At 49.4% G+C, this 70,105-nt stretch overlaps 3 protein-coding genes and 1 pseudogene across 3 annotated transcripts; 2 read left to right on the forward strand and 2 right to left on the reverse strand.

Annotated features, from left to right (window-relative positions):
* Positions 1-8,021: 8,021 nt before the first annotated feature.
* On the forward strand, positions 8,022-29,219 carry LOC135881314 (broad substrate specificity ATP-binding cassette transporter ABCG2-like). The gene is made up of 15 exons (XM_065407937.1): positions 8,022-8,296; positions 8,600-8,659; positions 12,235-12,349; positions 14,128-14,280; positions 15,171-15,328; positions 16,977-17,128; positions 18,976-19,101; positions 20,207-20,463; positions 21,557-21,639; positions 22,112-22,201; positions 24,361-24,485; positions 24,988-25,142; positions 26,524-26,613; positions 28,075-28,193; positions 29,072-29,219. The coding sequence occupies exons 1-15, from the start codon at positions 8,022-8,024 to the stop codon at positions 29,217-29,219; spliced, it is 2,106 nt and encodes a 701-aa protein (XP_065264009.1).
* A 2,650-nt stretch (positions 29,220-31,869) lies between these two features.
* BLOC1S2 (biogenesis of lysosomal organelles complex 1 subunit 2) lies at positions 31,870-41,259 on the forward strand. The gene is made up of 5 exons (XM_065407575.1): positions 31,870-31,994; positions 33,597-33,713; positions 36,750-36,869; positions 39,534-39,638; positions 40,205-41,259. Exons 1-5 carry the CDS (start codon positions 31,937-31,939, stop codon positions 40,234-40,236), a joined length of 432 nt encoding a protein of 143 aa, XP_065263647.1. The 5' UTR covers positions 31,870-31,936; the 3' UTR covers positions 40,237-41,259.
* Positions 41,260-46,679: 5,420 nt separating this feature from the next.
* Positions 46,680-54,001, reverse strand: LOC135881551 (zona pellucida sperm-binding protein 4-like). Its single transcript, XM_065408215.1, is given in 11 exon segments — positions 46,680-46,825; positions 47,389-47,467; positions 48,925-49,072; positions 49,171-49,360; positions 49,790-49,920; positions 51,026-51,117; positions 52,008-52,195; positions 52,669-52,824; positions 53,368-53,470; positions 53,552-53,673; positions 53,986-54,001. Coding segments are annotated over 9 exon segments (1,218 nt in total). The 5' UTR covers positions 53,456-53,470; positions 53,552-53,673; positions 53,986-54,001.
* A 6,768-nt stretch (positions 54,002-60,769) lies between these two features.
* LOC135881552 (zona pellucida sperm-binding protein 4-like) lies at positions 60,770-66,866 on the reverse strand (annotated as a pseudogene).
* Between the last annotated feature and the right edge of the window lie 3,239 nt (positions 66,867-70,105).

Raw genomic sequence — 70,105 nt, forward strand, 5'->3', positions numbered from 1 at the left:
CTTTCCTGACTTCTCCAATCTGGGAAAAGTGTAACAAGTAAAAACACTTGCATAAACACCCAAAGGTAAATTGGAGCTTTAAAAGACCTTGGCCTACATTCAGCCTGTCAGCTTCTAGCAGCATAAACTCCTGCACAGATCCCCCAGTTCAGAAAGCCCATTGGAGGCAGCTGTAGTGATGCAAAGTGGATGCAAGTCCTCCAGCCAGTGCGAGGGCGTGGGCAGCTGCAGGGGGCCAGCACTTCCCAAAAAGTGAGTGGTGCTGAGCTGAGCAGAGGGAGGACGTGGCAGGGACAGCAAGTGGGGAATGTCCTGCTGCAGGCCTTGTCCATAAACAAACAGCGCAGGCACTCCAGAGGAAACGGTGAAGGTGGTAGCAAGTGAGTCTCCATTGGGGCATAAAGTATGCATGCAAGAGAGAGAGAGAAAGTGTACACTACAGACTTCTGCTGGCCTAGCTCTGTCAATCAGAGGTGTGATCACTGACTAACACAGCTGTGCTGGCAAAAGCCCCTAGCATAGACACAGTTATGCAGGCAGAGCTGTGCTTTTATGGTGTAGCTTGTGTTGTTCTGGATGGTGGAATAAGCTACACCAGTAGAGGCTGTGCTGACACTAGCAGCGCTTTGCTGGTGTATTGTGTGACGGGTTGGATCACAGAAACCCCCTGGGAGCTGTCACCTGATGTGCCAAGACTACTTCTACCCCTGCTTTCCCTGCCAGCTTGGGACCCCCGCACCCTGTCTTGCTGAGCCAGACACGCCCATCTGCTCCAACACAGACCCAGGGTCTGAATTACTTGCCCTAAAGCTGCAGACTTAACTGAAAGCAGCTTACAGAAGTGTTCTTGCCTTTAACACTCAGATGCCAAACTCCCAATGGGGTCTAAACCCAAATAAATCCATTTTATTATACAGGGTAAACTCATAAATTGTTTGCCCTCTGTAACACTGATAGAGATATATGCACAGCTGTTTGCCCCCCCTCCCAGGTATTAATACATACTCTGGGTTAATTAATAAGTAAAAAGCAATTTTATTAAATACTGAAAGTGGGATTTAAGTGGTTCTAAGTAGAAACAAAGAGAATGAAGTGAATTACCAAGCAAAATAAAATAAAACATGCAAGTCTATGTCTAATACAGTAAGAAACTGAATACAGATAAGAGCCTCACCAGTTCCAGAATGTTTCCTTTTACAGACTATCACAGAGTTGGAAGGGACCTCAGCAGGTCATGTAGTCCAACCCGCTGCTCAAAGCAGGACCAATCCCCAGACAGATTTTTACTGCAGTTCCCTAAATGGCCCCCTTAAGGATTAAACTCACAACCCTGGATTTAGCAGGCCAATGCTCAAACCACTAAGCTATCCCTTCCCCCATATCTTTTTAGTCTTGGTCCAGCAATCACTCACAACCCTTGCAGTCACTGTCCTTTGTTTCAGTTTCTTTCAGATATCTTTGGGGGTGGAGAGGCTTTCTCTTTAGCCAGCTGAAGACAAAATGGAGGGGTCTCCCCTTGGCTTAAATAGACTTTCTCTTGTGGGTGGAGACCCCCTCCTCTCTCCTATGCAAAGTCCAGCTACAAAATGGAGTTTTGGAGTCACCTGGGCAAGTCACATGTCCATGCATGACTGAGTTTCTTACCAACCAAGCCACATTCCTGGGAAAGCCCAGATGTGGATTCGTGTCTCCAAGTTCATTGTTGGCTTAAGTGTTTCTTGATTGGGTACTTACTGAGAATAGTCTTTTCTCAGGAAGCTGACCAACTGCTTCACTACAGCCTACTTAGAATCAAACAAGTATGCAGCCAATATTCATAACTTCGAATACACAAATGATACTTGCATACAAATAGGATTAATAGATTCAGTAGATCATGACCTTTACAGAGATATGTTACATGGCATATGTAGCATAAAACACATTCTAGTAATGCTAGCACCACCTAGTGAATCACCCAGGGCCGGCTCCAGGCACCAGCCTACCAAGCATGTGCTTGGGGCGGCACCTGGAGGGGGGTGGCGCTCAGGCCCGAGAGCGGGGCCGCGACTGGGCTCGCCGCCCTCCCCGCGGCGCTCTGGCCGCCGGGGAGAGCAGGGCCCCGGCCGGGCTCTCCGCCCTCCTCCCGGCGCTCCGGACGGTCGGGGAGAGCGGAGCCCCGGCCGGGCTCTCCGCCCTCCTCCCGGCGCTCCGGACGGTCGGGGAGAGCGGGGCCCCGGCCGGGCTCTCCACCCTCCTCCCGGCGCTCCGGCCGGTCGGGGAGAGCGGGGCCCCGGCCGGGCTCTCCGCCCTCCTCCCGGCGCTCCGGCCGGTCGGGGAGAGCGGAGCCACGGCGGGCTCGCCGCCCTCCTCCCGGCGCTCCGGCCGGTCAGGGAGAGCGGAGCCGCGGCGGGCTCGCCGCCCTCCCCCCGGCGCTCCGGCCGGTCGGGGAGAGCGGGGCCCCGGCCGGGCTCTCCACCCTCCTCCCGGCGCTCCAGCCGGTCGGGGAGAGCGGGGCCCCGGCCGGGCTCTCCACCCTCCTCCCGGCGCTCTGGCCGGTTGGGGAGAGCGGGGCCCCGGCCGGGCTCGCCGCCCTCCTCCCAGCTAAGTCCCAAACAGCCCAACCCTGCTCAGCTAACGAGATGTGATACAACCACACCCAGAGGTATCATGGCTTCAGGTGTACCACGAGCAGCACCCAGAGTGGGAAGTAAGGTCCATCAGGGGGTGGACAACCCCTCCTGTTCCCCCCTCAGTGCAGAGGCTTGTGTGTCCCCTTCAGGACCCTGTCATCTCCTTGAGGGGGGATGTGTAGCTGCCCTCCAACCCACATTTGGAAGTGAATAGGCCCCCAGCGGCTTACAGCTGTGCCTGCTTTGTGGACTAGACATGAACCCTGACGGCAATCGCTCTAGGAGGTTTGAGTATAGAGGCAATAGCAGTTGCTGCTCTGCGCTGTTGGCGAACACGTGTTAAACCGGCAGTGTGCTGGTAAATGTCAGGCTGGTGCTGAGGTCACCCAAAGGCTAGGCCAAGGGAGTTTGGCCAAATCTACAGGGACATTTTGTTAATGAATAGGTGGTGGAGTCCCAGCGGTACTGGTGTCACTCCAGAGAGACTTCAGGGTCCTGATCTGCTTTCCCCAAAGCAGAAGGCACATGCCACTGGGCTTGGCTGACTCTTTACAGGCGACTTCTTCTCCAGTGACCTGGAGTGAATTGCATGACAGCAGTAATTTGACACTCCCAGCAGCTCGCATGCGAGCAGAACAGTTTATGTAACTAACTTGAACTAAACCACAAGCCCCAGAGTAGAGAATCACACTCCACACACTCACTGCTGGGAGACCTCCAGATACAGCAACAGAGAGGAAGCAAAGCTGAGATCTAGGGAACAAAGAGGTAATGATTCCTTCGGGGTTTTGCTCCTGGGTATGGGGCATGGGAAGAGTGCTATGGATTGCAAAGATTTGCCATTCTCTGCGGCTCAGCTTTGGGGAGAAGATGGCTATTTTATAGAGTGATTCATTTCAGTGTTTAAAAATGTTAACTGCAGGAAAACCAAGAGAGCACTGATGAGCACCCAGTAAATAGCTACAATAGGTGAAAATGCAGATTGATTTATCTGTTCATATAAAATTATTCTGTCTCAGCCATTTCTATGGCTGCAGTGGGTGCTCCTGAATGGTATGTAACAAGGACAGACTAGCATTTTGTCCAGTGTAGTTTGTTTGTACATGTAAAACAGCTGATGGAAATACAGTTCCTCAGCTTGTTAGTGTGGAAATCCAGGTCCCACTGAGATCTTTGGGAGCAGCACAGACAGAGTCACTTTTGCATCTTGTTTCACTATATGTTGAGGGGAAAGAGTGGCTCTTTGTTATTTCCTTTGTCTTAATGCCTGGGACGTTCAGATATTGCTTGAAGCGAACAAGGAGCTCGACCCCTGATCATTTAAGTTATGAGATTTGGGTTTGTAGCTGGGCTCCCAACTCTTTTCTTAATGGTTGATTCTAGGGCCTTGTGTGAAAGAACATTAATGGTCCCATCTGAGTTTTCCCCAAAGAGAACCCCTCCCCGCTGCCTCTGGCTTATCTCAGAGGTCTCCCCTCCCCCATTCCCAGCCCTTCGCCATTCACTAGACTATGTCAGAATGCCAAACCTGAAAAATGTACCCTGGAATAAAGACTTTGGGCTTGTGTACACACACATATACATGTCCTGGTTGAATTTACAAACTGAGTTAAACCAAGGCAAATCCCTGTGTGGACACTTTATATCAGTTTAAAACTGGTTAGCTTGTTCTTGTAACTGATCTAAGCCTGGTTTAAATCAATTGAAGTGTCCACACACAGAGTTGCACCCGTTTAACTAAATCAGTTTAAAATCATGTCTTTGGTGCAACTGTGCTGGTCTACACTAGAAAATTAGATCAACCCAGCTACTTTGCTTGAGGGTGTGAAAAATCCACATCCCTGGGAGATGTAACTAAGCTGACCTTAAACCCCATGTAGACACTAGTAAATTTTCCGTCAGCCTCGCCATCACCTCTCGGGGAGGTGGTTTAGTGCAGAGACAGGAGAATTCCTCCAGTCTACACTGAAGCGCTACAGCAGTATAGCTGCAGCACTGAAGCTATGTCACTGTAGTGTTTTATCCTGTGTGTATTAAGGTGAAGCTAGCTCGAGAAAACTTATTGGTAACATAAGGGTCATAATCCTTTGTTATCAAACAATCATTAACGTTCCAGGAAATTCAGAGGAAAGGTGAAACTTGCAAAGAGCTCAACCACCTGAAGGGCTGTGAACTCAGAACTCTGGTGATGTCACACTGGTTCTCTAATTGTTATATGGTCTTCAGGACAGACAATCTCTGTATTTCAAATGTGGCAAGCAGCTCTTCCCCTGCACTGGATCAATTCAACGGAGGAGAAAAACAAAACAAAGCAGCAGAATTTTTACATTACTTAAACAAAACTCTCACCCCAGCCTTTCAGGCCTTCTTTATCCATCATGAAAAAACAGAAACAGGGCAGAAATCCAACCATCTCTTAATTCCTTTGCAGGTTGCCTTTGAAGCCAGTTTCTCCTTCCCTCAGTCACCTCTGTCCTTTGGCTTACAAGGACTGTGGGGTGAGTAGGTGAGCCATGGGGATGAGAATACGGGCAGAGCTGTGACGATGCGGTTCTGGCGGAACCCAACTGAGAGTGCCAACTCAGGAAAAATTGCTCAAACAGGGCAATTACAGCCCAAGGCTGGGGTTCTTCCACCTCTAAGGCAAACCAAACCAGCCAGACTAAGAGGACTTCGGTCTCACCCCACTGGCTAACCACAAGTCTCACAAGCAATTTCCTTAGACACTCCAGTTTCCCAGTATCACCACCAGTGCCACTCGTTATGGGGACAAATGGTTATGAAAACCAATACCCCAGTAAAAGAAAAAAGGTTCTCCTGATCCCAAAGGACCAAGCCCCAGACCCAGGTCAACATACAAATCAGATCTTACCCACAAATCACGCTGTTGCCAATCCTTTAGAATCTAAAATCTAAAGGTTTATTGATAAAAGAAAAAGATAGAGATGAGAGTTAGAATTGGTTAAATGGAATCAATTACATACAGTAATGGCAAAGTTCTTGGTTCAGGCTTGCAGCAGTGATAGAATAAACTGCAGGTTCAAATCAAGTCTCTGGAATACATCCCCCGCTGGGATGGGTCCTCAGTCCTTTTTTCAAAGTTTCAGCTTGTAGCAAAGTCCTTCCAGAGGTAAGAAGCAGGATTGAAGACCAAATGGAGATGAGGCATCAGCCTTATATAGTCTTTTCCAGGTGTAAGAACACCTCTTTGTTCTTACTGTGGAAAATTACAGCAAAATGGAGCCTGGAGTCACATGGGCCAGTCCCTGCATACTTTGCTGAGTCTGAAGGCATATTTGCCTTCTCTCAATGGGTCCATTGTATAGCTGATGGTCCTTAATGGGCCATCAAGCCGGCTAGGCAGAGCTAATCCCAGCTTGTCTGGGATGTCACCCAGAAGCATAGCATAAGTTTGCCATATAGACAGTATAGAGCCAATATTCATAACTTCAACTACAAAACTGATACACACATATAGACAGCATAATCATAACCAGTAAACCATAACCTTGTCTTAGACACCCCATTTGACCCCCTTTATACAAGATTTGGGTGCCACTACAGGACCTTGGTTGCAACAATGATCTATATGGTCATGTCAATAACGTCACAAGAGCGTTGAGGGATTTCTACACATTCTTGGAAAGTCAAGACAGCTGGTGCGTGAGCTCCTTGTGCAGAGCTCTCTGCTCCCTTGCAGGTCACCCATCAACTGCCCCACACCAAGCCTCAGCCCAGGGACTAGTGCGGGACACTTGGTGGGTAAGTTGGCTGGCTGGTCAGTCCCTTGTGATCTGCTTCCTGCAAGGGCATGTAACATTTACCCCAGTCCTTCATAGAGCCCCCACTGCATCATGGGATATTACTCTCAGAGGAAATTGTCCAAGACACCTATCTGCCTCTCGTCATAACTATAAAGGGACCCTCCTGTGTACAATACTATAAAATCCCTCCTGGCCAGAGACACCAAAATCCTTTTACCTGTAAAGGGTTAAGAAGCTCAGGTAACCTGGCTGACACCTGACCCAAAGGACCAATAAGGGGACAAGATACTTTCAAATCTTGAGGGGGGAAGGCATTTGTTTGTGCTTTTTGTTTTGGGGGTTGTTCACTCTTGGGACTAAGAGGGACCGGACATCAATCCATGCTCTCCAAATCTTTCTGAACAAGTCTCTCATATTTCAAACTTGTAAGTAACAGCCAGGCAAGGCGTGTTAGTTTTATCTTTGTTTTCTCAACTTGTAAATGTTCCTTTTGCTAGAGGGTTTACCTCTGTTTGCTGTACTTTGAACCTAAGGCTAGAGGGGGTTCCTCTGGGCTCTTTGAATCTGATTACCCTGTAAAGTTATTTTCCATCCTGATTTTACAGAGATGATGTTTACCTTTCTTTCTTTAATTAAAAGCCTTCTTTTTAAGAACCTGATTGATTTTTCCTTGTTTTAAGATCCAAGGGGGTTGGATCTGGACTCACCAGGAATTGGTGGGGGAAAGGAGGGGGAATGGTTAATTTCTCCTTGTTTTAAGATCCAAGGGTTTGGATCGGTGTTCACCAGGAAATTGGTGGAGAAGTCTCTCAAGGCTGCCCAGGGAAGGGTTATAGTATTTGGGAGGGAGATATTTTGGGGGGAAGACAGAGTTTCCAAATGACTCATAAACGATTTGGTGGTGGCAGCTTACTGATAACCTAAGCTGGTAAATAAGCTTAGGGGGCTTTCATGCGGGTCCCCACATCTGTACCCTAGAGTTCAGAGTGGGGAAGGAACCTTGACACCTCTTGAAAAAATCTCCCTGCTCCTCACTTAGCTGATAAAGCTGATCTGAAGGGTTTATTTGTTATATAACTTATTCCCCTTCCTTTACAGGAAGAGCTGTATTGCTATAAAGCACCTGTTTAGTGATATACTTGCATACGCATGGGGGAGGGGGGAGTTACTGCTTTAACTGTACCAGTATACTTATCTTGGTATCTCTTGTGTGTGTAGATGAGCCCTGAGTGACTGATCTGCCCTATGCAACGTTTCACAAGTATAAGGTGGTTTAATTTGTAACCCACTGGTGAGTGTGTGCTATGTCACCTCCATGCTTTCTAGCTGTAGCAATGCGTGTTTTTAGCTGGTTCAGTCCCCTGTTGTAGGCCAAGATGGCAGCCGTCACACTCATCCCAAATCCCTCCCTGTGGCTGTGGCTTTCCACCTCACTCAGACACTCCTCTTGCTAATCTAAACACATACAGGTCCGGTTCTTCAAACTTGCCATGTGTGTTGTTCTGGATGATAGTGAAGCCTGGATCTGAGCTTCAGAGCTGGGGTGGGATTTTTTTTTTAAAGATTCAAAATAGTTTTTCTTCTTACAAAAAACTTTTATTTTCTGCCCTTTCTCTAATGTTTCCCACCCAGTCAATTCGAACAGATGGGAGCTGTAGAGCACCCTGGTGACCTCCCTCCAGTGGAGGTCAGCCTCTCCAACAAAGACATGAGGTCAGGCACAGCCAACCACAGCATCCTATCCATCAGGGAGGAAGAAGAAGCAGGCAATTTCCTGCGTTCTATCCCAACACGAGAATCCCTTCAGTGCCCTCGGGGTTCTGTCATGAGCTTCCACAACATCCAGTACACCATCAAACAGTCCCACGGGCCCCTCTGCAAACGGACAACTGTGGAGAAGAAGGTTCTCCACAATGTGTGGTAAGTTCATGCATCCCAAAATCTCTTTTGGAGAAAGGAGAGGAGTGAAATCTGCTAGAGGGGAGAGGCATCATCTCCAGCAGAAGCCTCCTTTAAGACACTGGGGACTAGGGACAAGGAAGGGAACATGGTTACTGCTTTCAAATTGGTGTGAGGGAGGATGTTTCACTTTTTTATTTATAATTTTTCTAAAACTTCCCACCCCATGGAATGTGTTTGGATCCAAAGTCAGGCCCCGGTTCTGCCAGGAACTCCACGGAGGCAGATCGCCATTCAGAAGTAACCGTTTCCCTTCTCTTCCAGTGGCATTATGAAGCCGGGTTTGAATGCTATCCTGGGACCAACAGGGAGCGGCAAATCCTCGTGAGTCTTTCTTTGGTTTCCTCCAATGGAGAATGAACAGTCCTAGGTGGAAACTGAACTCCCTGGGGGCTGGAGGAGACTAGCTGGAAAAATCTAAGGCCTTGGAAAGGCACCTTCGTGATTTAGGAACATAGGTCTGGAAGGGATCTGCTGGGTCAAGTCCCCTGTTGTCACAGGCAGCCACATCATATCATCCCAGCCATAAATTTATCAAGCTCTGTCTTAAAACTAGTTAGGTTGTTTGCCCCTGCTACTCCAGTTCGAAGGCTGTTCCAGAATCTCACCCCTCTGATAGTTAGAAATCTGCTAATTTCCAGCCCAAATTTCATGGCCGGTGTATACACATTGCATGGGCTTCAACTGAGAGCGTAGTTTCATGCAGGGGTTCTCAACCATTTCCATATTGCAACCGCTCTGGACCCCCCTCCCATCTAGTCTCTCCTGTTTATCAGGGTGGTTGTGACTCTCTGTCTTCTGTCAGGATACGACCTGCAGGTTGAGAACCCATGGTCTAGTCCTTAGCGAAGAGGCAGGACTCTGGGGTTCCATTCCCAGCTCTGGGAGGGAGCAGAGTCAGACCCCAGGGTTCTGTTCATGGTTCTGTCACTGATTTGCTCCATAACCTTGAGCAAATGATTTCCCTTGTTCTCCCCATCTATAGCATAGGGGATGATAATACTTTCCAGTCTCACAGGGGTGCAGAGGGGCTGCAGCAATGTTTGTAAAGTGATTGGAGATCCCTGGGTGAAAGATGCTAGAGAAGTATAAAGTAGGCTACTTCCATTTAAAAGTTGGATCTGTTGACTTGCTCTTGTGTGGGAGGAAAAGAGGAGAGTGTCTTGCATTGCCACGCTCTCACCACCCCAGTGGCCAGTTTAAGAGTGATAGTGATGGGCAAAGTAGCTCATGGAAGATCATTGCAATGCAAGGCCTAGAGCAGGGTCATCACCCAGGAAGATCAGAGTGGGGGTGAGATGGTCTCTTACAGGCCATCGTTGAACTCCTCCCAGCAGGGTAGAGTGAGTTAAATCAGTGATTGAAATAATGATTTAAATCACCACGTGGCAAACCTCGATTTAAATCAGCAATTTTCATCAACCTTTCCATTTGTACTTCAGTTATTTTCTAAAGAAAGGTGCCTTCTCATTCGTTGACATCGCTATTAAAATATGTTGATTTACAACTAAAGAGAGCTTTTATGCTAGATTTGGTGCATCTTTTCGCTGCCTACAAGGGTACACTACAACTATATACATTTATTTAAGCAATGATATAGCAGAATATTTTCAGATTCTTATTAATTGTACATTTTAGTATGTAAGAAAAAGTGAATGATATCTTGCTTATTTATTAGATAATTAACATTTTGCTCATGATTTGTGTCAAGCTGCAACTGGAATTTAATTAAACACACAAAACAGCATATGTATGTATTATTTAAATGCTTTATGAGATTATAAGCCATTTAGGCCTTAACATATTTTGCATTAAATTCAGATTTCATTGAAACAGGTTTATATTTAAAAATACTTATTACAATTTAAATAAAACCAAAAAAAATCAGATATAAATTATTTTATATCTAAATTTTTTCAAAAAAAGCATCCATTTTTATCCCCCCAGGATAGGACAAAACCCTATCTGCTTAATGCTGTGTCTACATTACAGAGCTTATGTTGGCATGGGCATGTCAGCGTAGATACAGCCAGGGCCGGCTCCAGGCACCAGCTTACCAAGCAGGTACTTGGGGCGGCCACACCAGAGAGGGGCGGCATGTCCGGCTCTTCGGCGGCAATTCGGCAGTGGGTCCCTCACTCCCGCTCGGAGCGAAGGACCTCCTGCCGAAGTGCCGCAGATCGCGATCGCGGCTTTTTTGTTTGTTTTTTGTTTTCCGGGGGGGGAGGGGGTGGCTGCTTGGGGCGGCAAAAACCCTGGAGCCAGCCTTGGATACAGCAAACACCAACAGAACGAGTTTTCCTCCGATGTAGGAACATTGTTAGCTACATTGACAGAAGTACTTTTCTGTATACATCTGCATCTACTCTGGTGGTTTTGTTGCTATTCACTGACATACCCATACCAATATAAATTCTAAGTGTAGACCAAACCTAAGAGTTCACTTTGGTAATCAGGGCCGGCTCCAGGCACCAGGCACCCAAGCACGTGCTTGGGGCGGCACCTGGTAAGGGGCGGCGGGAGGAGCACGGCTCGGCATTCCACGGGGGGGGCGCTCCGGCGGCGCTCGGCGGGGGGGGGGCAGCGCTCGGCGGGGGCGGGCTCCGGGGGGGCAGCGCTCGGCGGGGGCGGGCTCCGGGGGGGGCGGGCTCCAGCGGCGCGGCGCTCAGCGGGGGGGGCAGCAAGGGGCTCGCGCTGGGGGGGGCGGGCTCCGGCGCGCGGCGCGCGGCGGGGGGGGGCGGCTCGGCGATCGGCTGGGGGCGGGGGTTCCGGCGGCGCTCGGCGCAGGGTGGGGTGGGCTACCGGCGCGTGGCGGGGGGGCGGCGCGGGGGCGGGGGGGGCGGCGCTCTGGGGGGGGGGGTCCGGCGGCGCTCGGCTGGGGAGGGGGGGCTCGGGGGCGGCGCTTTTTTTTGCTGCTTGGGGCAGCAAAAAAGCTAGAGCCGGCCCTGTTGGTAATAGTGTTTTATTCACCTTTTTATGTATGTGTGTGTGTATGTGTGTATAGATAGATAGAGTTGCTCCTGATTTACAATGGATTGGACCCTTAGACAGCACACTTCTGTGTTATAAAAAATTGGCTTGAGTTTGCCTGTTAGCAGGAAGACTCATTTCTTGTCTCCACTGGGATTAGAGCCACTGTTTAGAGTGGGGTGAATAACAGTTGACTTGCCATTCCAAAAAATCGAAAAAAATGTTTTTGGCTGAACAGAAAACGATGTTTGACATTTTTGGTGAATCAGAAAGTCAAAAAATATTGGTTTCAGGGCTAACAGAACATCATGTTTGACCCACATCTACTTTTTTTTTTTTTTTTGGTTTCGAGTGTTTTTTATTGTTTTCAATTTTTAAAAAAATAAAAGAGGAAAAGTTCAAAAGGACAAGTTATTTTGAATAAAAAAATTTAACCGTTTCACTCTGAAAACGTTGAAATGAAATGGTTAGACTTTCAGAGTATTTTTGTGGTTTGGCGTTTTTTTACACACAGTGCGGTGAAATCAACAGGAATTCCTGAAAAATTTTGGTGTCATCAAATCTTTGCATTTTTCACCAGAAAAACGTTTTGGCTGCAAACTACCACCCAGCTCTAGCAGTGGTGTGGCTGTGCCAGGACAAACCCCTAGCTGTAGGCACTATTTGCACAGGTGCAACATGATGTGCACCTGTGAATTGCACCTACAGTAAGAGTTTGCACCTAAAATCCCAGTGCAGGTAAGGCCTGAACCTAGTGCCTCTTGCACTGCTTGTAGTTGAGATCAGTCAGTTTGCAGCATGCTCTGAGCAAATTACAGTGCAGACCCAACAGAAATGCAAAGCCTTAGTAATTATCCCTAATCGTGGCAGTTACCCAATGAAAATAAGAGTAGGTATGGCGGAATCTAAGGACTGTTGCTTGTCTTTAGTCTCCTAGATGTGCTGGCTGCTAGAAAGGACCCTGCTGGCCTGTCCGGGCAAGTGCTCATAGATGGCTTCCCGCAACCTCCAAATTTCAAGTGTATCTCAGGATATGTCGTGCAGGTCAGTGTCTGTTTCTCTTCTGTCTGCCTCCTGGCTGGGAGAAGCTGAGTGGCTGAGGAGCAGAGATATTGGTGATCAAGAGCTGCCATGGTGTGAAGTCTTTGTAAAGGGAGTTGCATGAGAATGGAAAAGTGGCATCCAGACTCGTGATAACATGGTTCTTTAACCAGGTGATGGCCCACAGGCAGAGACATCTCAAGCAGGGCCCTTCAGATGCAGGTGGGTGGTTGTCAGCAAGGACTAGATACAGTAAAACATCTGATAAGGCTGGGAAGCAAGGAGAGCTCTAATGATCTTCTTATCTTCAGGCTCTGGTCAGCCTCACTCCTACTACGTTACAGGCAGGCAGTGCCAGCTGAATCGTGGAAAGAGATTGAAATGGTGGACTCAGCTTATTCTAGAGTAGCAATGACAGCCTAGAATTCAGGTAGCTGGGAGAGGCAAAGAGAACACACCTGACTAACTTGGCAACTAAGGCAGCAGCTGACTCGGGGAACCATCGGGGCCTCTGACTGAAAGCAGAGGTTGAATTGAGGTTGGATTTCAATCCTCCAGCTGAGATCAAGCCCCAGGATCCAAAAATTCCCCCATAGCTCTTAGAAAGTGTGAAGGATTTTGATTTTTCCTGTAAGAATTCCTGGTTTAGGAATCCTTGCTTTCCAGTTTCCAACCCACCAGCTATCTATAAAGCAACCAAAGCAAAATGCAAAATGATCTGCATGTGGGGGAAAATATTGGGCTGTGCCCTCCCTTTTTTCTGCTTTGTAGGTGGATGAAGGGCCTCAGCAGGTTAAAGAAATCTGCTCCTTTCCTGCCTTGGAACCATATTAATTATCCACAGAGTCAGCACCTTGGCTGATGTACCTAAGCATTGTCTATGGAACTCTGCTGATTTCCATCAGCTGAAGGTCTGGCTTGCAAGCCTTAAATAGTAATTTCAATGCTATGAAGCTGCACAGATATTTACAAATTGGACAGATTTAATCTGATGGAAGTGCCTGGGATTGTGTTGAACAGTTGCGTTTTGAGAGCACTGGGAGTGGTGCTTCCTGACCAGGTGTTACAGAAGCATGTCGGATGGAAGCACAGGGTGAAATCCTGATCCCACTGAAGTCAGCGGAAACCCCCCCATTTATGTCATTGGGGCCAGGATTCCACCCACAGTTTTGGTGCTTTGTGGGGTTGAATATCAGCTGGGCGGGGTGAGAACTCTCTGCTCCTGTTTTGACTTGCAGCTGGAGCCAATAGGTGTTAAAAGTGTGTAGCCGGCTCCATCTCATAGTGGGGGCCTTGGTTCCTCCGAGTGGCTGCCATTCAACCTATGGAGGCTGAGCACTTGCAACTTCAGCTGGAGTTCTCAGTGCTCAGCACTTCTAGGAGTTGGGCCCACAGTGACTTACATGACAAATGACCTCCCAGTGCAAAGCTCCATAGCCTGCATTTCCAGCACTAGAGCAGCGTTTGTGGGAAGCAGTGTTGTCTAGTGGATAGGGCATTGGGCTAGGGAACAAGAGACCTGGGTTCTGTTTCCTGACCTGCTGTGTGACCTTGGCAAGTCACTTCCCCGTCTCTGTAGCCCTTTGTGTGCCTTGTCTATTTAGATTGCAAGCTGTCTGGGGCAGGGGCTGACCCTCACTATATGTACGTACAGCTCCTGGCACAATGGGCCTTGATCCCAGCTGGGGTCACTCGCTGCTACGGAAAGGCAAATAACAAGGTGCCTAGGACTGAGCTGAAATGTGCTTGGCTTTTCAGCAGTGAATTTGCATTGTTTTCAGGATGATGTGGTTATGGGCACACTGACGGTAAGGGAGAATCTACTCTTCTCTGCAGCCCTGCGCCTCCCCAGCTCCATCAGCTTTAAAGAAAAGGAAGAGCGGGTCACCCAGATAATCAGTGAACTGGGGCTCAGCAAAGTAGCTGATGCTAAGGTGAGTATCTGCGGGGAGTGAGGGGGCAGGGGGAGAACCTGCTTCAGAATCCTAACTTCTCGCCCATATAGTGGGGATGGGCACTGTACCATGCTAGGAATACAGGGCTTTTCTGCTGAGCTGCCCTGAGCTCAGGGGCTACACCCAGCACAGAAATGTAGAGTTACTTTTGCTGACTCACTCTGATGTTGGTTCAGCTGCATCTCATTAGCTCCAAGCCAGGGGTATGAAAGAGTTTGTGTGCCTCTCTGAGGCAGAAAAAAATAGGGTAGGAGGGATGCTGCAGGGAAGACAGTTGAGCTGAGCCCTGAAGGCAGTTTTAGGTTTTGTTGAGGTCCAGGAAGTGGCGCAGCTTGGACCATGTCCAGTGTGCATGTGCTATATAGGAACAGGGGAAGAACTCTGCCTACAGCCCCCCAGATCACAGGGCTCTTCTCCTTTGCCAGCCACTTCCTGGCTTTGTGGTACGATGTGAGGACGTCAAGGTCACGATGCTAAAACTCATGAGGGGTCAGAAGGGCCCACGGTGGCAATCTCAGCTGAGGTGTCGTCATTGTCCCCTCTGGTCTACTCAGGCCCTTATGCCATGCCCATTGCTGTGGTAGCTGAGCACTCACCCGCACAGTGGAAAAGGCTATGGGGTGAATTCATCCTTGCCCCATCAGGCTGCCTTTAGCCAGCAGCACAATTTGTGTTTGAAATATTTGCTCTTGTGCATGATCTCCACACTGCCCCTGTGGTGTCCCCTGAGGGCAGGATCCAGCAAGCACGGCTCGGCCTAGCACTTGCAGACACGGCTCGTCCCCTGGGTGTTAATGGGACTGTTTGCCAGGGCAAGCCCGGCGCCCCACAGCAAAGCCAGGTACCAAACACAAAAATCTTTGCTCTAGGTAGGAACGGAACTAATCCGAGGGGTGTCAGGCGGGGAGCGGAAGAGAACCAACATTGGCATGGAGCTCATCACGGAGCCCCCGGTCCTATTCCTGGACGAACCCACCACCGGCCTGGATGCTAGCACGGCCAACGCGGTGCTCATCCTCCTGAAGAGGTAGGAGCTGATTATCTAACACCAATGCTTCTGTGCTCATCTAAACCAATGGCTTACTGGTCTTAGTGCTGGTGAAAGAGGCTGGCCTGGCAGTCTCTTTCTCGGGGCCTGATCCAAAGCCCATTGACTTCACTGGGCTTCAGCTCAGAGCTCTGAAGAACAGCCACAGTATGGACAGTCCCGCTGCCAGCTTCCCACTGAAACCAATGCACCCCAGCTCTGTCCTGGAGAGGTCACCTCTGGAGCGGGAAGGATTTGAGAGCTCAGTCCTCATGGTCTAGTCACTTCTTGGCTGTCACTCACAGCGACTAGAGCTGGCCGATGGTGGATTTTTCAGTTTTGCTGGCAATTCCAAGAAGTAACAATAACAAAATTTTGTTTTGGGTTGAACCAAAAATGAAACTTTTCAAAAATTTTCAGCAAATGGAAAACTCAAAAAATTCCAAATCCTCGTGGGTTGAATGAGCCACTTTGTCTTGACAAAATCAAAAAGTTTAATTTCAGTTTTGACCAGTTTGTGTTTTAATAAAACAAAAGGAAATTTTGAAACAAAAGAAATTGCTTCAAACCAAAAAATCGAAACATTTTGTTTCACAAATGTCAAAGAATTCCGATTTAAAAAAATATATATTTTAGGTCTTTGGGGCCAAAACAGTCTAGTGAAATGGACATGAAATGTTTTGGTGTCGCCAAATCTGCTGTTTTGGGCCGAAAAAAGTTTTGTACAAAACGTTTTGCCCAGATCTCCTCCCTACATTAGGAAAATGGATCATGGCTGATAACAGGTTTCCTTTGGTCTCTCGTAACTGAAGCTAAATTGTCCATAACAACCACTCCGGAAAGGCTGCTGAAACTCTCGTTCCACCAGAGATGGCTCCCTCCCTCTCAGGCTTGCAGCTTGTTGGCTGGGCATTGTAGGGGAAGCTTTCCCAGCTGTTGCCCATGCTGTATCTGTTCTGGGGGCAGAAGCCTTCAGGGCTGTCAGTTGGGCACTTTCTTCAACACTACATTCACTTAGGCCTGGTCTACACTGGGGCGGGGATTGATCTAAGTTATGCAACTTCAGCTACGTGAATAACATAGCTGAAGTCGACGTACTTAGATTGACTTACCGTGGTGTCTTCACTGCGGTGAGTCGACTGCTGCCGGTCCCCCATCAACTCTGCCTGCGCCTCTCGCAGCGCTGGAGTACAGGAGTCGACGGGAGAGCGCTCGGGGATTGATTTATCGCATCTAGACTAGACACGATAAATCAATCCCCACTGGAGCGATCGCTGCCCGCCGTTCCGGCCGGTAGTGAAGACATACCGCAAGTGAAAGGGTTTCCAGCAAACATAGTTCAAAGGAAAACTAGGTAATAGTGGTCTGGGTAGACTAGGCTAAAACAGTAGCTAAGAAAAATATCCTTGAATGACCAGACCCTCTTGCCCTGTCTTCTGAAATATGTATATAAGAATGGCCATACTGGGTCAGAACAAAGGTCCATCTAGCCTAGTATTCTGTCGTCCAACAGTGGCCAATGCCAGGTTGCTTCAGAGGGAATGAACAGAGCAGGTAATCATCAAGTGATCCATCCCCTGTCGCCCATTCCCAGCTTCTGGCAAACAATGGGCGCAGCTGAGGTTTGGACTCTTTGCTCTCATCCTAGGCTTTCGAGAAGAGGTCGGACCATCATTTTCTCTATCCACCAGCCCCGCTATTCCATCTTCAAGCTCTTTGACAGCCTAACGTTGTTGGCTTTGGGAAAGGTGCTGTATCATGGTCTGGCTAAGCAAGCCCTGAAATATTTTAGTTCTATCGGTAAGTCTGCAGTGCAAATGCAATAACACTAATCCCTATTATATTTTAGTGCTTACGTCTCAAAACACGGCAAGAAATAAGGGAACAAATTATTTTAATTGCTTAGTGCCTGATTCTTAATAACGATGGATCAGCTCCAGCTACGTTTAGTCCATTGCTGCATTTTCCAGACACAAAAAGCAGCCTCACGTTTACAGTCTGAATGAGTTTTATGTAGATTAAGAAAAGCAAAAAAGAACAAAAGTAAGGTCACCATGAGAACTCAGTGTATGTCCCCCCTTCAGGGCTCATTGTATCCACTCTGCCTCACAAAATGATGGCCGACAGCAGGCTCCCAGACAATTAGAAGTTCAGTAAAACAAACGACAAGGTCACAACAGTTAGGTGGCTATGTGCATCCCGGGCAGGGTTATCTCAGTGGGTCACACGCTGAGGTCTGTGGACCACCAGGGATCTGGGTGCAGGGCCCGCAGGTCTGAAGGTTGCTGAGAAGGTGGGGAGACTGGCAGGAGCGGCGCCAGGGTTTTTGGTGCCCTAGGCGGGGGTCCTTCCGCACTCCCGGTCGTCGTCGGCAATTCTGCGGCGGGGGGGTCCTTCCGCGCTCCCGGTCTTCGGGACACTTCGGCAGCGGGTCCCAGAGCGAGTGAAGGACCCGCCACAGAATTGCCGCCGAAGACCCGGAGCGCGGAAGGACCCCCCCGCCGCAGAATTGCCACCCCCCCAAATCCTGGTGCCCTAGGCGACCGCCTAGGTCGCCTAAATGGAAGCGCCGGCCCTGGAGACTGGCAGGGAAGATCATGTGCAAGAGGGTATTTCTTACAAAGGGTGAAAAGCGCTGTGGTTGGTGCCTATGTAACCCACGCACCTCCTGGGTGTGGTGTTCTGTCCCATCTAGTGGCACCAAGATCACTTAGAAAGCGAGATTAATGAGTCTGCTCTACAGCCTTAGCTAAGGGCCACGTGGCTTTTAGTTCATGCGGTAGAGGCTCATGCATTTAGCTCCAGAGGTCCCAGGTTCAATCCCACCCGCTGACGACCGGGGTCTGTCAGTGTTACACCTACACCTGTGTTAGTAGGGTAATGACTACACAGTGGGAACCCTGCTTCTGTAGATAATGGAGAGTGTGGTGTGGACTCCTGGGTTCTATTCCTTTCTCTGCCAGTGTCACTGTGCTGTAACCTTACATTCTGCCCTGTCGCTCTTCCTTCCCCCTTGTTCGGGAGGGTACTTCATTGTGTGGGTGCACAGCTTACTCCCCTCTGGCCAGTGAGTGGCGGGGGATGGAGGACCAGTATTACTGTGTCTCCTCAGCCCCTCAGTTCTCTCCTCACCCACCCAGTCACTTGCCACAGGCACCGCTGGCCGAGCAGCCCTGCTCTCCCCACCTGTGGCCAGAGTCCTCAGCAGAGCAGAGACGACATGGAGGGGCCTTATTGCCCCGCGGGCCGAGTAGGCACCATGACAGTCTAGCCCTGCAGGGCGTTGGGTGCCCAAAAGGAGACACCGAGCTTGGTTTTCAGAAAGGCCGAGCACCCACAGCTCAGTTCAAGGCAGAGGGAGCTGCAGGTATAGTTAGTCCAAAGGTGTCTCTAGTTAAGCACCCAAAACCAATGCAGACTTGACAAAATTGTGGACTTAACCTATGGGTATACCTCAGTTTCCCCACCTGAAAAACAAGGGGTAACCCTCCCTCTCAGCAGTGGTGCTATGGTTAGTCAGTGCTTCCAAAGCACCCCAGAGGCTTGTGTGAAAGAGGCTGGGGGAGGGTGGAGTGTTCTTATAACTGGTCCTTACCAAGCAGTGTTCTGTCTAAAACATGAATGTGTTCTGCTTGCTATCGTTACAGGGTATAAATGCGAGCCCTTCAACAACCCGGCTGACTTCTTCCTTGACGTGATAAACGGTGACTCCACCGCCGTGGCGGCAAGCAGAGGTGATCAGAGAAGCCTAGACAATGGAGGGACTGGAGGAGGTGAGCCAGTGAATGAGACAGCAGGCCTTGGCCAGACTGCAGGGGAAGTTGCAGGCAGTGAGGGTAGATTTTTGTTTTATTGTTTTCTCCTAGTGAGTGGGCATTTTGTTGTATTTTCCTACTCGTACTTTGCCCTTACATATAGCACCTTTCAGCAGGAGCCTTCAGGCTCTCAAAATGCTTTGAAAAGGTGACTTTGTGCTATCAACCCGCTTTTACAATGGGAAAAAATTGAGGCACGGAGTTAGATGAAGTGACTTGCCCATGGTCACCCAGGTAACTGGTAGCAGAGACAAACTAAAACTCAAGCCCAAGCAGAGTTCTGACCCTGAAAAGGGAGCAGTGCCACAGACTCCCTGAAATTCATTAGGGATGTTGGTAATTGCTGTTGGTTTTATGTGGCAGGCGCTCAGATAGTACAGTGATGGGCAGCAGTGTAAAACCCTGAGACAGCCAGAGAGCTGGGAGCAGGACCCAGATGTCCTGACTCCTAGTCCTATGCTCTAACCACTAGAAAACAGTGCTTGTCCTCCAAGGAAGCAACATACACAAACCAGCCAGGGTTGATTTATGATCAAACACTGCCTTTTTCTGTAGCCGTGTATGCATGTGCAGTGTGCAGCACTGTGTAGTACAACAGGTCTGTTGTATGGCTACTGCAACAAAGACCCAGTTGTATAGAATCTCTCTGTAGAGGGTGCACACTCGGGCTCCTCCACCCATTGAAGAAGGTTCCAGCCACCTTTAAACCAGCTGGGCTAGCTAGAGTGCTGTCACTTGGGCCCAGATCCTCAAGGCATTTAGGCTCCTAACGCCTACTGATTCATTACATTGAGAGTTAGGCACCTAAATCCCTTTGAAGACCTGGGCCCTGGTCTGCAATGCCGGCCAGCAGTCTCTTTAGTGGGCTCCATGAATAAGGAACCTGGAGCAAACCCAATGGGAAGCTCCCACATTGATCCCAAATCCTGGTCAGCTAAAGATTTCACGGGTTCCTCATGATCAGGGGTTGCATTAGTGAGATCCCACTGAGCCAACGGTGCAGAGTTTAAGATGGGGGACTAGACCAGTCATGCTGAGTCCTGTCTTGGGCCCTTTACTCTAGGGGTAATCGGTGATGAAGAGCAGAATGTGGACAAGAGCGTGGTGGAAACTCTGCACGAGCAGTACCTGAACTCCAGCCAGTATCGGGACACGAAAGAAGAGCTGAAGAAAGTGGAGCTCAGCCACCAGAATGAGCAGGGGAAGTCGAGGCGCGTGAACGAGGTCACATATGCGAATGGATTCTTCACCCAGCTCTACTGGGTGTCCAACCGTGCCATCAAAAACCTCATCAGGAACCCCCAGGCGTCTGTGGCACAGGTGAGACATTGCTGCTGAGTAGGACCACTCCAGTCTCACTCTGCAGTGGTCATATCAGGCTCCTTGTTGTGGTATCACTGTCCCCGCCAGATCAGTGGTTTGAATCCAGCCCTGGTCAGCAGGGTCAAGAAATCGTGACTGCCTGATGGCTGGCTGGTGACCTATGTGAAACTCCAGGTCTTTAGTAGACATCGCAGCAGACCCGCTGGCTGAGCTGAATGGCTGGTAAATGCCAGCAGTCAATTACAGTGCCTCCGGAGCAAGACGGAAGCAGGGGAGGAACTGGGACTCCTTGGGGTGTCTCCAAAGCACAATGTCTTTGCTCCATACAGATTACACAGCCCTGAACGACAGGGGCTGTGACTAAAAGCACGATCTAACCCTAAACAAATGAGCAGCAAGCAGGATCCAGCACAGAGAGACAGTGGGCTGAGTTCTTCTCAGAACACTCCTGTGACCCCATAGACATCTCTAGGCCACGGGTCCATTAAGAAACGGAATTTCACATGGGGCACTGAATGACTTTTGCTCCCTGCTGACCAGGACTAGAGTCCAATCAGTGATGTAGAGGCAGAGGACTCCAAATCCCATTACGTCTATCGATATTTATAAAGCACCTGTCAAAATACGGCTGGAATTTTCCAGGCCCCTAAGGGAACTAGGCACCCTTCATAGACAATGGGCACCCAACCCACTTAGGCGCCATTAAAGATCCCAGCCTTAGTTTTGTGCAAGTACAGTGACGGCTGTCTGGGAAATGGTCAGTTCTCCATCCCACTGGGGATGTAGACAGTGCCTTGAATTTTGAGTGTGCTGTTAATTCTCTGCCCTGTTTAGGGTTATTGATGATGGGCTGTTACTTTGGAGCACGTGATTCCGTTTCTTTGGGGAGGAGTGTGGCCAAGGCTTTTAGGCTTGTCTGGAGGGTAACTGATGAGAATTTGTATCTTTGTCTGTACCCAAACACTGGCCCAAAACATCAGAGACAAATGTGAATTTTGGGCCCTGTACGTGGCTCTAATGACCTGTGTTCTATCCGGTGACTCCTCCCTGTTCTTCCCTTTGCACAATTCCTTTTTCTTTGCACCTCCAGATCGCAGTGACCACCCTCCTAGCCCTGATTGTGGGGGCCATCTTTTTCAGAGTAAAACTAGACCAAAGTGGCATTCAGAATCGGTAAGGCTTGAAGTAGGGTCCCATTTATTTTGGGTCAATCTCTGCCACATTTCAGCAGCGGGGAGGCGTCGGGTCCCTGGGCTACATTCAGATCCAGGAGGGGTGAACAGGGTTTGACATCCTAGCTTTTGGTGCCCGAGGTCGGGCATTACTGTAGTTCCTGAAACAGCAGCTGTCCCATCAGCCCAAGGAGTATTCCCACATGGAATATGAAGGAGACAAGAAGAGGCAGGTATCAATTAAATATATGATACCTCCTGTATGCAATGTTGGTCCAATAACATGTATTACCATACCCACCTTGTCTCTCTGATACTCCTGTGTCGGGGAACTGTACTGTATTGGCAGGGAAATGCCTTGATGATATAATAGGCCTTTGGCGTCTCTAGCTGCTATGATCCGGGATAAGGTTTCTGGTATTGGAGATTTTGGCCTGTGCCTTGGTCTTCAACTATTTTGATTTGTATTCCAGGGTTGGATCCTTGTTTTTCGTAACCACAAACCAGTGCTTTTCCAGTGTATCAGCGATCGAGCTGTTTATAAAGGACAAGAAATTGTTTGTGTAAGTAGCAGCCCTCCCACAAGAATTTCTTTATCAGAATTTAGGGTGGAGGGTGGGAATTTTGACAGACTACCTGAAACAAGTTTCACCTGCCAGGACCCGACTTTGAGGCTTTGCTTCTCCTCTGCAACCTCTGGTGCTAACAAAGACTGCGCCTCTGAAATAGGGACCCTGCTCTGTTTTAGGAATCTGGGATGGTACAAAGGGAAGACAGAGTCCAGGCTAAGCAGGGGGCAGAATTTGGGGAAGCTGCACAGGAGTGCTCAAGAGGTAGAGAAAAGACAACCCATAATCAGGGGCACCAGAATGAGGGGCCCAAGGGGCCACGGCCCTCACACTTTTTGCCCAGGCCCGGCCCACTGCCCTCCTCTTCCCCCTGAGGCCCCACCCCCTAGTCAGGCCAGAAGCTGGAGCCTGGCCTGGGTAAGAGCAGTCCTGGGGAGTTGCAGACCCTCCACCTGCCGGGGGAGCGGGGAGCAAGAGTAGCCCCTGGCCTGCGTCCCCACCCCCTGGGCCCCCCACCCAGGGCAGGTGGATGGTCGATGGTTCCCCACAGCTGCCAGGCAGCTCTTACAATGGCCAGGCTGCGGCTCTTCAGCCCCTGAGGCCCTGCCCCCAGGCCAGGCTGGGAGCCAGAGCCAGATCAGAGTAAGAACCGCACAGGCAGCTGTGGGAAACCGCGGACCCTCCACCTGCCCTGGACATGGGCCGGGAGCTGCTCTCAGGCCCCTCCACTCCAGGCAGGTGGAGGACCCCAGCTCCCCAGCTCTGACTTACAGCTTGGCCAGGGGACAGGGCCTCAGGGGAAAGAGGAGGGGCAGGGCTGGGATGACAGAAGGGGCAGGGCCTCGTGCCCCCCCACTTTTAGGCAGAATCCATCACCCCTGCCCATAATGGCTTAGCATTGAGGCCCAGCCTTGTAAGGACGCCTGAACTATGAGCTGGGTGATCCCACATACATAGATAGAAAATAGGACTCAAAGAATAGCTTCCACATCAGTGGGTGTCAGATCCTGGGCCCCTGTGAAGTCTTCTTTGCACCATAGCAGTAATGAAAATGTGGTTTAAAGCTGCCCCTAAAGGGGCAACTGGGAATCTCTCTGAAATGTGACTGTAACCCACTGGGAAGTGTATGTTACAGGTCCCCCAGTGTGTCTATCCACACAGGGTATGAGTTGTTACAGCCCTCAGCTACTGCACCTTGGCTCAAGCTGTAGTAATTCCTACTTTTAGCTCTGAAGGTCGCTCAATCAATCCCCATTGTGTTGACAAGATGACGGCTGTCACATAATTACTTCTTAAAAGTGTATGCAGTGCCTCCGTAGGGCACTGGCATGATAGCCCCTGGAGACTGGACGCATCTGCCTCTCCCCACTACAGCCTCAGCAGCAGCACTGCCAGCTTCCCTCAGGCTGATTTCTGCCAGCACTGTCCCCTAGAAAGCTCTTTAGGGGTGAGGGCCTGTCAGAGTTCAGCCTCCACAGCTTAACCACTGCTTGGCCTGTCTACAAAGACTGCCAGCGCAGGCTCCAGTTAGTGCCAGTGGCGACCCAGGCACCTGGGCCCTGGTAACTGACCTGAGACCAACTCATTTCACCTGGCCCAGCAAACAGCCAACGACTTGTGGTCATGACCTGGACTGGATTTGAGTCAGTGGCCTAGAAGTGAGTTCCAAGTTTTGAGCCTTCCACTTCCGCTTGGAAACAGATATTCAGAGTTAGCTATGGAAGCTTTCAAATCAGTCCTCTTCCAGTGAGAACCAGCCTTTGGCCTTCCACCTGTGCAATGTTCAGGACCATTCCCTTTGCGGGGATGGGAGGCTTTTTCAGTATAGTAATGCTTCACACTGCTATAGTGCCTTCCACTCAGGGATCTCAAAACCCTTTACAAAGCATAAGGAAGCCCTTATGACAGCCCTGTAGGGGCAGATCAGTATTGTTGCCCCCACTTTATGGATTGGGAAACTGAGGCACAGAGCAGGTAAGCAACTTGCCCAAGGTTGGATAGTGAGTCAGTGGCAGAGCTAAGAATAGAACCGAGTTATCCTGACATTACAGATGTCTTTTTAATAAATAACAGATAGACACTGCTGAAGGTAGTTCTCATCCATATTGATAACCTCTAAACATGTACAATAACCTGTGTTCCTGTCTTCACAGCCATCAATACACCAGTGGGTACTACCGAGTGTCAGCATACTTCTTTGCCTTGATGATTGGAGACCTTTTGCCCATGAGAACTCTTCCGGGCATTATCTTTTCATGCATAAGTTACTGGATGATTGGTAAAGAACTGATACGTTCACTTAACCACCCCTGCCTCGCTTTGTTCTTGCATAAACACCTTTGATATCTTGAATCTGAGCCGTCCATGCTTATTTCTACAGCTAAGCCACACAAATGTTTTTTTAAAAAGGGGGAGGTAGTGCCTCCAGCATCCCTGCACAGACTGAACTGTGCGTGTGTTTGGAGGCTGTTAAATGCAGTCTGATATACAGGAACAATTCATGGGGTGAAATCTAGCTGGAAATCCTACTAGAAAAAGGCCAGCCAGCAGCAGGAATGCAGGGTGAAGCTGGCTACCGATTCCCAGTAAACTTACTTTTCAGTTTTCATCTCCTGAATTCCTGGCCATCTGGCTTCTGCTTCATTGCAGCCAACTCTAAACTCTGTTGCTCCTCGCCTGAGCAAGTGTCTTGCTACCATGGACAGGGATCCGAGGGCAGCTGCCCAGGTTTTGTAACCCAGCCATTCACAGGACCTTTCTGTCTCATGCTGTTTTGACAGGCTATCAGGCAGTAGCAGGACGGTTCTTTTTCTTCATGCTGACACTGGTGCTAGTATCCTACGCAGCTACGGCCATGTCTCTGGCTATCAGCGCTGGGATGAATGTGGTGGCCATTGCCAATCTGTTTATCACTATTTGCTTTGTCTTCATGCTTGTGAGTACTGTGTGCGCGGCTGGGGGGAGAGGGGGTTGCATGGAAGGCAGATGTGGATTGATTGAGCACTAATGGAAGTGAGGGATTAATAGGGGTGGGGAAGCTCTGACAGTCTTGGCCCTTGCCCATACACAATGCACCTCAGTCGTGACCTCCAGCACCCTCTGTCACTGCAGTCCGAGATCACACACACAACTCTACCAATGCATGTTAGTTCTGCCCTGCAGCTCCCCCAGCTATTTCAGTCCTAGGCTTCCACCTAATGCTGCCAAATGCCCGTGGGCCTCAGCACTGACCTGCAGTACCCCTTGCCCATGTTGTTAGGCCCAACATAGCTCTGCCTGTGCACCACTCTCCTACTGCACCCTCTGCTATTCCCATCCTGTCCTGCAGCCAGTGTACCGCATCCTAACCTGCTGCTGCACCTTTAGTCATTCCGGTCCTGGGCCTTCCACTGCTCTACAATGCACCTTAACCCTGACATGCAATGCTCCCTGCTAGTCTAGTCCCAAGCACACCATACCAGTGCAATTCTGCTGACCCACAACTTCCCCTGCTATTCCAGTCCTGGCCCATCAAATAGCCCTCCCAGTGCACACAGTCAATAGCCTTCCTTCTGGGAAAGAAAGCTACTGAGGCTTGTGGCTCCATGATGTGAGTGTGTGCATAACGAGGACTGGCCTGAGAGAACCAGGCTCCTTTTACTGCTCACCAGGGACCATATTCACCAGTGGCATTAGTGGGTGAAAGTCTGCTTACACCAAAATTCGGTGTCTCAAATAGAAGTAAATATTTTCATGATTTCTTTAACTTCAGTCAAGGGAGTTTAAAAACAAACCCCTCTTCCCTGCACTGCAGGCAGCCTGGACAAATAGCATTGTGCCAGGTCATGGGGAAAAGACTTGAAATAAGCTCTAAAGGGATGTATTTTGTTGTGCCAAATGCTGCACGTAGTCTGAGGAATGGGGACATTCACCCCTCATTTATGCTTTGGCTCTGGTTTGCTTTTGGCTTTCACCATTAACATGTTTCTTCCTTGGATACATTTCTTCAAGGCTTGGGTGAGTTCTACCAAGTGAGTGAGAGTTTAAGGCAGAGGTGATGGGTATTTAACTCCTATAGTTCTACAGGTATAGCCTGAAGTGTGGGTGCAGTTTGATTGGCATGCAAGTGCCGTTTTCCCAGACGGGATGGGGAATAACCAGTATAAGGTACACGTATACCAGTACAACTGCATCCACCCTAGAGGAAGCAGTGTTGCTTTAACTGTACTGGTATAGTTAAAGTGAGACAACTCTTGTGTGTTTCCAAGGCCTAAAAGTGTATGAATCTGTGTCAGTGCGTGAACGCATGACAGCCTCTTTTTTTTCTGTCATTTCAGATCTTTTCTGGCCTGTTGGTGAACCTTCCTTCTGTGATGGGATGGTTGAACTGGCTCAAATACTTCAGCATCCCCAGATACGGCCTCACGGTAAGTAGAAAATGTTATTCTGAAATGAATAAGGTGCTCAAGGTGTCACTTCCTGAAGAGGTTTTTAAGGTGAATAAAGTTATTTTGAAAGCAATTGCTTAGGACTCTTTTTTTAATTTTATGAGTTTATATTTTCATGAAAGGTGTTGGGTTGGAAGCTCTGGGGAATGAACTCCTCTACTGAACCACAAAATAGGTACCACATGGGCAGCAGCAGGGAAAATCACCCTTTCCTACCACCCACCCATGGGCTTAGTCCCTAGCCTGGAGAGACCGTCTCTATGGGTGAGAGGGCAGTTCAGTAGTCCATGGCCTGATAGCAGAGATAGCCAGGGCAGTGGCCAATGTGTGGTGGGACTTTATGTGATGTGGGACATCTATCTATATTGTTTGTATGGTGCCCATTACCACAGTGTCTGAGCACCTCACCATCTTTAATATATTTTCTGTGGGAGGCAGGGCAGTGCTACTGCCCTAGCCACCACACCATCTTCTCTTCCACTAGGAACCAAGTTGGGACACCCAGCCCTGTTCACGTAGAACCTCAGACACCTTCTCAGAAGGCTACAGCCAAGGTTTTCAAAAGCGATGAGTGATCTTGGGCCCCTCAGTTTGGGTGCTTAATGTGAGACACCTGAAGGGGCCCTGACTTTCAGAGGGCGGGTGCCCAGCACTTTGAGGTATCTCACATCAGGTACCCAGAATCACTAGCCACTCTTCAAAATCTTGGCTGTTCCATTTGGACATTACCTACTTAAATTGGATTTGAACTAGCGAGCTGAGCTGAGAAGCAAACTCTGTATGTTTGCCAGCCGTAATTAGCCACAGGGAAGAGAGACACCCAATATAGTAAAGTGTAGCTTTTCACCCAAATCTGAATATCCTTCCTGCATCATCAGGCGTCGCTTAGGGCAATAATAATGCTTTGCCGTCCCAGTCTGCCGTGCTGTTTGCTAGAACGGCTCCCTTGCTGTGTTTCAGTAACTTAACCTTTTTTCCCCCCTGAGGATAGGGTGACCAGACGTCCTGATAAAATCGGGACTGTCCCGATATTTAGGCGTTTGTCCCGCATCCCGATATTTCACGGCACTCCACCTTTTTTTTTTTTTTGCTCTGCCAGTGACCCCCCCCCATCCATGTGTCCCGATATTTTCTTCCTCTCATCTGGTCACCCAACCTGAGGATAGGTTTTTGGCCTATCAATCAACTCCCAGCCGGGAGGATCAAAAACTGATCTTCTACTGGTCCCTGCCCTTTGACCTGCCCAACTTAGGTGGCCCTACCAGGAGTTAAAATCTCCCACTGGCATAACTCTCAAGGTCATTGGGACACACAGCCCTTCTCACCTCATCAGGGTGCAGCCCCTAGGGGATGTTTTCACCCAAAGCCGAATGTTTATTCAGCATAGCAGGATGATGTTGCAGTATTTTACTACATCATGGTGTCTGCTTTTCTCCACAGGCCCTGCAAGTCAATGAATTTAGAGACCTTTACTTCTGTGGTGAGAAACCCCAGAATATTACTGCGTCCCCCGGGGATGCGGCTGATTGCTCCTCAAATGCTACACAATTTGCAGAAACGTAAGTCTCTAGCTCACAACGGTTCTTGGGCCTCAGTGGGAATGAGTTTCCTGAGGGTGGAGTTTCTACAGCCATTAGTTTGGGGTCACTATACTGCTCCTGAAAGTAGCTGCTCATCAGCTAGCTTTCTCAAGGAAGCGTCACAGGACACTCACCTTAGCACATTTTGGGGGGCTTATTTGAGACTGAGCAATTTTAGCAAATATAGTTCAGGGGGGAACTGTAGGCTGCCGGCCTGGAACCCCAGCCTAGAAAGGACAAACAACAACATGTCCAAACGGACTTTGCCTATCTGAAATTTAGTTTTGGTAGCCTGCCATGGCTTATCTTTATAAAGGATATTTTTTTAAAAAATCCTAACATTTTCCCAGAATGGGGGTATATCAACAACAAAAGGGAAGCTGTGGAGTTGTCATGAGAGGTTAAAAGGTGCCCATCTGAGATGGTTTAGGAAGAATGAAATCATTCCTGGCATGATACAGAAGAACAGGCTGTATTACCTCATGGTAGGACACTTCAACCCAAATGAGTCAAAAAGATATGGTACCAGCCTGAACTGTTTTGACCCTGGTTACGGTGAGATGTGACGATTAAAGGGTCACTGTGCTGACACATTAGGTATTGCTGGTACTCTGAAGCCATTAAAGGAGGCAAAGTGGTCTAGAGGATAGGAAAAGTGGGAGTCAGAAGACCTGGGGTTGTATCCCAGCTCTGTTACTGACCCACTGTGTGACTTTGGATAAGCCTCAGTGTCTGTTTGGGGAGAAAATGTCTCTGCAGAACAGAAACAACAGTAGCCACCTTTGTAAAGCACTTGGAGATCTCTGGCAGAATGTGCTACGTGTCACTATTAACATTTGTCCCATGTCCCCCTGCAGGTGTTATGGTGAAACATATCTGTGCAGCCAAGGGATTGCATCTACCAACTGGGCCATGTGGGAAAACATAGTGGCTCTAGGCTGCATGACTGCCATCTTCCTCCTGATAGCCTATGGGAAACTCCGATTCATGAAGAAGTTCACCTAGCCTCACCCTCACTTTACTCTGTGACTTACCTCAGGACTTGGAACTGCAAAGTTTGTCAGGCCCATGCTCATTGAAGACCAATGAAAGATTCAGTGGCCACTTGTCAAGCGCAAGAAATATCTATTATGTGATCATGAGTAACATTTTTTACCTTGTCTATAGTTAAATTGCTGGCTATTTTATTGTAAGGAATTGTTAGAATATCAAGTTCTCTTACACACTTCTGTAAAAGTGCACTCTAATTTATATAACTTCATTATTCTGTGGCCACTGTCTGCAGTATCTCAGGAAAACATATTTAAACATATAAATTAATATGAACCAGATTTCATTTTGGCAATCATCTTTATTCTGTCCATCATTGGTATATAATGACTGTTTTTCTGCACTGGTATCGGGTTTTTACTAGTGCCTATTGGATCACAATAGAGGCCTGTTCTATGCTTCAAGATTTAAGACTAGAAAACATTTTGAATTGCCTTGCTTTGCAAACTGGGCATGGTGCAGATTTTATCTCTAGTAGCACCATAACATCAGAAGCTTTCCCCATACCAAAATCAGCTCTCCTCCCAAAAGGTAAAGAAGAAAGATCAGCTATGTAGGACCTGCCAAACACGAACAGGCTCATGGTCCACTAGTGTGGTCTTTCTCAAGCTGTGGGTCTCAACCTCAGAGGGGCGCAGAGTGGGCTGTGGAATTTAACATTGCAGAATTGGAATTTTTCAACAATAAACAAATGTTATGCCTAATTCTATACATATAGTGAATGGCTGCAACCAGTAAGTCATGTACACCGAATGTTACCATAGCAGCACTGAAGATTCTGCAGTTATTTCTTTTCTGAGTATAGTGAAAGAGTGCAAATACAAATTGCTGACACACACTAACACGGCTACCACTCTGAAACCAGTGCAAAATCTGATACCTCTGTGTGATACACTGGTAAATGTAAAAAGAACGAGTACTTGTGGCACCTTAGAGACTAACAAATTTATTTAGGCATAAGCGTTCGTGGGCTAAAACCCACTTCATCGGATGCATGCAGTGGAAAATGCATCCAATGAAGTGGGTTTTAGCCCACAAAAGCTTATGCCCAAATAAATTTGTTAGTCTCTAAGGGGCCACAAGTACTCCTCGTTCTTTTTGCTGATACAGACTAACATGGCTACCACTCTGAAATTGGTAAATGTTTATTTTCTAGAGGGAACCACTGTCTCAGAGAGTATCTTCATGCAGCGTTAGCTTAAGTTAACTCCTCTCAAGTGAGCCTAGCTCCAATGGAGCAGATACGCTGCCAAACAACACTTGAGCAGCACAGCGTGATTAGGTTAGCAGCACAGAGAAGCTGCATTGCTAGCTCCAATGCCAGCAGCAGTGGAGCTTCAACCCACCCCCTGACAGGCCAAGCTAGCTTGAGTGTAAAGCACCACTTCACTCGACCTACAGACTTTTGTGTGTGGGCCTGACTCAGGTTAGAACAGGGGTTCTCAAACTGGGGGTCGGGACCCCTCAGGGGGTCACAAGGTTCTTACATGGGGGGGTCACGAGCTGTCAGCCTCCACCCCAAACCCCGCTTTGCATCCAGCATTTATAATGGTGTTAAATGTATAAAGAAGTGTTTTTAATTTATAAGGGGGGGCCGGACTCAGAGGCTTGCTATGTGAAAGGGGTCACCAGTACAAAAGTTTGAGTACCACTGGGTTAGAGGCAACACTGGAGTTACAGCTCGAGCTAGTGCTGCAGCAAAGACAACCCTTAGTGTCTAAAGATAAGCATGTGCTAGTCATAATATGTGGCAGGCAGAGAGCACTTGTCAAGATCACAGTTGAACCCAATGGGGAACTAGCCATGCTAACACCACAAAATATGAATGCTTCTGTTTTTCACTTTCAGATAAGGAAGGGCCCCTGCTAGATCTGAAACCACAATTCCTGGCTTTTCACTTCCTCAGCAGCTTTGAATTGTTGGTACAAATGTTGGTGTTTACTAGGTTTGTTTAAATAACTAAACAATGTTGTCTGATACTTAGAATTGTTTGTGATTAGTCTTCTTGCTTTTAAAGTTATTATAAAAACATTTTAAAATGTGTTGTTTGCTGGAAAAAGACACTTTTTAGTATTGCAGGGGCATTAATTAACATGTTCATAGCTATTTATATTACCGTCTGGCCCCAACTGAGATCAGGCATTGTGCTAGGTGCTGTACAGGTGGGTAGAAAAAGGTCAGTAGAGCCTGGTTGGTGATGGTTTTAACACCGCCACGTGTCACATCAACCGCGCCTCCATCTAAGCTGGGCATTAGGGCACCGCCAGGGTCGTTGAAGGAACACAGCCAGCAGCGTGGTTCCCTCCACCAGCATGAGGTGGAGCTTTCTTCGGGGTGAGCCCCATAGGGAATGGAAATAAAGCTTTCGGTGGTTTTAAAATGGTCTGGCAGGAGGCGTGCCCTACCACAGCCCCCTCACACCAGGGGGACATTAGCATCCCCGGCACGGGGGACTAGGCTCCCGGCACCTGAGGCCCCGCCCAGGACAACCAGGGCCCCTCCGGTCGCCAGTGCCACCCACGTGCGCAGAAGGACGTGTGACAGCCGTGTCTGTGCGCAAGCGCTATGCTCCCGCGCCTGCGCAGTAGGGAGCAGGGGCGGGGCCGCGCTCGGCGAGTTCGGGGGAACGCGGAAGCGGCCGGGATTTGTCTATCGGAGGGGGGCCTGTCGTCATGGCAACCGCCGCCGCTGCCGAGGGTCCGCCGGAGGCCCGGGTGCAAGTAGCCAAACGTAAGGGAGAGGCCGGGGGGAGCCTAAGACCCGCGCCCCCTCCCCGACCTGAGACCCCGCCCCAAGCTGGGGGCCTGGAGCTGTGACCCCCGGGTGCCGCGCTGCTAATGTGCCCCCGCCTCCCAAGGGGGCCCTGGGCCCAGCTGGCCTCTAGACCCTGAGCGGAGCCCCTGGCAGGCTGGTGCTGTTGCCCTAGGAGGGGTCTCAGGGGTTCGGCCCCTGCCCCAGGAGACCCCGCAGAGTTGGGGTCTGGTCCCCCCCGCACACCCCAGGCTACGAGGGGGGCCAGAGCTCCCATCCCAAAGGGACCCGCATTTGTCCATTGGCCTTAGTGACTCCTGACGTGGGAACGGGGCACCCCCCCCCAGAGCTCTCAGTTCACCCGTCACCTGTGGCAGGTGTGAGCCAACTGGGTGGCATCGCTCTGTGGCCAAAAGACCAGGGTCTCCATCCCCTAACCGAGCAGGGGTTGTTTCAACGGTGATGGGCTGCGGTGCTGGCTTGGCTGATTGTCCTTCACTAGGCTGAGTTAGTCTTATTCCCCACACGCCGCGCACCCACTGTCATACACAATGTTAAACCTTCCAGAAGTGGGTGATGGCACCAGGCTTCTGTCACAGGCAGCTGGTGCTGTTTCTCTCTGTGTCTCACATGTGACTTGCTGCAGCCTTTATTTGGCAAATATTCCTTGCTTACAACGACACTGAGAAGGATGAAGCATCAAGAGGGAGAGGAAAATGTTTTCACTTAGATGGGCAGCCTATGGTTTTGTCATGAAAAGCTATTCCAGGCTAATAAGACTATCAGTTCTTTGCAGAAGGAACTGATGCTTACTAACCGCTTATATAGCATGCAAATTATCATCACACTATTCCAAACATAGAGTAAGTCTGGTTCCCTGCTCCAAAATGCATATTGCCTATGGGCTTGATCCTGCAGTATGCCAAGTTCTTCCAGGAGTTGCTAAGTGCCCTCAGCCCCTAGGTAAGTCAGTTGGAGTTATGGGTGCTTGGGCATATCTCAGGATCAAGCCATGTAAAGAAAATACAAGCAAATACAGAGCAGAAGAAAACTACTCCAATGAAGCAGTGGAGAGATTATTTGTGGGAAGAACAGGAGGAATGTTACAAAGGGATTTGAAGGAGAAGAAAAAGTTTAGTGGACAGGACTGGGGGAATGTTGCAGCACCTTCTGAAGGGGACATAGAGAACAGTTCTCAATCAGTGATCAAAGATGAAAAAAAATGACAGTAGGCACAGCCAATAGAAATGATCAGACTCAAAGATCTTTCCTGAAATCATTGTCTTCACATCATCTAATCTTTGCCAACGTTAATTTTTGCCTTTGTAATAATAAGGTAAACTGGAGAGGCCTACCCCTGAAATAGATAAAATATTTATTGATTTAAAATCAAGCTGTTAAATCAACTATGCTATTTTACAGATAACTTTGTGGGTTAATTGTTTATTAATCTAAAATGTACACCCTATGTTGAATATAAATGTAACAAAAAGATCTGTGTTGTTTTTACGATCTTTTGTGTACTTCAATATTTGACTAATTTTCCCTTACCGCTGTACTGTTCATTTATAACCTGATTAGAGGATCCTGCTGTGGAGACAGCGGAGGAAGCTAAGGAACCAGCAGAAGCAGATATCAATGAGCTTTGTAAGGATATGTTTAACAAAATGGCCACTTACTTAACAGGTGAACTGACAGGTAAGGCAAACTGTGAAACTAACAAACCTGGCTAGCATGGAAATAAACTGTTTAAAAAAAGAAATATGCTGCTTAGTGTTTTAGGGCTTGTCTACACAGGGACACTCAGGAAAAGTAATCTGAATTAATTAAGGTGTGAATTAAAAGGGGATTAGTTAAACTGCATTCAGCCCCTGCGTGGGCAGAATTAAAGTGGCCTTAATATAATTTGGTGGTTTTATGTACACAAGCAATTAGACCATGGCAAGCTGGGGTGTGAATCCACCTTGCACTAGCCTGCCCCAATCTAACTGTCCACATGCACCCTGCTGATGTGCCTTAATAGTTCATTAATGTTCTTTGAGCTAGTCCCATTTCAAAGAGGACGAGATCAAAGTGCTCTAGCGAACTGTTAACGCATGTCAGCAGTCAGTGGGGTCACACGGGCAGTTAGATGGCTGCCACTTGGATCATGTGTTGAGATAGAACATCAGAGCATCTGAATGAAAAGCTAAAGAGGACCCCAGATTGATGTGCCTTTTTATCTTTCAAAAAGTTTTTAGTGTGGTACTGAATCAGGTTAACTATTTCTTCTTCTGAGAGCTTGTCTGTACGAACACTTAATTTGTGGCAAGGTGAGGTGTAAATCTATTTCTCTGTAGCCTGCCATGCACTAAGTGCCTGCATGGACACTGCTGCCACGTGCTAAAAGTTCCCTAGTGTGCTTTAATCTATTCCCTAACTCTGTACGCATCTATGCTAAAATGTAGCTCCTACTGATGTAACTCGCCCACTTCACCGACTTAATAACTCCACCTCCACAAGAGGCATAGTGCTTAGGTCGATGTAGTTAGGTCGATGCAGTGTCAGTGTAGACACTGCGTTGCTTACATCGACCGTTGCTGCCTTTCGAAAGCTATCCCACAATGCCCCATGCTGACAGCCAAATCGGTACAAGCGCTCCTGGTGAGGACGTGCACTGCCAACACAAGGAGCGTAGTGTGGACATGCAAAAGCGATTTAATTACTGTGGTGGCTGTATGTCGACATAATTTAGGTCCACTTAATATTGTAATGTAGGCTGGTCCTAAGTGTTCACATAGACAAGCCCTCAGTGGGGAGGGAACAGATGTAGAGCAAGAGGGACCTATAAACATGCTGTAGCTTCATGACTGGACCAAAGCTGACTTTGGAACTGAGCTGGGCTGCCATTCTCCTGTGACAAGTATAACTCACCTCCATAGGTGGGGGAAGTAAAGGCCATGTAGTGGAACCACAGCTGTCCCCTTTAAGAACAGCAGGAAGCTGCAGCAAAGACTACCTGGGAAGGGCTCCTGCAGGGAAGACTGAAATCAAGGTCACCCCAACTAGGAGTAGCCTGCTAAGGCAGGAGAAAGACCCTGACATCAGGGGAGTTTGGAAGTCAAAGCTAGAAGGCTGAGCTCCAGCTAGGTAAAGCCTGAGAGTGGTCACCGAATGGGGACACAGCTCCAGGAAAGAGGGCTGGGGATTCCCTAGCTAAGGGGAAGAGAGACACTGAACTGGGGTTGGGGCCTGAAGTACCAGTGTGTACCGAGAGGACTGAATAAATTGGACTCAAGAAGGGGAGTGCTTACATTACCTTTGGACTAGGAGTGTGGAGTTTATTTAAGAGGCCCCTGAAGCAGGAGTGACAGAGACAGGTGCCATGAAATGATCTTTGACAACAAGGGGGTGCTCAGTTGGCGGCTCACTCTGTTATAGGGATCTCTACAGCTGCTCCATGTTACTGAATGGAACAAGTACTGTGTGTATGCGGCAGAGCCAACATCCCATGAAGCATGCTGAAATGGGTTACTGTTCTCATTAGCTGCAGTTGAGAGAATAGAAATTGCTGGTTCAGGGTGTTGGCTCTGTAGCACCGGCAACTTTATGTAAATTGCATTTGTGCTAAAGTTGTTAAGCCACAAATAGCCTGGTGGCATGTTGTTGGCAAGCCACCCATTTTGTCCAAAGTATATCACATCAGCAGACTTTGAAAGAACCTCTGTCATTTCATACTGCCTGTGGCCCTGACTCAATAAGGCACTTAAACACCTCTGTCTATCTTAGGGACTTATCTGGCCCCCATTCCTGTAGTATCTGAGCACCTCACTATTTTTTTTGTATTTTCCTCCCAGGACCCATGTAAGGTTAGGTAGCTATTATCCCCATTTTGCAACTAGGGAATTGAAACGTAGAGAGACTAAGTGACTTGCCTAATGTCGTATAGGAAGTTCATGGCAGAGCAGGGACCCCAATCCCCCGAGTCCTAGGCTAATGCTCTAACTACTGGACCATCCTTCCTTTCTAATGGTGCTCTGTTAAATCAAAGCCTATATGCGAACTAACAGAGGTAAGGTTAACACAGAAGTCTTACCTCTTATGTTTTCCAACTTTTTTCAGCTTAATTTTTCCCTTATTATTTTTCTCTACAAAAATGCAAAACCAAAAACAGTGTAATGAGCTGGCTGGTGTCTTAAGCCCTGATCCTGCAGGCTGTTGCATTCAGGCTAGGGTAACCAGATAGCAACTGTGAAAAAACTGGACAGGGGTGGAGGGTAATAGACACCTATATAAGAAAAAGTCCCAAAAAACGGGACTGTCCCTTTAAAAACGGGACATCTGGTCACCCTAATTCAGGCAGACCACCATCCCTACATGAAGCCCCATTGACTTCTGTGGGGCTTTGTGTTCCTGCATGCAGATCAACTTTCAGGATCAAGACCTTTAGCTTTGTAAATAGAAACTTTTTTCTGCCAGAATGATAGGTATTGTAGAAATGTATAAAATAAGCCCATGTTTTTTACTGAATATGCTACATATTTATTCTTGAGTCCATCTGATATTCCAATCTGCAATATTTGATCTCCTCGTTTTTAGGGAGCATCTTGCTAAGAGCCATATTATTGAATGAGATATTCTAAGCTATATTCAGCTGTCACCTTGAACTCTTCAGCTCTGAACAGTGCGCACGTAGATTCCAAACTCTGCTAGTTGTTTTTATAAAGGTGTAAATATTTTCTCTTTTTTCTAAAGCCACCAGTGAAGACTACAAACTCCTGGAAAATATGAACAAGCTGACTAGCTTGAAATATCTGGAAATGAAAGATATTGCTGTAAACATTAGTCGAAACCTGAAGGACCTAAATCAAAAATGTAAGTAAAAACGAGTCAGGAATGACTCTAGTAAATGGATGTTACACAGTAAACGAAGCATCTAGGGGCCTATAGTTCAAATTCCCATTAACTTTCGAAGGAGAGAAGACTCTGTAAAGGCTGTATGTGCCTAGAATATGTGATAAGTGTAGAATAAGTTTCATTTGAAGCTGATGGTTAAATGAATGGAGCTCCCTGAATAGTACTAATCCTCCTCCCTTTGCTTTTGTATGGGAGACAAGGATGGTTTTGTGGTTAGTTAGCAGAAGTGAAGCCAGGAACCCTGGGTTGTATTCCCAGCTCTGTCAGAGTCCCACTGTGGCGTTGGGCAGGTTAGTGTCTGATCCAACTTAAAGTCAATAGAAAGACTCCACTAATTTTGAGGGAGAGTTTGTTCAGGTCCATAAGCTGTGTCCATCACTGTCCCCATCTGTACATTAGGGACAATAATATTTATCTACATCAACAGTGGCATGGGGATAAAGAGGTTTAATCCACCAAAATACTTTGCCCTTCCTTAGTATTATTGTCTCAACTAGTTATTTTAGCTGCTTAGTTTATGCACAGGAGAAGGTAAAGGAAAAAATGGAAGATGTGATTAGGTTAAATAGTGATTTGTAACCTAAAGGAAACTGTTCTAGACATATTGGCGCTTTCTGTCATCATTGTTAGTGCCCTACCAAATTCATGGTCCATTTCATGGGCATAGGATTTTTAAAATACTAAACTTCATGATTTCAGCTATTTAAATCTGAAATATCACAGTGTTGTAATTGTGGGGTCCTGACCCAAAAAGGAGTTGTGTGGGGGTCACAAGGTTATTGTAGGGGGGGTGTGGTTCTGCTACCCTTACTTCTCGCTGCTGCTGGTGACAGCTCTGCCTTCAGAGCTGGGCTCCCAGCCAGCAAACGCTCTCCAGCTGCCCAGCTCTGAAGGCAGAGCCGTCACCAGCAGCAGCACAGAAGTAAGGATGGCATAGTATGGTATTGCCACCCTTACTTCTGCGCTGCTGCCTGCAGAGCTGGGCCCTCAGTCAGCAGCTGCCATTCTCCAGTCGCCCAGCTCTGAAGGCAGCAGCACAGAAGTAAGGGTGGCATAGTATGGCATTGCCACCCTTACTTCTCTGCTGCTGCTGGCAGGGCACTGCCTTCAGAGCTGGGCGATTGGCCAACAGCTGCTGCTGTCTGGCCACCCAGCTCTGAAGGCAGCGGAGAAACAAGGGTGGCAATACCATGATCCCCCCTAAAATAACCTTGTGACCCCCCCACACACACACAACTCCCTTTTGGGTCATGACCCCCAATTTGAGAAACTCTGATCTCCTCTGTGAAATCAGTATATAGTTTAGGGTAAAAACACACAAAAGACCAGATTTCACAGTCTGACTTGTTTTTCATTGCCATGAATTTGGTAGGACCCTAATCATTGTGAATATCCTGGCCCAGGATCAGTGTTCCCTCTAATTTTTTACATCCATGTGCAGAATGAATTTTATGTGCACCAATATGAGGTGATGTGTGACACATCACCTCCATATTGGTGCACATAACAAAATTCATGTGGTGGGGCCAAGGGGTTTGGAATGTGGGAGGGGGCTCAGGGCTGGGGCATGTCGGGGGGATGAGGGCTCTGGGATGAGGCCGGGGATGAGGGGTTCGGGAGGGGGCTCGGGGCAGAGGGTTGGCGTGCAGGGGGGTATGGACTTGGGTGGGGCCAAGGATGAGGGGTTTGGGGTGCAGGCTGCCCAGGGACTATGGTGGGAAGAGAGAGGACTCCCCCCAGCCCTCTCTTGCCACAGCAACACATGGCCGGGGGAAGAGGCGCCTCTCCCCACCACAGCAATTCCATACTGAGGCACCTCTCCCTGCTGCAGACCTGAGCCCCTCCGCTGGGCTTAATAGGCAGCTGCACATCTTAGAGCGAACTTAGCCCAGGATATGTACTTATCTACCTTTGGAGAGTCCTCTTTTTTTTTTTTTAAATTCAGTGCCTGTTTCTGTAAGAGTGAAAGTTTCTTTCTAAGATTGAGATGACGTTCTAGGAAGCATTAGTGGATTTTCAAAATCTGTGTTTGTGTAACTGTCAGTTATATACCTTCCATCACAGCTATGGGTTATGGCAATGAAATGTACATGTGATCTTGTTTTCCAAACACTGTAAAGCTTTGCAATTCAACATCAATACAGATAATGAATCAATTCTGCTTGATTACTGCTGAAAGCTGGAGATTTCTAGGATTTACATGCAAAATTGGTGATGAACATTGTGCAGCTGTCTGTCTTGTATACCATTTATAAAGCTATATACGATAGGTAATAAAATGCCTGTACAGTGAGTGAAGTAAATAGATTCTTCTTTCATTTTCATAACTGGGCTACATACTTAGTATATTTGCTTTCAGCTGATTAGAAACTGATTAAGAATTTAAAAAGATACTTGTATTGATTTAATTCTCACTGTATATTTTTTTTTGTGGGGAGTTTGAGAATAGTTAGATTTTTAAGTATAAAATAAAAATTTAACTCTAGACACTTGTTCTTTTTGTCATCTGTAAAATATACTGACCAAACAATGTCCTGCGAAGCTCTTTGTTTCAGCTCTGAACTGTTCCCTCTCAGTGAATTAGTAAGAATTGATTGGTCTGGTTTCCCCCCCCTTTTTAAGATGCTGGTCTTCAGCCGTATCTGGAACAAATCAACCTAATTGAAGAGCAAGTGGCAGCTCTTGAGCAGGCAGCCTACAAGCTGGATGCCTATTCGAAAAAGCTTGGTAACCATGTTCCTGTATTGTTACTATTGAGCAGGATAGCCTATTGTACAATGTACACAGAAGAAGCCAGGAGTAATTTTCATAGAGATTTAACTAGTCTGTGTTGGAACTCTGAAAATGCAGTATGGAATGTAGGAAACTGGGTAATAGAAATATACTGGGAAGAGCAAGAAGGGTATTATAACTTGGGTATATTAGAAGTAGCAGGCTTTATGCGAAGGCTGACTATAATGTGGGTAGTGTTGCAATATAATTATTAACACCACCTGATTCTGCAAGGCACTCAGGTAGCTGGTGCCTAAAGATGCAGATAGGTCCTCTTAAAAATTTCACCTAAGTAGGTTATGTTCATAAATCCTATTGATTTCCATGGGAGTTAGGTACTGAGTGGTATTTTTAAAAGCACCTGTTTGCAACTATATGTGCCTAAATACCTTTGAAAAACTGTCTCAAGTGCCTCTTGTCACTCTGAAGTCAAGGGGAATCTAGACTACGCATCAGTTTACAGGATTGGAGCCTTTAGTCCTCCTCTCAGTTCTAACAACCATTCTGCTTTTCTTCTGCAGAAGCAAAGTACAAAAAACTGGAGAAACGATGAAATTCTACAACAAAAGGACGCTTTTTCCTAAGATACGAGAATTGGGTCATGACTCAGATTGACTTGTCAAATTCCTAAGGTTTGAACTGCACCAAACATACAAGCTGTTATTCTGGAAGAGCCGTGTAGCCAGGGGGATGCCTTGGCTAAGGACTTGAGTGTAGCAGACATCAGACTAGTAATGTTGCTGTGTGTCTATTCCTTCTGAGGCTAGAAAACCTTCCCTTTTCTCAGAAGCCTGTTCTTTTACTGCCTCTGTTATTGAGCTGTAGTCAAAAGCTGAAATCTACTCTGAGCTTTTATGAGTTGCCCTAAGACAGTGTTCACATTTAATACTTCCTGAGCTCCATATGTCCTAGTAGAAAATGTCCTCCATAGCCTACCACTATATTCTCCTCTACAGCTGGAGGACCTGAAATTCCCCTTGTTCCACTGCTTCCTTTTCCTCACTTAGAGCCCTGTGTCTAGTATAAATATTCTTTCCATCTGTACTGTCTAGAGATCTGTTTTCAGAGGTGTGAGCATTGTTTTGGATCCTCTTAAATTTGTCTTGGTATCTAGATTTCCTGTTGAAAGGGGAATAATAGTTATAGCTTTACAGTTAAACTTTTCTCTATCGCAAATGTCTTGAAACTAACTCAGATTGTGTTTCTAAGAACTGATTTCTCATGCTTTATGCAAGTTTATCCTGTTAAAGTAGCGGAGAACAGAAGCATCTAACAGTCATTTTGATTTAGAGGTCACAGGAGAAGATGATATTTAAGACTAATTCTGTACTTTGATGAAATTCTTTGGAAGTTGATTAAGTTAAGCTACATTTGGAAAAAGGCACTTATTCTGGGATAAATTGTCAACTTATTCCAGAATAAGTCCATGTGTAGACAAGCCTTAAATAAATATGTAATGGGTTAGAAAAGGTAAGATCTTGCATTATGAAAACAAGTGGTGATTCATAATCAGTTTCATTGAGATATTTCCCCAATACTAGAAGATTGTATCTTGTCTAAATGATTTGTATAGACCTCTCTGCAAGTTATGGTACTTATTTGCCTTTTAGTTATCTAAAAAGCAACCTTTCAATGGATGGGACACTGAATATTTATGGTGTCACTGCTACATAGTGTAGGTATGAGATAGGAACCAAAGACTCATTATCTGAAAATAAAGTAGTTACATTTGTAACAATGGGATATGAACATCACAAGTAAAAGCCAGATCTATCATGAGTTTTAGTGAGGTGGTATTGGAGGGCAGACTAAGCTTCAGGACAAAGAGAATGCCCACAGAGACAATCAAAAGAGGGACTAACTATAACAAACTTGTCTTTCTACTACATTTATCAATTTCTTGTTGCACTTCTCCCTTTAGAATATTTGATCCTTGGTCTTCTATGTGTACCCCATTAAGGAGAATTAAGTTGTATTCAGTTTATAACTAATCGAAGGGTTGTGGACTTAGCACAATCAGGTCTCAGGCCCTGGTGTGCTACCCTAAGATATTATACTAGAAGAGCATTTCCCCATGGGGGAAAAAAAAAAAAAGAGCATTTCACTGTAGTTATTACAGATGGATTTCTTTATATATGATAAAAAAGGTTGACACAATCTTGAAAATGTTTTTTAAAAATAAATAAATAAGCTTTCAGATTAGGAACTGAATGCTGAAGTTTGCCCTGAAGGTGTTTTAGGTTGAGGGAGAAGCTTGCTTTCTGGATGAACAGTGAGCAGCAGTAGTGGATGCTTGCTCTCTAACTTTGCAGAGCTAAAATTTGTTATAGCAGCACTGTAAATGAAAGTGTACACACCCTACAAAGCATGTGGACAAAGGGGGATCCACTGGGTATAGTGTACTTAGATTTTCAGAAAGTCTTTGACAAGGTCCCTCACCAAAGGCTCTTAAGCAAAGTAAGCTGTCATGGGATAAGAGGGAAGGTCCTCATGGATTGGTAACTGGTTAAAAGATAGGAAACAAAGGGTAGGAATAAATGGTCAGTTTTCACCATGGAGAGGGGTAAATAGTGGTGTCCCCCAGGGGTCTGTACTGGGACCAGTCCTATTTAACATTCATAAGTGATCGAGGTGGCAAAATTTGCAGATGATACAAAACTACTCAAGATAGTTAAGTCCCAGGCAGACTGAAGAGCTACAAACGGATCTCAAAACTGGGTGACTTGGCAACAAAAATGTCAGATGAAATTCAATGTTGATAAATGCAAAGTAATGCACGTTGGAAAACAATCCTAACTATACATATAAAATGATGGGATCTAAATTAGCTGTTACCACTCAAGAGATATCTTGGAGTCATTGTGGATAGTTCTCTGAAAACATCCACTCAATGTGCAGTAGCAGTCAAAAAAAGCAAACAAACAATGTTGGGAATCACTAAAATGATAGATAAGACAAAATATATTGCCTCTACATAAATCCCTGTTATGTAGACATCTTGAATACTGCATACAGATGTTGTCACCCCCATCTCAAAAAAAATATTGGAATTGGAAAAGGTACAGAAAAGGGCAATAAGGGGTATGGAACAGCTGCCATGTGAGGAGAGATTAATAAGACTGGGGCTTTTCAGCTTGGAAAAGGGATGACTAGTGTGGAGAAAGTACATAAGGAAGTGCTATTTACTCCTTCTCATAACATGAACTAGGGGGTCACTAAATGAAATAGGCAGCAGGTTTAAAACAAAAGAGGTTTTGTGTTTTGTTCCCCCCCCCCCCCCAAAACAGAGTCAACCTGTAGAATTCCTTGCTAGAGGATGTTGTGAAGGTCAAAACTAACAGGGTTCAACAACAACACAACCTAGATAAGTTAATTGAGGATAGTTTCATCAGGGACTATTAGCCAGGATGGGTAGGGATGGTGTCCCTAGCCTTGGTTTGCCAGAAGTTGGAAATAGGAGACAGGGGATGGATCACTTGATAATTACCTGTCCTGTTCATTCCCTCTGGGGCACCTGGCATTGGCCACTGTTGGAAGACAGGATACTGGGCTAGATGCACCTTTGGTCTGACCCAGTATGGCTATTCTTACATTCATCTGGTTTTGGGCAAGTCCTTGTTCCATGGAAAAATTCAGTTCGAGATAAGGGACTGGATGGCTTCTGCAACACCCTTTGTTCTGGCCTACTCCCTCAGCAAAATACAAGTAGAGCTGAAGAGTAAGTATCTTTCAAGGGAAAGAGTTGGTTCAAAAAACAAACAAAAACAAAAAACCCCACACAACTATTTCACCAATTCCCCATGGCTTGACAGTTCTAGGGAGTCTTTCCCCTTTAAGTATCAGAGAGGTAGCCATGTTAGTCTGGATCTGTAAAAAGCAACAGAGAGTCCTGTAGCACCTTTAAGACTAACAGATGTATTGGAGCATAAGCTTTCGTGGGTGAATGCCCACTTTTCCCCTTTAAGTTGCATACATTTTACACTGTCATTAACATTATAGTATTGTCCCCCCCCCCCATATGGAAGAAGGAAGCCATCTTGTGTTTAAGCAGGGAAAAGCGTTCTCATTGCCTTTCTGTCAGCACATAGGCCCAGAGAACACACCAATATGCAGTTTGACAGTTTTCTATAATAGCAGGATGTAGATGCTCTTATTTTTAAAGAGATTTCTTCTTAAATACTCCTGCTGTTTTCCTATCAGAGGAAAACTTCAGTTTCCCTTGCCCTAGATTCCTGTTTTGCCCTCACTGCTTTGAGATCGGCTGTATCCTACTAACTCCTGTGAAGTGGTAGAGCCAGACTCCTCTGATGTTCTTACAACTCCAGGGGAGCTTTGTGGCTTATACCCACTGAGAGTCTGGACTACTGAAACTGCAACCTAAGTAATCCAATTTTAGTCTTAGCCTGATTATCTTCAGTGATCTATTTCTTCATCTTCTCTTACAGTTCTTGAGAACGCCACAAAGAGAGGGTGCCACCTTTGGCCCTAGCCAGCTGAGCGCTTACAGCTCAGCAGCTGTAAGACAGCCAGTACTTTTGTTGAAAGTCTAACTGGTCATTAGCAGCTCAGGAAGTGTTTGCAAGTAGTATGCCACTCCTTTGAGGCAGGGAGGAGAATTCATTTGGCTGATGGCCTGGGGCTAAAAGGTCATAGCAAGCTGTCCCCAGAGGGAAGTATTCATCATTCTGCAGGAACTGTTACTCATCCTAGGGCATGGGGTGACCTTAGTCCCACTAGGCTGTTGGTAGTCCAAATGAGTGTAGCACTCCACCTCTTGAGCTTCATGCTCTTGTGGTGTAGTAATTGTACAACTACCACCACTGCTAGACACATACCACCCTGCCTGCCTTTCACCCTGCCAGGAGAAAGCTGAAGGTTAACACTGGCCTCTGTGCTGAGAGAAGGACTGGGAAAGGTTACTGCTACTTGACTGACTCTTCACAATTCCCCAGGGCTCCCACAAGGCCTGTCAGGTTGCCCTGAAAGACTGCTTCAGGGATCCACGCAATAGCAACCTGAGGGCACTGTAACTGAAGCAGTGTCCCTTGTACCAGGAGGGGAGAATTGAAGGTTTCATTTTTTAGTGAGACAGATCCTGTCAATTGAAGAGTTTCTGGGGCAGAAAGTTTTGTCTTTAAAGCCCAAAGTGAAGGGAGCCCATGCCCACACACAAGGGGGTACAAATGCCCCTGCTTGTATGCTAAGTACATTAACAATCAAGGCAGGAGGCTACAGCCAGGTGAAGCCTGACAAGGCAATCTGTTCAGAATGCTGACAAGGCAGCAGGTGTTCCACCACTTTGTGTAGTTGGGTGCTAGTAGTGGCCTTGGTCATGCACCTCAATGGAGACCATTCTAATGTGCACTGAGAAGGAAATTTCAGGCACCAGGAAGGAGAGAAACTCACCTTGTCAAAGGCTACACGTTGGGATCTCAATTCAGTCGAGTATGAGACCTTGCCTGCCCCACCCCAGCAGCAGCTGCCTCCCAGCTGACCAGAGAGACCCAAAGATGGCAGATACGTCTGAAGTGTTTATTGCAATGTAATTTCAGGCTGCATTTCTTTGTACTCACTACATTGCAGAGACAAGTATGAGCAGGGTTCCCGCAAGTGCTACACCAGCAACAGCTAGCACCCCGGGTGCTCCAGCAGTCATGGGCAGTCCTGTTAGAGAGATGAAGAGTATAACTACACAGGCAAGCAGGGGCATGGGAGAACTGAAGCCCCTTTGTTGCTTCAAATTAGGCCCTACCCATATTGAGGAAGGAGCTATATGTGCATCATGATTTTAGGTGTAGAGGAGAGTTGTTTCACACCAAATATTAAGCTAGTGGACATTAAAGTCATTTGATGCCTCACTCTTGCAGATTCCCTTGGTTGGAAGCCCAGAGCCTTTAGCCTGTGCTTACATCTGAAAGGGGATAGTTCTCCCCAATGGTTTGTTAGCTGGAACATCTCTGGAAAATTTGGCCTCCCTCCCAGTGGTCATGGGCCTTTCATCTTCTCAAGTCTAATGTATTGAGGCAAACAGCAGGATGCTGAAGCCTGTTGACTTCTGCTTTAGAACCACTGATTACCACTACAAAAGTGATTTTTCCTCCTGTTGATAATATCCCACTTTAATTGAATTGTCTCATTAGAACTGACACCTTACTTGCTAAGGCAACTCCCATCTTTTCATACTATATAAATAAAATACATACACAGTACATCTCCCTACTGTATTTTCCACTCCATGTGTCTGAAAGTGGGTTTTAACCCACAAAAGCTTATGCCCAAATAAATTTGTTAACAAGGAGTACTTGTGGCACCTTAGGCTAAGTCAGGAGAGTATACTAGATCAGATCCCAGTGTCCAATTTAAGAAGGGACGGGGATAATCTAGTTTGGAATTAAAAGGGAAATGTTTAGAGATTGGAGCCTGTGTTATTCCTGACTAAATGTCTTTACAAAGTAATATGCAACAAATTGCTATTTAAAGTGGTTTTGTACCTGAACTATAGTTCTGTCTATGGTCTATCCCTCCTACATCTAAACAGAGGGAGCATGAGAGCTAGATACTTCATTAGTATGAACCCCTCTCATTGCCATGTTAGTGACCAAAATGAGCAGCAATTGCAGTTTTTACTTTGGGGCCCTCCTGATGCTACCATAATCTGAATGGGGTTGCAGTTGACATTTCAAGTGTTATAGGAGCCAACAGAGCCACCTGAGAGTTTTCACCAACTCTTCCCAAGGTGATGAGGGGTGAATGGGGTAAAGATCAATCCTCCACCCTGGTATTGGCTCAAGTTCATCAGACACCTAGGGATGGAGGTTCTAGACTAAGATGCTTACAACTGGCAGGTTTGCCAGTGCAAGGACATCAGTGCCAGGCAAGGAGTAGTGCATCTTGGTGCTCATCTGAGCCCAAGGTGATGTCACATCCCTATAACTGATGCAGCTCTGGCAGGGTTATTTATGGCTGTACCCAAGCGCCCTTGTAGAGAGACAAGTTCTAGGAGTGGTCAGGTCCGTGGTACTCATGAAAGCTCTGCACAGCATCATTCCTTTCTACACCATCCTGGAGAAGAAACACAGGCCCCCTGCTGGTGATGGGGGAAAGGCCAGTCTCTGGATGATGCTCAGAGCTCCTTCTACCCCCTGAGAGATACATGAGGAACATGTTTTAGATGCAAAACAGCATTGCCCCAGAGTGACTTGTTCCCATCATCCCAGAGGAGACTGCCAGACAGTACAAGTAAGTTAGCATCCCCTGCAGCAAAGATTGCAATGCACAACCCTACTCCCGCATTCTCCAATAAAGATCAAAGTTTGGAGAAGTTGAAGAGGCAGCTGCACTGATCTTATCTTAAGAATGCAGTGCCTAGCAAATAGAAGTGACACGTTCGCACTTCATAGAAGTCTCATCTGCTGCACCCTCAGAGGGTGCTGGCCACGATCATCAACCCTAAGAGTCCTAAAGTCATGCCAGGCCCAAATCACAACTGACCCCAAAATAGAGTTTTGGCAGGTCTGTGCAACTCCTGCCTAGTGGAAGTGCCTTGTGTACAGGCCAATGGCCACTTGCCTCCTGAAAGAGCAGCCTTGCTTTTCAGCCAGGCATCACCAGCCCCCAGTGGTTGTTATAGATCCACTATTGATTACAGGAGTCCTGGCAGCAGCCCTTATCTCCACACTCTAGAGAGCGGAACTGGTACACTTACTGGCTCCAGCAGATCAGGAGATGGTGCAGGACTCCAGCCTGGAGGGCAAGCACACGGAGGCACTGCAGTGCAGGTACACCTAGAGGAAAGACAGGTGTTAGGAATCAGGCTCTTGCCGTTCGTTATAGGAGCAGTGCTGCAGGGGGTTCTCTAAACAGACTAGGGGCTGCTGTTGTACCCCAGCACTTTACTCCCCAAGGCTTCTGGGAGCACTGTCAGTAGGTGAACACCCCCTGGGAGGGAGCCCAGCAGTCTGGCCCCCTGCTATCCCACACTAAGGGAAGGAGATTCAGTGTCAAGTCACAGACAAGCCTGGATTGTGTTTAGGCTGTCAGCCATCCACTCTGGAGAGGAGGGCAGGAAAAAGAACCAAAGGGTTAGAAACATAGTGTACCTCCCAATGGGAATGGGAGCAGCTAATGCACTTGGAAGAGCTCCCTGAAAGGCAGATATTGGCAAACACAGAGCAGGTGGTTAGGAGAGAGATTGCAGGAGAGTTTCTCCCCGACATGTCACATCTACAGAGTAAAGCAGTAGTCAGAGGTCTCAGTGTGAGCTAAGAGGTGGGGACAGCACCACGTACTTCAAGTAGTAAGACAACAGCACCCAAGTCCAATTTACAAATCAGTCCTTAAGATGGTTCAGTCTATTTGATACTGAACAGTCAAGGCAGTTTGGTCAAGACTCCCACTACCATAAAGCATCTGCTAGCATCTCAAGTGCTGGGGACATTTTCCTCCACATACTAGTTTAAAGCTCTAGAAAGATGGTTCTCAACCTGTGGCCCAGTCAGCACAGAGCTGCAGCCCACATGACATCCTCAGGGCCATACAGGTATCATCGGATGCAGCTCAATGGTAAATAGGTTGAGAACCACAGCTCTAGAATGAGCAGCATCTGACATTGCTTCCCCACCCACTGCGGGAAGCATGCTCTAGCATAGTGTTCTTCCTCAGTCAGTACATACTTCACATTTGTGACACCTCAAGAGACCTGAGGCAGGTCAGTCTTTAGCATGGGGATAAGTGTCTGCCCCAGGTCCCAGTGAGGAACTTAGAAAGTGGGTTTAGGTGTCCAGTCCCATAGTTTCCAACTCCAAGTCCTGTGATCCCACTGGGCAACCAGCCTCGAGTCAAGGCTGTAGGGCAAGTGTATTTCTACACCCAATCAGGGATAAAGGTTAGTTTTAAAGGCTTTTCCACATGGCCTGCAGCCCTGCCATTTACAAAGAGTGGCAGAGGCTCCATTTTTGAGCCGCTTCTTCCCAGACTCTAGGAAGAGAGTGTCCCAGTCTAGCTGCAACAACACAGCCTCTCCCTAGTCACCAGCTACAGAACCCCAGTTGGCCATTAGCTGGTTATGATTCATCAGAGGTGTTGGTTTGCTTCAGCATGAATGGTCAAAGCCCCCTTCTGCTTGTCTGAGGACCCTGTAGGTGAGGTCTCGTGTCCACTCTGAGCAGCACACAAGAGGCTGGGCTGCTGTTCCAATGGAGCAGAGCTACAGCGGCTGACGAGCATTGAAGAGAAGCTATACCGGCCCTGTGAGTGCCCGCTGGGAGGCAGACTCCACGAAGGTGAAGGTGCTGACGATGAAGCGCTGGTGGTGAGATGGGAACTGCAGCCCCGAGGCAGCTCCCACAGGCACCAGCTGGGTGCGGTAGTTGTCTCCTGCATATGGGCACCTAGGAATGGGGGCGGGGGGGAGAGCAGCTGTGAGAAGTTGCCCTGCACTCCCCAGGCCCAAATAGAGACCCCTCACCCTGGACCCCCAGTCACTCACCCATCCACCAGGATAGGCCACTGTGGCTGCTGCTGGGGGTTGGCACTGGGAGTGGCCCAGCAGTGGTGCAGGACCAGAACCAGATCTGGGTCAGTTCTCTGAAGGATCCGGACCTCCACGTAGATGGGGTCCTGCAGAACCTTCACCACAGGGTAATCTCGGTCTGTATAGTAGGAGCCATAATTCTGCTCTGGAACAGAGATGGGCACAGAGGGGTCACTGCAGATCAGCATCAGATGCATGTAGAGAAGCTTAGTGCATCATACAGGGCTGACACCCACAGGCTGTTCAGGGGAGCCTGGACTCCCAGCTCAGGGGGCAGTGTTCCCACTGTGCTAGATCTAGCCCACAACGCAGGAGCAGGGCTGCCTTTCCATACACTGAGGACAGATACAGCTCACTTCCGGCTGAGAGAGAAGTTAATTGCATCCTAAAATCAAAGTGCAAAGGATAGTCAAGTCACAGCCTTATCTCCCCCATCCTCCCTAGATCCACTCCACAGGGTCTTAAGGCCTCATCTGGGCTGGTGGGGCAGCTAAGCCAGAGACCAGATTCTTGCACCACGGAGGTAAGAATGAGCCCCTGCTCCCCCACAGCACTCGCCAAGGAGCTCTCCTACCTGTAGCAATGCGTAGCTCCAGCATCAGGGGGCCAGGCTGGGACACAGCAGGGGGCGGGGGCAGGGTGGAGACCTGGACACTCAAGGGGAGGAAATTCCCACTGATGGAGTAGCTGCAGCGGACATGTAACCTGGTGGTGAGAGAGTGCCAAGAAGATGAGAGATGATCAAGGCCAGGCATGCACTGCAGAGAAGGCATTGAGGGGGGTAGGGCACCAGAGGGGATGGGGGGTATGAACCCCACAGGGGGAAGGACAGGGTTCAGGGGAGCTGAATTGCCCCATTAGGGGCACCTGGAGGAGAGGCAGTTAAGGATTAGTCCTATCTGGGGAGAACCCAATGGGTGGTTCCTATAGATGAGGGACTGCAGGGCAATAGGGAACGACTGAGGAGAGCTGCCACAGGGAGTTCTACTTTGGGATTGGCCCCATGGAGACAGAGCAGCTGGGGTTCCAGGCAGGTGCCAGGGGAGCCCTAGAACTGCCAAGAGGAGGCTCCCCAGCAGGAAGCCTCACAAGGAATCAGATTTCCAAAGAGGAGTGAATGGTGAAGTCCTGGGAAAGGCACCTGTGGGCAGGCAAAGGTAGGAAGTGGAAGGTCTTGTAAGGAGACTGTGTTAGCTGCTTGACCCCAGGGTTCCTGGGCTGGAAGCCAGAGCAGAGGGTGGGCCTGGTTCCCTTTCCTATCCCCTCTCCTGGGGATGGGAGACCTCCAACAGGGAGCAGAGTAAGTGACTACAGAACCTGGGCTGGGGCAGGTGACCCAGCACAAGGACAGATGCTTTGGCATGTCGGACTCCTACAACAGAAGGAGTGAGCATGAGGGACCTGACCAGACGGCTGGAATCCTGAGCAGAGGCTGAATGCGGAGTTGCTACAATGCCAGGCCTGGCTGCAGAGGGACATGCTGGCTGGTGAGTTCATTCCATTTCCTCCCTGCACCCCAGCCCAGGAAAGGGTTACAAACCAATATCCCCTTTATTGACTGGCTTCACACTTGCCCCCATTCACCTCACTCCTCATGGTGAGTCTTCCCCCAAGGAGTTGTGAGAACCCAGGGTTCTGGGGAGAGTCACTGTACAGTGCCTGGCACCTGCCATGTAACAGCTGGCTGGAGGAACAGCTGGCCCTGAACCACTCCCATGCTATTGCCAGGAGCTGAGCAGGGCTCACATGACAGAGGCAGCTCTGGAGATGCAGGGCAGAAGGGGGCAGAGATACCAGCCCCAAGAGTTACCTGAAAGTGCTGTCCCGGGTGATGGAACTCCAGGTTCTCACATCCCTGTCTGCCACCAGCTCATTCTCATACACACCCTGGTCTCCAGCTATCTGCAAGGAGAGAGCAGTCACTTATTTTATTTAGCGTGTGCATAGTCGTCTAACCAAGCAATGGCATCTTTAGCAGCGTGATGCAGTTCTTCTAGCCCACTGCTGAGCCTAGTCAGCAGGCATTCATCGACAACATGCGTCATCATCTATGTTGCGCCGCAGCTGCACAAAGGGCTGTCACAAAGGCCCCAGCGATACTGGTTGGCTGCACAGAGACCTTGCCTGGTCCAGAACCTGTTCAACAGGGACCATTGGCAACAGGGCAGGTCAAAACCAGGCGGGCAGATTGTGCGGTCAGCAACGAGGGACTGGTTGGGGATTATAACAGATATCCATTCCTCTCGCCAGAGTGTTTCTGCCCTAACATACTGGCGTGGCAGATGAGACCATAATGGGCAATGTGAGGGCAAACATGTAGCTGGTGGTTTAAAAGGTCATTGTGCAGCAGCAGGCTTAGTTGGGACGCACTTTCTCCAGCAACTTACCAGTGGCAACCTCTCGTCGGATATAAGGAGGAGCAATATTGCTCAGAACTGGAAGCCATCAGGCTGGAGTTGGACACAGAGTGCCAGAGCGGATACGCAGGGTGGCATGTAACTGCATATCCACCAATTTGGTGTGTGACGATCTACTCCAAACTGGTGCACAGTGCTCTGCAGTACTCAGCGCTGAATACAGCAGTCACTGACTACTGGCTTTGACTCTTGCAGGGCCAGGCTTCAGCTGAGGGGAAGACAGAGATTTGCCCCAGAGGAGCCACTGTTTGTTCAGCAGGTTTGTTGCTGCATCAACCTCAGAAAGGGACCTGCCAGTGCACCTTCTTCTGATCTGAACCCCCTTCTATTCCAGCTGAATGGCCCCATCCTGGCCTCCCCCAGCTCAACTCTTACCTGGAAAGTGGTGCCACAGGCAGAGAGTGAGAACCGGAACAGGACAAAGGCATTGTTCTGCCCCACAGGGACACAGCCAGCACCGCGCCCACTGGCCAGACGAACCGAGTCCAGGATCAGGGGAGGCAGAGTCACAGCCCGAGAGACCGCGAGGGAGAACTAGCCATCTGGAGTGCACTGCGCTGTCACTGGAAGGGAGCCAGGGACAGGTCAGGATCACCCTACCACCTGGGCTAGTCAGTCTCAGGACACTGGAGCGGAAGCCAGCAGCTGGTCCTGGAGCTGGATAAGAACCCACCGTATTCTACTGCACCCCTCCAGGGCACCCCGAAGGGCAGAGGCTGGCACTGCAAGGGACCCTGGCAGCATACAGCTCATGGTGGAGCTGCAATGGTCATGAGTCATGTGCTGTGGATTCTAGGCCATTGGGCTGGGTCTGATATTGACATGGCTGAAGCACTCAGCCCTCAGTCTGAGGCTGAATGGAAAGTGTTGCACATGGCCTTGATATATCACACTAACTAGCCCAGCACCCAGCTGTCTGCAGGACTGGGTACGTAGAAACCCCACTCAGTTTTGATGCCAGGTATCTCAGACACTGCCGCCCACACGTGGGACCATTACAGTCAGCTCTGGACAATTCATGTGCACAGAAACTCACCTGTATTGCCATAGTAACAAGGCTTCACCCTATCACTGGGGTTGTAGCAACAGCCTTGTTCTTCACAGTCTCCCTGAGCGATGGGTGGGGAGGCACAGGGCAGCCTGTCCTGGCTCTGGATAGCAGCACAGACACCGGGGCTTGGAGCATCCAGGGCTGGGGTGAAACAGGTGGGAAGCAGTATGGAATTCAGAGCAAGAGGAAGGAACAGAGACTAGGTGGGGCAGGGGGCTGGGCTACAGAACATGCTCCCTCCTGGCTAGGCTGGAGCCTTTGAGGCTCCTTCAGGACCCCAGGGGTTCTGCAGGACAGACATCCTGCTTCCAGCTCACAAACTCTCTGCTGAGGGGCTTCAGTCTGAACCATCCAGCACCACAGGGGGGGACCCAGTCTGTGCATTCTCAGCCCCAAGACACAATTTAATCCAGGACCAGTTTGGGTAAAGGGGTAGTGGAGACATGGCCTCTAGGAGAGCCTCCAGCACCAGTCACCATCCCCAGGCCCTTTATTGCATTAGCCCTTAGGTCACTGGCCCTACAATGGCCACTTGACCCCAGTGTGGAGAAGAGGGAGACACAGGCCTTCCCCATGGAGGCAGACCGAGGCCTCCCTTTGTCCACCTGGAGGAGAGCAGCCATCTCTACGAGATCATTCACAGCCGCTAGTGGTGGCATGCAGTATAAGACATTAGGCCCACACCTGGCAGGCTCCTGGGACACCTGAGCACCTTCTCCTCATGTAGGGCCCTGTACCCACCAGCAGCCATCCCCTCAATGCCAACCACCATCAGGTAACCACCATCCTGGGGAGAGAGAGACCCACAGATATCAGGGCTGGCAGAGCAGCAAACAGAATCCAAGGCAGGTGCCAGAAGGTCACTCACCCATTCCAAGACATAACAGCCAGCATAGGAGGCACCAACTATCCTGGAGCCATCTGCAGCCCCGGAGACCCAGACCCCACAGCTGGAGTCATTCTGCAGAGCATGCAGCCTCCCAGCCGTATCTAGGGAGCAACAAGATCAGCAGCCAGTGCAGGGGAAGAGGGCACAAGAGCCATCCAAGGAGCTACTGCCCCCCTGCACAGAGGGGGTCAAGCTCTTGGCTGGCAGGGGGCTGCCCAGGCTCCCAAGCCCCAGCAGCACTGCTGGGAGCATGAACTCCAGCTCAGGTCAGCCATTGCTGCCCAGGACTCAGCCAGCTGCTGGGCAGGGCTTGGACAGGTTGAGGGATCCCTGGGAGATAGTCAGTCCTTTCTCCTCTCCCTGGACTCCCTCCAGGCACCCAGGGAGGGGCACACAGGTCTGGCCTCACTTACCCCAAGCAGTCAGTGCCAGGGATCCCCCCCCAGCCTGGCCAGGAGGCAGCATGAACTGCAAGCTTCTCTGGCCACAGACCAGCCCCCTAGTATCCCCCAGGGCAAAGGGGCAGTACAGCAGCCAGAAGCACACCACTCCTCCAGGGAACCCCCACCACACCCCAGCCATACTGCTCTCCTGCCAGTGACCCATAAGGCACCTGCCCCCAGCCTGCCCACTTTGTACCTTGCAGGCAGCTGGGATTGGCCAGAGCCCAGGTGGCCATTCCTGCAGAGCCAGGGGGAAAGAGCCCAGCCCCTCCCCTGAGGTCTGGCCACACCCTGCCCCAGCAAGCTTTGGGGGCGGGCTAGAGCTGCCTGGCCCTTCTCAGGAGGAAGCAGAAGATGGGTCTGTGTTCATGGCCCGTTGCTGATGGAGGTCAGTTTATTCCTTCCCATTGGAACCCAGGGAGGGTTCAGACCTTCCTCCCTCTCCAAATGCTGGTGCTGGGCCTCGCCCTGCTGAGGGGTCAGCCTGGCCCCTCACCAAGGGCCCCCTGCTGCATGATGGGGGCTTCTGCTGTTGCCAGGACATCTGCCACCAGGCCAGCTCTGGACTCACTCTCCAGGCCCACCATGGCACCAGACTCCCCCTGGAGCAGGGAGGCTCCTCGGGGCCAGTCCCAGCTGGCCACCGCTCAGCTCACAGGCCAGGTTCCCTGCATCAGGACCATGCAGAGGGAGCTGTGAGAGGGGGAGGGCCTGAGTCCCCATTGCCATAGTTACCAAAGCAGAAGGGAAGTGTTTTACCCCCTCTGCTGTAAATGAGGTGCAGACCAGTGGAGAGTCAGGCCCAGATAATCCAGCTCTAGTGGGAAGCTAGGTTTGGTTCCTCTTTGTGCCGTCACTTCCCAGCCCAGCAGGGACCCAAGATTATCTGAGTCTGTGGAGTCTTGGGGACCCCAAACTCATCTCTATTTCCTTTAAACAAATGCGGGGCCTGGACCTGCTATGGGAGTTTGGGCCAAGGGAGGCGTGTATGGGACATGGGATGTGCCTAAAGCTTGTGGTTTCCTGACAGTTTCAAAATACAAATGGAAAACAATTTTCATCCCATGGATCCCAACTTCATTCATCAGGAGGGGGGAACTTTTGAGCTACATCACAGCCCTCTACCATTGAGCTAGAGGCTCCCTTGACGCCTTCAACTCCCTTGATGCCTTCGAGGAGCAGTGGGCGCTGTCCGGGGTTCTCTGCTCAGTGTCCCCATCCGGTACCCTCGTTTTGAACTTATGACCTTCACCTCAGTCCCTGTTTTTCTCATTTGTTGTCCCCTGCGTTCATTTGGTCCCTGGGTCCAGTGATCCCTCCCGCTAGGCTGGGGGAGGGACCTTTAGAAGTGGGCGGGCTTGCGCCCGCCCACCTCCCGCATTTCCAATAAGACTAGGCTGTTAGCCTCTATGGCGGGGCGGGCAAACTTTTTGGCCCAAGGGCCACATCTGGGTTTGGAAATTGTATGGTGGGCCATGAATGCTCATGAAATTGCGGTGGGGCCGAGGGCTCTGGGGTGGGGCCAGAAATGAGGAGTTCAGGGTTCAGGAGGGGGCTCCGTGCTGGGGCAGGGGGACGAGGGCTCCGGCTGGGGGTGCAGGCTCTGGGGTGGGGCTGGGGATGAGGGTTTGGGATGCAGAAGGGTGCTGGGACCAAGGGGTTCGGATTGTGGGAGGGGGATCAGGGCTGGGGCAGGGGGTTGGGGCACGGGAGGGGCTCAGGGTGCAGGCTCCGGGTGGCATGTCTCCCCTCCGGCTCTAACGCAGAGCCGCAGCCAGGCGGCTCTGTGCGCTGCCCCGTCCACAAGCGCTGCCCCTGCCGCTCCCATTGGCCACAGTTCCCAGCCAATGGGAGCTGCGGGGGCAGTGTTTGGGACGGTGGCAGCGTGCAGAGCCCCCTGGCTGCCCCTACACGTAGGAGCTGAAAGGGGGACATGCTGCTGCTTCCGGGAGCTGCGCAGAGAAGCGGCATGCACGCACAGAGCAACTCCCCACCCCCGACCCTGCTCCCCGGGTGGAGCACAGGAGCAGGGCAAAACCCACACCCCACTCCCCAGCGGGAGCTCGAGGGCCAGATTAAGTAGGCTGGTGGGCCATAGTCTGCACAGCCTGCAGCAGCAAGCCTGCGAGCCCATCTCAACAGACTTGGACTACTGCACTAAACGTAGCTGGGTAGATGTTGTGGCTTGGGGTCTGAAGCCTAGGGAGTGGGGTATGTTTCAGGGCATGAGCTCCAGCCAAGCCCCTGCTTAAAAGTGCTCTCTACACAGCTGTTTTTGCTGTGGTAGTGTGAGCCCAAATCTGTCAACCTGGGCTTGGAGACTCAGTGCCATGGGATGCCACTGGCTGCTGCATAGATATACCCTACATGGCCGAAACGGAGGAGGGGGATCAGATGCACACTCTGCCAGCAGGATTCAGAGCTATTTGCTGACAGCAGAGGACTGGTGTGGCGCAGGACTCCTGGGTTCCCTTCCAGGCTCTGTTCCAGGAGTGATTCTAGTAATCATTTTCCCTTCTGCCATTGGGCTCCCTCCTTGTCTCTAACCCCTCAACTGCTGTTATTTATATTATCATAGCATTTGGGGCCCTGTAGTCACCCACACTAGCTCCTGCCCCTCCTCCTATCCCACTCCCACCATGGCTCCTGCCCTCCCAGCTCTGTGCCTATCTTGTCCCTTTCCATTTTCCCCGTATTCTCTGTGTGTGGGTCAGGCCCATTACTCCTCCTCAGTGCAGCCTGGCACAAGCAGGGAGCATTGAGATCACAGGAGAGACACGTGCCTTGCTCTCAGTTCTGGTGCTCAACACCACAATGTCCCCTCTTGACCAGCAGGAAAAATTTAAGGGAAAGCACTGCTCATTGGAGATGGAAACTGGAGAATTTAGCTCCAAACAAACCTCCACTGAGCCTGAGCAAACTGATTTTTTCAAAGGCTTGGGACTTGGCTCCATGTGGGAGGAGCTTCACAGGGCCAGCAAGAGGTACAGCCCAAACATCAAAGCCACTCTGGGATGTTTCAGCTCCCAGCTCCCCACCAGGAGCGTTCTAGAACTTCTCAATGAAGCAGCTATTTTCTCTCTAATGGGGCAAAACCTATTCTCCCCCTTCTCCCCACCCACCCCCCCCAAAAAATTCATTCTTGCAAACAGCTGCTCCATTTTAGGTGAAACTTTCCTATAAAAAAAATTCAGCCTGAGGTGGACACCTGAGCTGGAAAATTTCAGCCCAAATGGCTCAGAGCAACTGAAAACAGAGCCTTAGAATGGAAAACATCAGGCCAGCCTTCACTGAAGGCAGAGCTGGTCACAACTGGCTTGGCTGTTTTAAACTGTCTCAGCTACACACACATACCACTATTCCAGTGGACCTAGGCTGCATTAAGGCAAAACTGATCTTCCTAAAGTTTTTAATAAAGAAAAAGCACTGACAGATTGCACCAGCCGAGTGGTTGGGGCACTTAGTAGGGATGGAGGAGATCCAGGGTCAAGGCTCTGACTCCAGCAGAGCAGGGACTTGAGCATAGTTCTCCCTCATCCCAAAATACCCTAACACCAGCTATGGGTTATGCTTGGGCAGGTCTCTGTATGAACAGACATTCTATCCTGGACTCAAGAAAGTGGGTAGTGGAGATCACAGCAGAGCTCCAGCAGCTCTGCTGACTAATTCTGCACATCTCTCCTGCTTTTCTTGGGCAGCTGTAGCTCAGACAGGATCTGCCCCAAGACAGGTACAGAAGGTGTTATTGACCTTTGTACAAACACAAGATTCCCATTGCTCTTTGGGCTTTCTGTCCCCCTTGTCAATTCTATATCCCTCTCCTCACTCTGGAGTATGTCACTTCCCCAAGGCAGCTATTAATTTTCTCACCAGCCACTGCCATCCTGCTGGTCAGCCAGGATCCAGTAGCAAACACGAGAGAGGAGCGCTGGGATTAGTTAAGTTTCCTCAACTAGCAGTTGGTTTTATACGGTTCCTGCCTGTATTTTGCTTTAGTATCCTCCACTGGCTGAGCTGGCCAAGCACAGGGGAAGCATGGAGGGAGTCCTGAGCTTACCAGGATGGTGGCATTTGGTCTATACAGAGATACTGGTTGACTAGGCTAACTAGCCCCATTCAAGCCTGCCTAGCAAGAAGACTAGTGATCACACTGAGATGAGGTACAGCACTGATGCTCCATATGCTGTAAGACTCAAGACAAGTTAAGCTCCTTGGTGCTGCTGCCAGATGAGCAAAGCAGCTGTTTTCTGGCTGGGAGGTCACAATTGTCCATTCCTGCACAGCTGGTCAGACAAGGAGTAGGCAGGGTTGGGCCCACCTCCATTGAGGCAACAGGCAGGAGTGGCAAGCCCTTTCTCTGGTGCTATCACTGAGGCAGGAGCATCAGTAGAGACACAAGGTGTTTCACTGGGCCTTCCTCTACAGGCTGAGCAGGCTTGAGTTCAAACCCACAACTGCTCACCATGACAAACAGCTTCCACTTAGCCATAGCCAGTAATCGAGAATCATAGAATCATAGAATATCAGGGTTGGAAGGGACCTCAGGAGGTCATCTAGTCCAACCCCCTGCTCAAAGCAGGACCAATTCCCAACTAAATCATCCCAGCCAGGGCTTTGTCAAGCCGGGCCTTAAAAACCTCCAAGGAAGGAGACTCCACCACCTCCCTAGGTAACGCATTCCAGTGCTTCACCACCCTCCTAGTGAAATAGTGTTTCCTAATATCCAACCTAGACCTCCCCCACTGCAACTTGAGACCATTGCTCCTTGTTCTGTCATCTGCCACCATTGAGAACAGCCGAGTTCCATCCTCTTTGGAACCCCCCTTCAGGTAGTTGAAGGCTGCTATCAAATCCCCCCTCATTCTTCTCTTCTGGAGACTAAACAATCCCAGTTCCCTCAGCCTCTCCTCATAAGTCATGCGCTCCAGACCCCTAATCATTTTTGTTGCCCTCCGCTGGACTCTTTCCAATTTTTCCACATCCTTCTTGTAGTGTGGGGCCCAAAACTGGACACAGTACTCCAGATGAGGCCTCACCAATGTCGAATAAAGGGAACGATCACGTCCCTTGATCTGCTGGCAATGCCCCTACTTATACAGCCCAAAATGCCGTTAGCCTTCTTGGCAACAAGAGCACACTGTTGACTCATATCCAGCTTCTCGTCCACTGTGACCCCTAGGTCCTTTTCTGCAGAACTGCTACCTAGCTATTCGGTCCCTAGTCTGTAGCTGTGCATGGGATTCTTCCGTCCTAAGTGCAGGACTCTGCACTTGTCCTTGTTGAACCTCATCAGGTTTCTTTTGGCCCAATCCTCTAATTTGTCTAGGTCCCTCTGTATCCGATCCCTACCCTCTAGTGTATCTACCACGCCTCCTAGTTTAGTGTCATCGGCAAACTTGCTGAGAGTGCAGTCCACACCATCCTCCAGATCATTAATAAAGATATTAAACAAAACTGGCCCCAGGACCGACCCTTGGGGCACTCCGCTTGAAACTGGCTGCCAACTAGACATGGAGCCATTGATGACAACCTGTTGAGCCCGACGATCTAGCCAGCTTTCTATCCACCTTACAGTCCATTCATCCAGCCCATACTTCTTTAACTTGGCAGCAAGAATACTGTGGGAGACCGTATCAAAAGCTTTGCTAAAGTCAAGGAATAACACATCCACTGCTTTCCCCTCATCCACAGAGCCACTTATCTCATCATAGAAGGCAATTAGGTTAGTCAGGCATGACTTCCCCTTGGTGAATCCATGCTGACTGTTCCTGATCACTTTCCTCTCCTCTAAGTGTTTCATAATTGATTCTTTGAGGACCTGCTCCATGATTTTTCCAGGGACTGAGGTGAGGCTGACTGGCCTGTAGTTCCCCGGATCCTCCTTCTTCCCTTTTTTAAAGATGGGCACTACATTAGCCTTTTTCCAGTCATCCGGGACCTCCCCCGATCGCCATGAGTTTTCAAAAATAATGGCTAATGGCTCTGCAATCTCATCCGCCAACTCCTTTAGCACCCTCGGATGCAGCGCATCCGGCCCCATGGACTTGTGCATGTCCAGTTTTTCTAAATAGTCCCGAACCACTTCTTTCTCCACAGAGGGCTGGTCACCTTCTCCCCATATTGTGCTGCCCAGTGCAGCAGTCTGGGAGCTGACCTTGTTTGTGAAGACAGAGGCAAAAAAAGCATTGAGTACATTAGCTTTTTCCACATCCTCGGTCACTAGGTTGCCTCCCTCATTCAGTAAGGGGCCCACACTTTCCTTGACTTTCTTCTTGTTGCTAACATACCTGAAGAAACCCTTCTTGTTACTCTTAACATCTCTTGCTAGCTGCAACTCCAAGTGTGATTTGGCCTTCCTGATTTCACTCCTGCATGCCTGAGCAATATTTTTATACTCCTCCCTGGTCATTTGTCCAATCTTCCACTTCTTGTAAGCTTCTTTTTTGCATTTAAGATCAGCAAGGATTTCACTGTTTAGCCAAGCTGGTCGCCTGCCATATTTACTATTCTTTCTACACATCGGGGTGAAGAGACAGGGCAGATTATGCCAAGGGAACCAGGAGCCTTCGCAGAGGCATGGGGAGTGGATGGAAAGCTTCCATAAACAACGTGTCTAGCAGGGTTTTTGCCCCGTTGCTCCACCCACACCCATCTCAGGTTTGTTCTCCCCTTCTCATTGGGAGACTGCAGAGCTGGGCACAGAAGAGCCAGAGACACAGTATATCTGGAATGGTTTTAATTCAAGATTCTGGTTTCACAAGCTGCATTTCTCCATCTCCACCATGCAGTTACCAGGAGTGACATGGACAGGCCCTCCCCCCACCCCCCGACTGCAGCACTGGCCCAAGCTGCAGTTCAGGGTGCTCCAGTGCTCAGAGACAAGCCTGCAGGACGGAGACAGCAGTTATTAGCCATATACCCAGCCTGCACAGCCCAGGGAGGGGTAGGAGGAACAGGAATCCTATCCCTCCCACTGCCAGCCCTTCCTGCTCAGGGCAGACTCCCACCCTGCCCAGGGGCTGGAGAATGTGGCAGCTGTAGATGAGGCAGCAGATGCTATTTCAGATGTGACCACAACACCCAGAATGCAACCTGAAATGCAGAGTCATCCGGTACACAAGTTGTTGCCCTGGCTTAGTGCCCTTGTTCGGTTGCCCAGCAGCATGTACAGTTCCCTTGAAGTGAATTTCTACCACTGGGCAGCTCATGCCAGGCTCAGGGGAAGGTCAGCTTCAGACCACAGTTACACCAGGGCTCAGATACTCACCACATCCATCCACAGCAGCTTCTCCTCATCCAGTCCTGGAGGAGTATCACAGCCCCCCGGCTGATGATGGGGGAGAGCCCGTCCTGAGGGTGCTGCTCGGAGCTCCTCCTGCCCCCCGTAAGGCCAGCAAGAGTTTAATTGCAAGGCACAGACAAGAAACCTGTACTCTCACACCACGAGGTCCCTACTTCAGGAGACCCACATTGCCTAGCACTCCCCACCGTCCATAGCCAGGGCACTCCCCATTGTTCAGGGATTGAGGAGAACACGTCCTTTTCCCCTGGGATGAGGCTGAATTCGGACTTTTCAGAGAGGCTCTGGGAGATGGAGCTGCTCACTGTAAGAACAATGTTACCCCCAGTATTAGAGGAAGTCTGTGCCCAGAAGCCACAGCCTCAGGAGGGAGGAGAGGAGGACCCCACTCCCAGGTTTCTCAGACCCGGTTTCAGAGAGACAGCGGATTCCTGCCAGGCCCTCTTATCCCATTCCACAGAGAGAAGGGGAGGCAGAGGGGCCAGGATACTCATGGGCTCCAGCAGGGCAGGAGATGGTGCAGGGCTCCTGACTGGAGGGCCAGTACATGGAAGTGCTGCAGTGCAGGTACACCTAGAGGAGAGGGCATGGGTTAGGGCCTGGAGCTCTCGAAGTTCAGAAGCAATCACCTTGGGGCAAGTGTAGCAGGATTGGAGGCTGCCTTTGTATCCATGTGCCAGGAGCCCCTATGGTGTAGGCACCAATGTGTGCACTCAGGAGTTGGGGGAGCCCTATTACAGCTATGCTGAGTGCCTTGGGGGTCAGAGCAGCAAGGTCAGTGCATTGCAGGGTCCCCCCTCCCTTGTAGGCAAGGAGGCAGCACAGAATTGGTGTCTCACCCAAGCAGGACTTGGCCACATGGCAGAACTAGAGGAAACTCACCCTGCAGATAAATGAGACCTAGACCCATTCAGAGGGAAGGAGAGCCTGGGCACAAGCAATACTGGGGCTGGTCTGAAACAGCAGGTTAGGCTGGGAGTGTCAGAGCTGGCCCAGAGCAGCACTGGGGACAAGAAGGGCAATTCCTGCAAAATTGGAGATTTGTGCTGGAAAAGTTTATCAGGAGATTCCTTAGATTCAAACAGAAGCTGTATTTTCCTGTGGTGCTGCATTGCCTCATGGGAGTCGTAGCTCAAACACCTTCCTCCAGTGGGCTGAGCTCTCCGGCATCTCCCATTGTGACCCGGGGTTCTTTCAACCCAAAGCTCTTGGTAACTTTTACTCTGTGCGAGGTGGTGTCAGGAAATAAATCAAGGGAGACAGGAACATCCGGCCGATAGATGGCTGGCACAAACAGGACAACACAAGAGTGCTTTCACTTAAAGCTAAACTTTACTTAGTCTCAAGCACTTACACACGTCCGCAACAGGTTAGTAAAACACCCCCAACCGTCGATAATTACCGAAGCTGAGTGTGGCTTTCGAGTGGCACCGTAACAGGCTTCTGTTGGCCAGGCTTCCGTCTGCCGGGGGGACCCCAAGATGTGTCCAGAGGGAGCGTCCCTGAAGAGCCCCTTCTGAGTAGTCCGGTTACCTCTAACTTTCCCCCCTTATTTATACATTAGTAACATAATGACATATCCCTTAAAGAAAACTTGCTAAGCAAGCAGTTTTTAAAGATCAAGCAAGAGATTTCCTTATGGTCATCAATTTTCCAGATATGGGTTTTTTTCCAGAATGTCCATGCCTTGGGTCCCTGACAAACATTCCCAGGGGCACATATAAACAGACTTCCTGTTTTTCTAAAATACATAGATCAGCAATTTGAACATTCTCAGCAGGAAGGACGCGTGGTTAAGCTGCCCTGTCTGTGGCACCCAAAACCCTCTCCCCTCCTGTCTTGGTTACGCCGAGGTCGCTGCATGACCAATTTACGACCTGCTGACTTGGCTACTTTTAGCAATAAGCAAGAATGGCTCAGTATGGCCTGCTAACTTGACTACTGTTAGCAACACTCAATAGTGGTTCAGGCACTTTACTGGTTTGCCAAAATCTCCCTGTACACCATGATACACTGCAGTCTCCCCTCTGTCCAAGAGGGATGCTGCATCATGGAACTCCCATGGCATGCTGTGTGCCTGAGGTCTTAGAATGGAGACAGGCACAACGCTGGATGTGCAGGGCTATTTCAAAGTTAGAGCCCATCCTACTGATTTCTGGGATCATAGAATCATAGAATATCAGGGTTGGAAGGGACCTCAGGTCGTCATCTAGTCCAACCCCCTGCTCAAAGCAGTACCTAATCCCAACTAAATCATCTCAGCCAGGGCTTTGTCAAGCATGACCTTAAAAACCTCTAAGGAAGGAGATTCCACCACCTCCCTAGGTAACCCATTCCAGTGCTTCACCACCCTCCTAGTGAAAAAGTTTTTCCTAATATCCAACCTAAACCTCCCCCACTGCAACTTGAGACCATTACTCCTTGTTCTATCATCTGGTACCACTGAGAACAGTCTAGATCCATCCTCTTTGGAACCCCCTTTCAGGTAGTTGAAAGCCGCTATCAAATCCCCCCTCATTCTTCTCTTCTGCAGACTAAACAATCCCAGTTCCCTCAGCCTCTCCTCATAAGTCATGTGCTCCAGCCCCCTAATCATTTTTGTTGCCCTCCGCTGGACTCTTTCCAATTTTTCCACATCCTTCTTGTAGTGTGGGGCCCAAAACTGGACACAGTACTCCAGGTGAGGCCTCACCAATGTCGAATAGAGGGGAATGATCACGTCCCTCGATCTGCTGGCAATGCCCCTTCTTATACAGCCCAAAATGCCATTAGCCTTCTTGGCAACAAGGGCACACTGTTGACTCATATCCAGCTTCTCGTCCACTGTAACCCCTAGGTCCTTTTCTGCAGAACTGCTGCCTAGCCACTCGGTCCCTAGTCTGTAACAGTGAATGGGATTCTTCCTTCCTAAGTGCAGGACTCTGCACTTGTCCTTGTTGAACCTCATCAGATTTCTTTTGGCCCAATCCTCTAATTTGTCTAGGTCCCTCTGTATCCTATCCCTACCCTCCAGCGTATCTACCACTCCTCCCAGTTTAGTGTCATCTGCAAACTTGCTGAGAGTGCAGTCCACGCCATCCTCCAGATCATTAATGAAGATATTGAACAAAACCGGCCCCAGGACCGACCCTTGGTACACCCAGGTATCCACTGCTACACTTGAGAGAATGGTTCTTCCTCTAGTTGCTGGCAGTCAAGCTTGGCTTTTTAGAGCCAGTGTCCCTCCCTAGCCCAGGGGCTGGAGGGGATAGGTGGAAGGACCCTGTATTTTTCAGAAGCCATACTGGTCCTGTGAGCACCTGCTGGGAGGCAGACTCCATGAAGGTGAAGTTTTTGACAATGAAACGGGGGTGGTGAGAGGGGAACTGCAGCCACAAAGGCAGCTCCCACAGGCACCAGCTGGGTGCAGTAGTTGTCTCCTGCATACAGGCACCTGGGAATGGGGGGGAGCAGCTGTGAGAAGGTGCCCTGCATGCCCCAGGCCCAAATCAAGACCCTCACCTGGACCCCCAGTCACTTACCTGTCCACCAGGATCGGCCGCTGCGACTGCTGCTGGGGGTTGGCGCTGGGGGTGGCCCAGCAGTGGTGCAGGACCAGAATCAGATCCGGGTCAGTTCTCTGCAGGATCTGGACCTCCACCTGGTTATCTGAAGGTGCTGTCCCAGGTGACAGAGTCCCGACTCCAGATTCTCACATCCCTGTCTGCCACCAGCTCGTTCTCATACATACCCTGGTCTCCAGCCATCTGCGAGGAGAAGTCAGATACCGGCAGATTGACCAAACCAATAAGGGTCAGTTTTGACTCAGGTCCAAAAGCCTGTTAAGTATTCATCCCACACAGCAGCTGGGCACTGACAAGCAGGCACCTTGGCTCCCATCCTGGAACCCAGACCACTAAGTAGCATTTGCCACTTCCCTGGAAAGTGGTGCCACAGGCAGAGAGTGGGAACCGCAACAGGACAAAGGCATTGTTCTGCCCCACAGGGCACCACACCCATTGGCCAGACGCACCGAGTCCAGGATCAGGGATGGCAGAGTCACAGCCCGAGGGACCGCAATGGCAAACTGGCCATCTGGAGTGCACTGCACTGTCACTGCAAGGGAGCAAAGGGGACGGTGACCCTGACCTGTCATCTGGGCTAGCCAGCCTCAGGACACTGGAGAAGAGACTCAAGTTCTAGTGCCCGTCTGAATGGGACAGTACTCCCTCTCCACTGCCCAGGTATGAGAACCCCTCACTGGAGAGGGATACCTTCCAGTCTCTGCACCTCATCTAGAGTCCCCTTATTTCCAGCAAGGTCACTGGGAGAGCCAGGCTGAGCCCCTAGCTGGATCAGGCTCCCCAGATAGGAACCCTGTTACATTAGGAACCCAGACCAGAGGCTAAGGAGCCAGGATAACTCATTCTCCCAACCCTGGGGACTCAGGAGAGGGACAGATTCCCAGTTAGGCCATCACGGCAGTTCTCCATGTAGCTGGGAGAGGGTCATGGCCTCTGCATTGAGTGGCAGCCAGCCCTTGCCATTTCAGGCAGGGTGGAGTGTGAAGTTGGTTTTGCAGTCACCCAGCTCTTATGAGTGAAGTCCCATGCAGCACTCTGAACACCCAAGTGCCAGCAAGCTCTTCACAGCCACCGTCTGTATTAGGGGTTGCACACCAGCTCACCTGTGTTGCCATAGTAATAGGGATTCATCCTGTCACTGGGGTTGTAGCAGCAGCCTAGCCCTTCGCAGTCTCCTTGACTGATGGGTGGAGAGGCACAGACCAGCCTGTCTAGGCTCTGGACAGCACTGCGGAGATTGGGGCTTGGAGCATCCAGAGCTGGATGGAGACAAGCTGGGATTACTGCAGTCACAGAGAGAGAATGAGGCTGAGACCTCCGTCTGATTCTGCTGACTCCTCTGAGAAAGGGTAAGGTGCCTGCAGCACCAACTTCTGCTCCAGACATCCCTGCTCAACTCCAACCCTGGTCTATGTATTTAAAGAAATAGTCTGCAGACTTTAGCCCAGGGACACTACGTGCTATAGAAACACACACGTGGCGTCCCTCCCTAGCTGTAGGTTTGCACATCTCTTCCCAATTGGCCTGGTGGTTTTCTGGCCACTCCTCAGGCCCAGCCCAAGTTGAAGAGGACGGCATTTCCCCAGTCAGAGTCTCAGCTGGTGTGGGTGGTGGCTGCAGAAGCCACAAATCGATCAACTTGGCCAAGTCTATTTGGCATCTCCAGTCACCCAATGGAAGGGCAGAGACCCAGACCAGAGAGTAGATGGAGAAAGGAGGAGAACATCAGATCCCTGTTCAGTGCACTAAGGGTCTGTCTGGAGTCACTGCTAGCATTTGACTTTTATCTGTCAGGGCACCTGAGCACCTTCCCCTCCCGCAGAGTCTTCTGCACTGCGACATCCATCCCCTCACTCCCGACCACCATCGTGTAATTGCTGTTCTGAGGAAGAGCCAGCGCATTCAGGCCTGTTAGAACAGCATAAGGAGAGGTTACAGCTCTCAGCATTACCCACGGCTACCACGGACGCCCCAGCAGCTGTCCCCATTATGCTATTTGTAGAGTTAGACAGGAGAAGTGACTGAAAAAGAACCAATTTCTTCACTGCAGTCGAAACAGAGTCCAGCTCTGCTCTTGCACACCAGAGAGAGCTTTTCAGGCTCTTAGTAGCTGAACTCTGGAGAGGCTGCATGGAGTCCCTAGTACCACCAGACTTAGTTACAGACACCCCGGAGGTGGGCACATTTGACAGACTATGACTTGTGAACTCTCACCTTCTTCTAAATTGGGAAGAGAACTCCACTCCCCTTTATGGCTGGGGGAGCCCAGGAAGAGAGAGCAAGTCACTCAAGCCATGCTCTACATTGCAGCTCTGCAGGTGGTACCACCTTCACCAGCACCGTAGCCACCCTCTCATTGAAGCCTGTGAGAGGATCCCACTGCTCAGAGCAGACACACCATTGGCCACTAGCACTGCCTACACTAGAGCACCCCCTGTTGGAGCTGCACCAGTTGGCAGTGGGGTTGCATTAGCAGGGAATAAGCCTAGTGTAGATCAGCCCTCAAATACAAGCAGCCTTAGTGAAGATCTCTGTACATTGTAGAGCATCCTATCTATTACAGGAGAGGCAGTGGGAACTGGTGCATTTCAATGAGAGCACATTGTGAAGACAGTTTTCTACCTTCTACCCTCCCCCATAAGAAAAAGGGGGTTTCCCTCGCTATTGGAAAGCCACTCACCAGATGGGGAAGCACCGTAAGAGGCACTAACATCATGTGAGGGGCAGTGTGAGCCACTCAGAGATCAGGAGGGTCAATGCAGAGCACTGCATCACACAGGACCCATTGTTGGGTGAGTGGCAATTAGGACACAGGTCTGTCTGGTTTTGATACCAAGCATTAGTGCCACAACCTAGTCATGACCCTTTGGTTCAGGCACTGCTCCCCAGGCCTTTTGCCCAAGGGAGGGAAGCAGCAGCCAATGCCATCCTGGTGACCAGCCTGGGATTCACTGACAGTTCCAGGAGACCAATGGGAGAAAAGCCATGCCAGTCCCATTACACTCACTCACTCCATGACATAGAGTGACCCCGCCCGCCCGCCCAGTGAGCCGGGCAGCGCTTGGGATCCGGGGGCCGAGCCGGGCGTGAGGGCTCTTGTTTTGCTGTCAGCAGCCGCCGCCCCGTGAGAGGGACGGGGCCTCTCCCCGGGATGACAGTAGGAGTGTTGTGTAGTGCACGGGTAGCTTTTCCACTGTAAGCACCGTGACCATCACAACAACTCCCCGGCCCCGGGAAAAACCTCACCCCAAACGGAGCTTTCTGTAGTGCACAAAGGAGGAAAAGCTTTTGCGACCAGGGGCTGCTAACAGGGAGTTTCGCAAGGGAGTTCTCCAGGTGAAGGAGGAGCAATACAGCACCCTTTTGGGTGGACAGGGGGCTGCAGATGGGAGTTTGACAGAGGGAGGCTTACGATGGTTAGGAAGACCCGCAACACCTGTGCCAGCACTGCTTCTGTCTCCTCCACCTGCGCCTGTAGCCAGACAGAGTGCCTGAGCATGGATGCTTCTACCCAGATCCTGGTGTGGTTTTGCAGAGACTGTAACTTGCAATTTCCACTTACTGATATCCAGGCTGGGGGGACCATCCAATGTGAAAGGTGCCTGCTGGTGGAATCTCTCAGGCAGCAGGTGGGAGAGCTACAGGAGGAGGTGGCTAGGTTGAGGAGCATCCGAATCCACGAGCAATTCCTGGACAGTGTCCATGTGGAGACAGCTGAGGTAGCTGTCCCAGTACACAGGACTGCTGATACACCACTGGTGGAGGAGGAGATGGCTCAGGGTGGACACTGGCAGCTGGTTACTTCTGGCAGCAGGCAGTGCTCCACCCCTGCTCCGAACCCTCCCGCCTTGGTAATAGGTAACCGTTATGCTCTTCTTGATACAGGAAAGAAGGAATCACCCCCTACAGTAAAGGAGGAGAAGCCTCGTACCCCTAAGGCTGGGAAGTCTGCTGCCACCACTGCGAATAGGAAACATAGGGTAGTGGTGGTCGGAGACTCTCTGCTGAGGGGGACGGAGGCGCCCATCTGTTGCCCTGACATTTCATCTCGGGAGGTATGCTGCCTGCCGGGAGCCCGTATCCGAGACGTTACAGAGGCATTGTCGAGGATTATCCAGCCCTCTGACTACTACCCCATGCTACTCATCCATGTGGGCACAAATGATACTGCGCGGTGTGACACTGAGCGGATCAAGAGTGACTACAGGGCTCTGGGAGTACGGGTGAAGGAGTTTGGAGCACAGGTGGTATTCTCTTCAATTCTTCCTGTCAAAGGTAGGGGCCCGGGCAGAGACAGATGCATCATGGAGGTGAATGCCTGGCTGCGAAGATGGTGTCGCCAGGAGGGCTTTGGCTTCCTAGACCACGGGATGCTATTCGAGGAAGGACTGCTAGGCAGAGATGGCGTTCACCTTTCGAGGAGGGGAAAGACCCTATTTGGACACAGACTGGCTAACCTAGTGAGGAGGGCTTTAAACTAGGTTCGACGGGGACAGGTGAGCAAAGCCCACAGGTAAGTGGGGAACATGGAGACCTGGGAGATGGGTCGGAAACGAGAGGGAGTGTGGGCTATACTGACAGAGAGAAAGGAGGGTCAGGACAAAACTGGGAGGAAATATCAAACCAGTATCTTAGATGCCTATATACAAATGCGAGAAGTATGGGTAATAAGCAGGAAGAACTGGAAGTGCTAATAAATAAATACAACTATGACATTGTTGGCATCGCTGAAACTTGGTGGGATAATACACATGATTGGAATGTTGGTGTGGATGGGTACAGCTTGCTCAGGAAGGATAGACAGGGGAAAAAGGGAGGAGGTGTTGCCTTACATATTAAAAATGTACACACTTGGACTGAGGTAGAGATGGACATAGGAGATGGAAGTGTTGAGAGTCTCTGGGTTAGGCTAAAAGGGGTAAAAAACAAGGGAGATGTCATGCTAGGAGTCTACTACAGGCCTGTCAAGGCTGTATCCCTACTTTGAACTTTAGGGTACAAATGTAGGGGCCTGCATGAAAACTTCTAAGCTTATTTACCAGCTTAGCTCTGGTCCGCTGCCACCATCTTAAGAATTCCCTCCCTGGGAAGCCTTGAGAAACCTTTCACCAATTTCCTGGTGAATACAGATCCAAACTCCTTGGATTTTAAAACAAGGAGAAATCAATCAGGTTCTTAAAAAGAAGGCTTTTAATTAAAGCAAAAGGTAAAAATCATCTTTGCAAAA

The sequence above is a fragment of the Emys orbicularis genome, chromosome 7 (assembly GCF_028017835.1).
Source record: "Emys orbicularis isolate rEmyOrb1 chromosome 7, rEmyOrb1.hap1, whole genome shotgun sequence".
In the NCBI taxonomy this organism is placed as follows: Eukaryota; Metazoa; Chordata; order Testudines; family Emydidae; genus Emys; species Emys orbicularis.

Excerpts from the sequence above, each read along its gene's own strand:
- LOC135881314 (XM_065407937.1), top strand. The coding sequence starts at position 8,022 with ATGGGAGCTGTAGAGCACCCTGGTGACCTCCCTCCAGTGGAGGTCAGC. Across the intron at positions 8,660-12,234 it reads ACAGGGAGCGGCAAATCCTC|TCTCCTAGATGTGCTGGCTG; the intron begins GTGAGTCTTTCT and ends GCTTGTCTTTAG. Across the intron at positions 12,350-14,127 it reads TCTCAGGATATGTCGTGCAG|GATGATGTGGTTATGGGCAC; the intron begins GTCAGTGTCTGT and ends CATTGTTTTCAG.
- BLOC1S2 (XM_065407575.1), top strand. The coding sequence starts at position 31,937 with ATGGCAACCGCCGCCGCTGCCGAGGGTCCGCCGGAGGCCCGGGTGCAA. Across the intron at positions 31,995-33,596 it reads CCGGGTGCAAGTAGCCAAAC|AGGATCCTGCTGTGGAGACA; the intron begins GTAAGGGAGAGG and ends TAACCTGATTAG. Across the intron at positions 36,870-39,533 it reads GAAGGACCTAAATCAAAAAT|ATGCTGGTCTTCAGCCGTAT; the intron begins GTAAGTAAAAAC and ends CCCCTTTTTAAG.